This window comes from Episyrphus balteatus, chromosome 1, assembly GCF_945859705.1.
Source record: "Episyrphus balteatus chromosome 1, idEpiBalt1.1, whole genome shotgun sequence".
NCBI lineage: Eukaryota > Metazoa > Arthropoda > Insecta > Diptera > Syrphidae > Episyrphus > Episyrphus balteatus.
In genome coordinates this window covers 116,825,713-116,886,660 of record NC_079134.1, presented here as the reverse complement: position 1 = coordinate 116,886,660, position 60,948 = coordinate 116,825,713, and the positions used below count along the sequence as shown (strand labels likewise).

Here is a 60,948-nt window from a genome sequence, read left to right as displayed (position 1 = left end):
CAAAAACAAAAATGTATAAATGTATCATAATGAATTATTAACCAAATTTAAGAAATTTTAATTTAATTTAATTTTTAATTTTAAGAAAACAAAATACTCAAATTGCCAATTTTGTAATTCTCTTTCCTTTTCCTAGTTATAGTTCATCTTAAAAATAAAATTAATAACAATAATCTTCCATATAAACCTAAAAATCAATCTATCTTTAAGTTTTGGTTCTCTTAAATTCTTTAAATTCTGTTTTGTACTAGTAATAATAAAAGAGTAAAACTCTTAGATTCATTAAACATGAATTTTGTATAATCCTTATATTAGCTATTAAGTCTTTTAATATACATTACTTTAATAATGTTAATACATTAAATTAGTCATACTTTGTAAAGTTAAATGAAAAAAAAAATTTTTTTGTTATCATTATCAAGTTAATAAAAATTAACTTTAAAACTGCCCAATTTGTTACCACTTTGGTATCACTGTTGAGCAGTTCTCTTCACTTTTGCCATTTTGTTCCCCTGTTAGTTTAGTTTTAAGTCACATATTAGCTGTCATGTTCATATTGAGCAAGCATGTAATACTAGAAGTGTCAAAAAAGTTTCACTATTTTCTGTTTTACTCTTAAGTAACTTAAATTCATATCGTTGTTGCCTGACCAATTCTAAGTCGGCTATAATTATCTTTATTTATGTAAAAAACAATATTAATGTAAATCTGAAGTCTCAATAAAAATACATACATACATACATACATGGTGCCAAATGTTTGCATGGATTTCAAAAATCCCGATGTCGTTTTTTTGCACAAAATCTATATAGATAAACAAAAAAACACACCTAATGTACACTATTTGTAATAACTAATAACATATAAAAAAGTGTATAAAAAAAAGCTCAATAAAGTTACTACAACTATACTACTAAAACTACTTAACCAACTATAAACTTCAACAAGCTCTGACAATGGCACTTGTAGACACCGGCCTAAGTGGCCGGCTTAATCCTGGCAACAAATTACCTTTTCCTAAAATAGAGAAACCCTACATTCTAGGTTGCTTCAGCGTCAACACGAACCGTGACTTTGTTAATTCAGCCGAAAACTTCCGTTACTTTCGAATGCCAAACAAAATGCCATTGGACCTAAATATTGGCTATGGACATGCAAAATCCAAACAAGAACAAATGCAAGATGAACGACTCGATCATCCGTTGCAATTTATTCAGTGCCATCAAGATGAGCTTTTATCAAAACCAGAAAATGCCAGCAATAAGGGTGTTGGTGAATTTGATTTTATATGTTTCCGTGGTCTGCTTCGTTTGCTAATGTGCACACCATACGAGTCAAGAGAAGACTGGTGTATTCATGCTACACGATATAAAGGCAATATCTACATGAGTCAAAAGGAAACGGATCAGAAACGACATCAGCGCTACAATGAAACTGAAAACCAAAAAAAATTCTGCTCCTACGGCTATAAATTCGAACAATACTGTATGACGCACGATCCATCTGAAGAACCAAACACAAATACTCCGGTTGATGAATGTGAGGAATTCTATTGCATGTACAAAACTAAAATACAAGGCATGGAAATACTGTTTGGAGCTGAAGTTGATGGCGCATTGAGCAGTGCTGTTGCACAAAATATCGAAAGCAGAGAAGAATTGAACTCACTGAAGCTGGTAGAACTTAAGTGTTCGCTTCGACCTGCCAACAAACGGCAGCAACAAAACTTTTACCGCTTTAAGTGCAGGAACTGGTGGTGCCAGAGCTTTCTTGTTGGAATTCAAGATCTCATGGTTGGATATAGGAACGATAAAGGACTTGTGGATGAGATCAAGCACATGGAAGTTCGATCTTTGCCGAAACTAGCTTCGGTAAACTAAATATAAGAATTTATTGTTATATTCATCATTTAACTTTTTTTTATATTTTAAGAATTATTGGGCTCCATCGCAATGTGCTGATTTCCTTGTGAAATTCCTTCAAATGTTAAAAAATACGATGAAGGATGTAAACTGTCCCCATACAGTTTACGAATTTTACTTCGATCCTCGGTCTAAAATGATTGGTTATAGGATCTACCGGAATGAGCCTTCACATACTCTCTTACCGGATTGGTATGTGACAATGTTACAACAACGTTCTAATGTTTAATATACTATTCTGTATCTAATGTTTAATATACTATTCTATAAACAAAAACAAGATTTTATTTATTTTTTTTTGAAGCCTGGAGACTGGTACGCAGCTCGCGCTAAATTTTAGCTTCCCTACAAATTATCGAAAAATTTGAACCGAGCTAAAATCTATCCCATACAAATTATCGATAACTTGTATGGGAATTTTATCTCGGCTAAAATTTAGCTCGATCTGCGCACTAGTCTTTAACATTAAATGACCTTTAGGTTTGAGTTTGTTATCAAGAATTCTGTTCTTTTCAGCTTCTTTGCTGCCTTTCATGTCGACAAAGCGTTTCTTTGCATAGTCTAGCTCTTTTATGGCAGTGACAAGCAGGTGACCATCTTTCTGGTGATTTCCTGTTGATGTTGTATGCGTTTTTTCTGATTTGTCTAAAAAAAAAAAGTAGAATGAATTAATATGAGAGACTTGAAGAACAGCTGCTTCGTGTTCACAAACGTATCGGATATCGGTACCTTGGATAGGCTATCCTATGCGTACATGAACGCACCCACTGAAACCACTTTTCATACAAATAGTGCAGGGTCCTTTCTGAGACAAAAAATGTATGCGTTCATTACTCAAGTAGGTAGATCGCGCTAAAATTTATTTTTCACACAAATTTTATCCCTTTGGAGGATAAAGCAAGCATTTTTGCCAGACAGTAAGCAGTTGAAGCGCTAAATTTTCAGTTCTCATGTACAAGTCACCACTCAAATTACAGCAAAGATGAGTGAATTGTGAGAATATGAGTTTTGGTGTATTAAACCATCGACAAATTTATATTTAAATTTTTTTGGTTTTGTAGGTATTTGAAGGAAATTTTTTTTTTTTTTTGAAAACTCATAATATTGACAATAACCCCGATTGCACTTTTTAACAACAAACATTTTCAAAGTTGCTCTCAAAAATTTTGATATAATCATTAGTGTAAGTACTAGTGATTAGTGATTAATCACTAGTCACTAGTACTAGTCATTAGAACTAGTGACTAGTTATTAGTTACTAGTGACAATCACTAGTCACTAGTACTAATCACTAGTGACTTATGATTAGCCACTAGTAACTAATCACTAGGACTAATCACTAGACTAGTGATTAGTACTAGTGACTAGTGATTAGTACTAGTGACTAGTGATTAGTACTAGTGACTAGTGATTAGTACTAGTGACTAGTGATTAGTACTAGTGACTAGTGATTAGTACTAGTGACTAGTGATTAGTACTAGTGACTAGTGATTAGTACTAGTGACTAGTGATCAGTGACAATCGACTTGAATTATTTAACTACATTTGTATCATATTCAAAGGATATCGTTTTCATGATGACAATCGAGTTACGGAAAGCAAAAAAAAAACGACTATAGTGATTATAAGGAAATCAAATTATTGTCAAAACGAAAAAGATATAGTTTTTCTATAATTGGGCTAAGGAATGATCCTCTGGAAACCTTATTTGCTGACAAATTAATTAAAAGAATAAGTCCTGATCCTTTGTTCATTGTTCTATAAAAAATGTACATTTAATTACTTAGATACATTGAAATAATTTTTATATCGTCATAAGGTTTATCTGTTTTGGGATTTGTTTTTGAATTGCATATGTTTTGAACAACTTCCATCCCTCGAAAGACACGGCCGAACACTGTATGCTTATTATCCAACCAGGGCTGAAAATTATAAAGATTAATATTGGAAAAAACAACAACACTGGTATTCTTGCTCACTGTTGGCAGAACTGTTATAAAGAATTGACTGCCATTTGAATTTGGTCCAGCGTTTGCCATGCTCACGGTATACGGCCGATCATGTTTAAGACTTGAAACAAATTCATCTTTGAAATCATGGCCCCATATCGACTGGCCCCCAGTTCCTGTTCCCGTTGGATCTCCAGTCTGAATCATGAAACCTTTTATTACTCGGTGGAAAATATGTCCGTTGTAATATCTTAAAAAAAAAACTTAATAATCTCTAAAAAAAATAGAAAGTTAATGTAACATACCCGTTTTTACTATGAACACAGAAATTTTCAACTGATTTCGGACATTCCTTGTGGAAAAGTTTTATATGAATATCACCCATAGTTGTATGAAGAATGGCATTATCATATACCCTTTGGCTACCTAAAACAAAATCAGAAAATTAAAACGGTAATGCAATTAATTTAACAAAAATAGAACAACAGTTCAAATCGTATGACCTTCTTCTGATGCATGAAAGTAAAGAGAATTTCGTAAAATATATTTTGGAATTAATTGAAATTTAAGATAAGATACCTTGACCCTCAGGAACTGCAATAATGTCTTCTTTGGATGGTTTTTCGTTGAAAATATCACGATCAACGTCTTGAAGATCAGATGGAAGGCGTCTACTATAGAGGTAGAATCTTGGTTTTCTGAAATTAAAGAAACATGCATTTACTGACATGACCTGTTAAATATGTTTACGGACTGACTTGTAAGCTGTACAAAATAAAGTCGGATCATTTGCTAATGACTGAAGCGTTGGATTATCACTGGCTTCTTGCTCTATAGTTATGGCTGCTTTTGCTTTTCTAGCTTTCCCCTAAAAAATTGAAAATTAATTTAACGTACATAATCATTTATCATATTTTCAAATAGAACAAACAGAATTAAAACTATATTTGATTTTCATAAAAAAACACATTCGAGTGGAAAAGACCAGTGTTTATTCCGTAGCGTGGCTTTTTTTTCAAATATTTAATGCATTTAAAGTTCCGTAACAATATTTAGATGGTATAAGTTTGCAGATAAATTGCGTAAGTAATTCTGGTTGGAATACAAAATTTACGCATAATTTGCTTGTAGCGTTCGCCATTCACGGTAATGTTAATACCAGTTTCGGACTTAAACGCAAATAACCCGATGATGCCTTGCGCTTATAAACCGCACCGCAGTGTTATTTTTGGGATGTAATCGTGTCTCAAGAGTCACATGAGGATTGTGCTCGCTCTTGATACAACAATTCAATACAATACAACTTGACGAGGTGTTCTTTGAGTTTGGCGAGAGCGCTAATTCCGAATATAAATTTCCACTATTTGTAATAGTTGTTTTGATATACCTAAGTCTTTGTATGTTTATTTACAAACTTCATTAGTGTGACACCTAGTTTCGGAGTTATCCCTCTAAAAAAAATACTTATGTACTTAAGCGATGATTTAGGGCGCAGTATTCACCACAAATCAATATTTTAAAATATAATCACTAATTACATACCTGAAACAATGCAATATTAAGAGGCCTTATGTTATCTGTTTTCCCCATAATTGTTACACATCGATTAGTTTCAATATTAACCAATTTTATTCCAAGCATTGTTGGGTACATAATAAAATTTCCACTGTAATCAAAGATAATGTTACTATTTGTAAAGTGATCGGACTTTTCTAAATCACGTTCTGTAGCCATTCTGAAATAATCATATATTAAAATGTGATGTTAAGTGTTCCATTTCGTTAGCTTACCTTCGGCCGAATTCCATATTTGGAAGAGCATTTGATGTTTTTTGAATTTCTTGGAAACGAGCAAGAGCTTCATCGAAAACTCTGATGAGTTTTCCCGAAATGAATTTAAACACTCGTACCTAAAGATAGGAAACAAATATATTAAATACTATGCACATACATACTAGCATGATCAGTTTTTTGTATACTTTTCTATCAGTGGAAATAGCAGCAAATCGTTTTCCATCTTTGGAAACGGCTAAGCCTGTAACACGCGTCTTGTTCTTTGAGAATTCATAGAGTCCTAAAACAAAACAAAAACCTTTATTATACATAAAATAGAGTTCACTTGAATAACTTAAAAAAAAAACGATTATCATCAGTGAAACCAGAAAAGTGTGTAACTCCAAATTTTCTGAAAATTATATTTGAATGCCATCAGTTAGACAAACCTGATATCTACCGTTCCTTAAACTGGGAATCCCCTTAAAGTTCATAGTTTTTATTTTATTAGCAAATTAGAAAATGAAAACTCATACATATAAATGCCTTCAAAACGATTTTGTTTTTTTGCTCTCCTAATTTTACTACTAATTTAGTTAGTAAGTTAGTTAGTTAATAAGTTAGTTAGTTAGTAAGTTAGTTAGTTAGTAAGTTAGTTTGAATGTTGATTACAAGTGAAAGTTATAAGAACGTATTAATAAAAAACAAATGTATTTTTCAGTATTCAAATACAAAATTATTCACTCTTAAATAAAACAAACCTATTATTAAATATCATGGATTATGCGTACGCTTGAAATCGCTCTATTCCGAAAACGGTTGATTTTACAGAAAAAGGCGTAAGGCAATATTTGTAGATAATTTTATGACGAACAATTTTTTTACAGATCTCTATTGACCTCCTATAACTTCTAACGCCGTTTTGAATTTCAAAGTTCAAAATTTTGTAAGAAAATTCAATTGTTGAGTATAATTAGATTTTCTTGTGGTTTTTTGTTGATAAACCAATGGATTGTTATTTGAAACCAAATTTTCTAGTATGTTTTTTTTTTTTTATTTAAGTTGAAAATTAAATTGTTTTATAGGTAAACGGAGGGTATTATCTCGAAGCGGAAAACATCGCCGCTAGTTCAAAACATACTAAGTTTTCTAAACTCAGGATTTCTACGTGAACTTTAAAAAGAGGATATCACAATAGGCCCATCAGAGGCCGCAGTGATAAGGCGTTTTATTCCCACCTCTCACCCTAATCTTAATCTTAGGTAAACGATCGTGTACATTGGGTTATTAGTCCCTGATTTATTTAATGTTCTAATAATGAAAATTAATCTTTTGTTATTTATACCCTTATAATTATAAAAAACCATTAAAAACCTTATTTTGCTTTTTGTCAAGAGGTTAATGCAGTTAATATAATTTGAAACTACGTTATCACAAACTTTTTTATAGAAAATAATAAAATCAAAATTTTACCTGTATCCAATTTGGATTCGAAAGACACTAATTTCGAAGGAAATTTGTAATCATATTTAGAATTCATCCAATATTCTAGGATTCCATTTTTATCTATAGAAATAACTGTTGAGTACACACAGTTATAACAAATAGAAACTACCGGAGCCAAATGTAACTTGTCTAATACATGCAAAGCTTCTCCGTTTCCATGTCCGTCATAAATGTAAATTTTGTTAGAGTCTTTATCAGATCTGCAAAAATATTTGTTAATTTATTTTTTTTTTTCTGACCACTCTCAATTAACCTACACAGCAAGACTGTTTATTGCATCTCCTGGAGAATGAATCCATTCTGTGCACAAAGGCGTGAATTCAAGCTTTATTATGCTAATCATGTCAAAGTTAACAACGTCGAAAACTTTAACACACTTGTCGGCTGATGCAGAGGACAATAGAGTTCCATTGCTGTTTGTGGCCAATGAAATAATGGGCACTAATGAAAAATGTTACATTTTTTAAACTATTTAAGCTAGATAACAGGCAAAATATTTACTGAGATGACTTCGAAAATGTTTAACAAACTCTATTCCTTCTTCGACTTTCTTCCAGAATTTAATATGTCCATCAACACTTCCAGTAATGATGAAATCGGTTTTTGTTGAAACAAGATGCGATATTACGTCTCGATGCATGTAACTCTTTTCATAGCTTTCAGCATTGGGAAGATTTTCTAAATAAATTTTTTCATAGGGAAGAACTAAGAGAAAACAAAATTATCAAATATTTTTTGAGGAAAATTTATAAAATTATAAGCAAGATAGATACTAACACTTTTTCTTTTTGGGCTTAGCAGATTCACATGGCATTGGTCCAATCCATTCTTCGTCGCTAGCATTTTCTTCAGGTCGACGTTTTAAACTAGGTACTTCGACAGGTGTATTGTTAATTTGGTTTTCATCAGACATTATACAAATTGTTGGACTAGAATATTAGATATAATTTTGTTTTATAATTTTTTGACTGGATAATGTTTTTCGATTCAGATCATCAAAGTACCTACCTACTTCTCAAAATCAGAATCTGTCAGATTTTCAAGATTATCGAAAACTTTGGGTAATCAAATGTTAACTTGTTAGATATTAGTAATTACGTATTTGACTATATTTTTAAATTATTTTTTAATAATTAAATTATTATTTTAACTTTAAAGCCTGGTACGCTGCTCGCGCTAAATTTTAGCTGAAGCCTGGTACGCTGCTCGCGCTAAATTTTAGCCGAGATAAAATTCCCATACAAGTTATCGATAACTTGTATGGGATCCATTTTATCTCGGCTAAAAATTTTCGATAATTTGTATGGGAGCTAAAATTTAGCGCGAGCAGCGTACCAGGCTTGAGATAAAATTCCCATACAAGTTATCGATAACTTGTATGGGATCCATTTTATCTCGGCTAAAAATTTTCGATAATTTGTATGGGAGCTAAAATTTAGCGCGAGCAGCGTACCAGGCTTAAAATAATAATGTAAACACGAAATATTTATGTTGTCATTTCATAGATAGATGATAGGCAGATTGGCGATTGGAGGATATACTACTAGCGCCGTAGTGGTCAAAAATTGCAACCAAATATACAGGACGGAAAGAACTAGCGCCACCTAGCCTTCACAAATTGGAAATAGTTTTGTTTACGTCAAGCTGTCAGGCCATCTTTTTTGTTTTGTAAACAAACACTCATCCTTCGCATTTCAAAAAAAATTTCTTTCGGGGTTTATTGTTTTGTTAAAATTCGTATGTAATACAATTAAATACATAAAAAGAAATATAAATATAAAATGCTTGAAAAAGTAGTTCATACAATTTAAACAAGTATGTAGTGTGGTGTTTAGATAAATGTAATTTTTATTAAGTTTATTCGTTCAGTCGGTCGTTGTCGTCCGCAGTCGTTTGTGTCGGTCGCGTCTCGATTAAAAACACCATTGCTGTTGGCATCGTTTTTTTTACAAATCAGAAATAATGGCTGATGTTGAAAGTGTTCAGTAGCAGAGCAGCCATATGGAATTAGAGTCACTTCCACTAACCTATCACAACCTCACAACTACAACCTATACTTCCAGATATCAAGCTGCTCGGAAGATGGAGTTGCACTGATGTAACCCCAAGCGTGAGATGTTGGTAAAGCATTTTGAGAGTCATCAAACTAAGACAACAGACTTAATAGCAACAAACAACGCAAGTTACCCAAATTATCACCTAACGACAGCAACATCAGCGGTAGCAACAAGAAATGCAACAAGCTCAGGCCCACGTCAACAATTGAAGAGGGTCTCAGTGAGTCATCTGAGGCTAAAACAATTCGAATCTTCACATACCATACATGTTCGCTGACCTTCACCCAAGAGAACTAATACAACTCACAACTCACTGTACACATGATCATAAATAATATTATTTTGTGTACCTTGATGTGAACCAAAACAAAACATTAGTCGCAAACACAAAAAAAAAAAAACCCTCTTCAGCGTCTCTAAATCAATTGTTTCAAGCGCGGGTGTAAGCACAACATCGCCCGTATCATCGACGAGTGCAACCCGGAACTTGATTCGTGGCGAAGTCAAGGATACAAGTGAATCCAGCGGCATGGTAATAAGCTGTAATTCAAACAACACAGCATCAATATTTGAAACAGACATTGAGAGCTGAGAGCTAAGAATGATACAGGAGGCAATGGACCAGCTTCTTGTGGAGGATGAGATGGAGCAGGAGGTGATAATCTGTTAATCACAAGTCAGGAGAACCAAACCAGATTCCACAACCAAATTCTGCTGAAGCAGGTATGAGGTGAGTTTCGCTTTTAACTTTAATCGTTAACATATTGCCTTTAAAATTATTTTTTTCTATCAAAATAGTGCCAAACAACATCAACAGCAACAAAAATTTCTTGTGCAAGACATCAAACAGATTCAACAGCTCTTGGAGAGTGTTGGAGTATTGCAGACCAGCAAAATGGCCTTAGATGGAGCGACACTTCAAATGATTGGAGACAACAATCAAATGGTGACTGTAAAACAAGGCGATAATCCAGCAGGGTCACGGAGATCATGTTCTTGGTGACCTCGGTGTTTGAATTACCATGTCCGTTTCATATACCTACTACTGATGAACAGCCTATTGATTAAATGGAATGGAAATTGAAGGTATCGTCTTTGCAACGACAGCTGTTGGTGAAACAGCGTTAGAAGTCATCTGATTTGACAAATTCATACTGTTTTGATATCTAAAATTTAAAAAGTAGCGATTTTTTTTCATTGGAATTCGTTGTAGATCGAACTTTTGGTTCTTTGCAATTATACATAGATATATTAGAGGAAAACTTTCAAATTGTATAGTTTAAGTTCTTTATTGTTACGGTGATTCAGTTTTTAATTATTTAAATATACATAAAATTCATTGTGAATACATTTAATTTGATTTTTATTTGAACAGATTTTCGAGTAAATTTATTGAATAATTCTGTGGCCACAACCAATAACCGCTTAAGTGAGTTAAGATAAAATTTTTTGAGAGGTTTTATGATGCTACCCAATGCTAAATCTACATCTTTTTAATTTTTTAACTATTAAAAACGATAGATTAAAACTATCTAGATCGAGTTAAGAAAAGATTGAGTTGTTTTTGAGGCAAATTAAAAAATGCGGAGCATTATTGTAAAACTAAATTTTGTTTTTTTTTTTTGACTTAAGCGGTTATTGATTGAGGCCACAGAATTATAAGAATTGAAATTGAGTCTAAAGCATTTTGGATAGCTTCTACTATTTTCCTCTCTTGATTGCCAATGTATCAGCTTTTTTGTTGTTTTCGCTAATAGTTGAATAGTGTCTGCGAAATACAATTTAGCCGTTTTATCCGACACTTGAAACGAAACAGCAAGTTCCGCAAAATAGCAATTAGTCTTCAATTTGTGCATTGTCAACAGAATCCTATCTTTCATTGACATAAGTATCTTGTCATCTGGTCGGATTTTCATACAAGCTGAAACAAGGGCATCCAAAGTAGTAAAATCAGGTAGTCCAGTCATGGTATTGAGTTTTTTATCAGTATCCCAAAGGGCTGTTGTGGTGACACTAGAAAACGAACTAGAACCGACTTGAACGCATTTGTCATTCAAAGTCAAATCATTGACACTTTCCGCCACGTTTTCATCTTCTAATAGATGATCTTCAACTTCGTTTTCTTCAGGAACTTGATTTTTATTTATTTGGCTTATGACAGAACATCTGAAGAATAAATTTTTATATGCAAGAGAATAAGATTGAAATTTAATTTTCTACCTTCTAACGTCATTTAAATAGCGTTTTATTATTCGCTTAACACGAAGTCCTTCTAGAGTATTAGAGAAATAAGGAAGAAATTTTGTTGGCATAGAATGTGGTGCCAATCTCCTCCTTTTCTCTACACCTGATACCCGTATATCTCTTTTCGAAAATGTCTATTGCAAATTACAAATCTCGTTGGGAACGGCTTGGTCATCCGCAGGGCAATAGATCATTTTTTCAACATTACCTTCGAGTTTTTAATATTCTTCGGGATTTGGAATAATGAAACCTCTTGAGTTTTTTTGGAGCTGCAGCTTTTAACTCCACAAATATTATTATTCCTTTTTTCATGCCTTTTGTTTCCATTTTGAACGGCGAGATTTAACTGAAAACGTTAAAAGCCTGTAATAAGTTATTTGCAATTAAATTCCAAGCATGTTTAAACTTTTCTTGGAGGATAAGTTACCTTAGGTGTAATACCTAGAAATAGTCCAGTAAATAAAGGAGTTTTACCCTACAAAAGGTCCGGTAGTTCTAAATTTTTGATATGTTGTTAGGTATGGTTAGTAGATAGAAAAACCAAATTTCCACAACCACGCCCCCTCCGCCCCCTTCAGCATCACCGAAAAACCATAGAAATCTAGCACTTTTTTCACTTTTATGCCCATAACTTTCTTCTGGTGCATTTTATTGAAAAAAAGTTGTTGGTAGACTTGTAGAAAACATAATTTCCTACGAAAATGACCTTGGTAGTATTTTTATACATCCAAAAACAACGAAGTTATGAAGCTTCCAAAAACATGTAAAATTTCGGATTTTGCAAAATTTTCAGTTTCTTGTCACTTAATAGTGCTATAACTCTTTAACAATTGACTTTTACGCAAAAGTCTTCATAATCAATCTTATAGACAATTTAATTACCTAAAATAAAATGTAACCCACTTTGATTTTGTGAATCAAATAACCGAGTTAGGGCTAAAATAGTAAAAAAGTATTTTTGATAGTTTTAAAAAATTTTTTAATTATCCATTAAATGAAGGATTTGTATCCCACAAAAAGTCGGGTGGTTCTTATTCTATATTTAATCAGGTTCTTATGGTAGATTGAAAAAAAAAATTCATAGCCACGCCCCCTCCGCCCCCTTAACCATACCCAAAAAACCAATTCTGCATTTTTTCAGTTTTATGCCCATAGCTTCCTTCTGGTCATTTAAATGTGAAAAATTAATGTGCAAAATTGTAGAACACAAAATTTTCTACAACTTGCACATCCAATATCCACCAAACTAAGAATTTTCAAAAAAAAGTTACAATTTCCGTTTTTCTTTATTTTCAGTTTCTTACCTGTTTACAGCGCTATAACTTCCTAATTTTTAATTTTTAGCCAAAAATCCTTTTGTAGGGAATTCATTTTCATAACTTTATTCTTTTGATAAGAACCAGGTAATAGTAAGTGTTTTTATTTAATAAAAGTCGTATTTCTTAATAACCTAGTTTAATATCTCATGCGCTTATAAAGTGGTGGGCTATGAGTGGACGAAGGTAAAAGAATTGGGTTATGAGGGGCAGGGGTAGCAGGTGGGGAAATATAGGAGTAATAGGTGGAGTTGAAGATGGTGAATTATGAGAAAAGTTGGCTTCGTTGAATTTTTCTTCAAATTGATCGATGATATCTGATCTTCTTCGTCGTCATCTTCATACAAAATTCATGTGGACGATTTTGACAGGATTGTCCACAGCAAAACTTACAGAATGTGGAACATTTAAGTCCCTCTTTCATACATCTGCCAGCTCCCATGCATCTAGACACATACATAGGTATTTGCATGACAAAGCTTTCATCAATTTTTGGGGAGCGAATCTTGCACAGTTTTAATGGGTTGCAATACGTGGCATCCTCTCGTCCAGCCCCATTCCGCGGTACGCGGTAGTTTGCACAAATTAAGTTAGTTGAACTGCTCATAAATTTGAAATATCGAAGAGAGCTTAGAGATTGACTACTGTCCTCTCCATATAAAGCCAACAAGATATGTTCTTCCGCCTCCGATACTTTCTGATCTCTGGCATTTGGGTCCTTAGCTTCTCTGCAGCTTCAAGAGCAGAGGGGTTTTTGAAACATTTTGCAAACTTTGTTTTTTTCCGAAAACAAAGATGTTTGAGGTGGTGTCACATTCACTTATGGCATGAATGAGACGTTCTCCATAGAATTGAATGTGAAAAATGGAGAATTCATCAGATAAATTGATCCTCCCAGGTTTTCGAAGGTACATACACGTTCTCTGCCCTAGGTATAGTAAGTCGATGTCTTCCTCAAAAATCTTTGAAGCTCTATGGTACCTGCTTTAGATACTAATTCTGGCGCAACTGGAAGAAAGCATCCTTACGTTCGAGTTGAATCAGGGGTGGTTGTGGTTGCATGATAGTAGAAACTTAAAGTAGCTGCGCCTCGTGGTGATTTGATGAAAAGCCAAGGGATGTAATCATATAAATGAGAAGCTCAGGACCTTCCTATACATATACACTTATTCTTGTTTGAAGGGGGAAAGGAAGGATCGGGGACGAGCAGCAGCTATAACAGCATGGGATAAGGCCAAACATTTCCTTTTCCATTTATCCAAAGGGCCACTCTTATTCTTCAGTATTACAGTTTCAAAAAATAGAGGATGGGTAAGGGTACTCATCTGTATTGTAAACTTTAGACCGAATGACTTCCAAAACTGTGCCTGCGGCTGCTTTGACTACTCTCAACCTTTTAACCTTCTCCATACTTCTTAGGCAAACAGGATTTGACTGTTTTATTATCCATTTTATAATCACCCGTATTGTGATTTACAACTGTCAATCGATTGTTGATAAATACTGAAATTTTGGATTTTTAAACCAAAATTATAGGAAAACTGGTCAACTGGAATTTTGTAATTAGATTTCTTTATAACGACTAGGACCATTCTCTGCTTTCAAAACTTTTTTTAATTAAGTAATAAGATATTAAAATTAAATTTGTATCAACTTCCGATTGATAGTTGTATATTAGGGTGGTCCTTATTTTACTCTTTTTCGAAAATTGAGTGCGACGCCCCCTAGATTGGTTCCAAATCAGGAAAAAAAATACCCTATTTTTTTCAAATTTTTATCTCTGACCCTTCCTGGCCCTATTTTGATAAGAAGTTACTATAGCAAGGGCGATATTCTGTGTCCAGTGTTGGGTAAATGGCGGATTTTTGATATAAACTTCTTAATTAAATATGGTCAGGAAGGGTTAGGAATACAAATTTGAAAAAAATTAGGGCTTTTTTTTCCTGATTTGGAATCACTCTAGGGGGCGTCCCCAATTTTTTGTTCCTAAGGACAACCCTGTTGTATATAGCAATAAAGCTGAACCTCCTTCAATCGTACTTGTCAACTCATCAACTCATATATGAAACTTCATAAAATGCAGAATTGGTTTTTGGAGTATGGTTAAGGGGGCGGAGGGGGCGTGGCTATGAATTTTTTTTCAATCTACCATTAAAACTTGATTAAATATAAAATAAGAACCACTCGACCTTTTGTGGGATACAAATTATACATTTAATGGATAATTCAAAAAGTGTCGAAAACTATCAAAAATACTTTTTTACTATTTTAGCCCTAACTCGGTTATTTGATTCACAAAATCGAAGTGGGTTACATTTTATTTTAGGTAATTAAATTGTCTATAAGATTGATTATGAGGACTTTTGCGTAAAAGTCAATTGTTAAAGAGTTATAGCACTGTTAAGTGACAAGAAACTGAAAATATTGCAAAATCCGAAATTTTACATGTTTTTGGAAGCTTCATAACTTCGTTGTTTTTCTATGTATAAAAATACTACCAAGGTCATTTTCGTAGGAAATTATGTTTTCTACAAGTCTACCAACAACTTTTTTTCAATAAAATGCACCAGAAGAAAGTTATGGGCATAAAAGTGAAAAAAGTGCCAGATTTCTATGGTTTTTCGGTGATGCTGAAGGGGGCGGAGGGGGCGTGGTTGTGGAAATTTGGTTTTTCTATCTACTAACCATACCTAACAACATATCAAAAATTTAGAACTACCGGACCTTTTGTAGGGTAACCCCCATTTTTTTAGCTTCATTTATTGGACTAAAACGAGTTGTTTAAAAAAAAATTGCCTTGAAATGTCATTTCATGATTAGGTACGCTAATTTATATAATTACATATAGTCGTATAGTCAAAGCGGCGACCGTCGAGCTTTTTAGCTCATAAGGTTAGAGGTTAAAATTGGTGTCAAATGTAAGGTAAGTTGACACTGAAAATAAAAAAATAGGGTTCCCACTTATATAATGGGAACTACCATGTGGCAACCCTATGCCCATGCCAAATGCTAAAAAACACTTAATTAACTTCACCTTATGAGCTAAGTAACTCGACGGTCGCCTCTCCGACTAGTAGGAAATGTATATACATATGTATGTACACCAAAACTAGTTATAACGAACTCGATGGGACTCGAGCATTTGTTCGTTATATCCGCTGTTTTGTTAAAGCCTATTGCTACCATTTGAATGAGCCTGTTTTTGGGTTTAAAGATTAGTTCAGAATAACTAGTACTTCATTTAACCGATGTCGTTATAATCGATTTGTATGTATTTGAAATTCATTAAATTTCAGACTAATGGGGTTTTCATTTGGTACAAAAATCAATTTATTCTTTGATTTAGATTTGTCAAAAAACTGATTTTTTTCAATTTTTGCCTTCGTTTGGCCAAAAAAATTGATTTATTTTTTGATCTTAGATCAATTTTCTAGATATGGATTTTTCGGCAGATTAACCCCTCTTTTACTAACACCACTATGCATGATTTTTGATATACATCAGATTTTTTTGATAATAATTTGTGTTGGTTTCAAGAAAGAATTAAAATAGTTTTTTGTTCAAATGGAAACAATTTTAAGTGAGTTAATTTATTCATTAAGGTCATATTCGAATAAAAAAATCAACTGTAGAATCAATATTTGATAACTGTGATCACTGCCTGGTTCACAGGTATAAATAATATATATCATATCATAACCAATCTGAAAGCGTATTCATTTCAACGAAAAAAATCAATTTATAGATCAAAACATAAATCTACCAAATGAAAACCTCTTAAATGAACAAACATTGTATATTTCTGCCAAAAACACAAAAATTTTCCAGACCGTTGTTTATCATTTCTTGATAAATGTAGGGTGATGATTCCAAGAACAACATTAGTTTTTTTTCTAGGAGCTTTAGTTTTTAAATTATTCATACATTAAAAAGCATACAAATTCATAAAATTTCTTGTTATTTGTTTTTGTATTTTTATTTTACTTACTTTACATTCGAATTAAATTTTTCCCGCAAAACTTTAAAAATGCTTGCGATAAGTAAACTACAAAAATACTTTGAAATTACCCCTTAAACGTGTAAATGAAAATATCTAGAAAATAAGACCTCCTAGGTACGAAATTACTCCCAAAATGTGTAAAACTAAAATATTTAAAAAAAAGAGCTCCTATTTTGAAGTTGAAAATAGTTGGCCAGTGTTATCTGTTACCAAATGCATTGGTTCTTGCTTAAACCACTTATAAACAATTTCAGCGTTTTTCCTCACTGTATATTAAATGCTTTGAACTTGTTAAAAAAGCTACACAAATCATCCTGTGAAACAAGTTATTCCAAAAAATAGGTACTCAGTGGCGTTGCTAGGATAGGGGCACCCGAGGAGGTGCATAAGATATCTAGTTGGTTTCTATAAAAGTAGCTGCGTTCCTTTGGGAATATTTATGTACTGCTAAGTACTTAAAACTACTTTGAACTACTTTTGCTGTAATGAAAACGGAGTTCAAAATGGCTTTAGATTAAGATTAATATTCTCAAAAGAACGCAGCTAATATCAAATGATTGGATGAAATATAAATATGAAGTTCGATCCGAAAATAGCATAATAAAGACATTGGATTTTTAGTCAATGGATTTTAATTTTATTTATTTATTTTTAGTTTTATATAAATTGTGTTAAAAAAAAAACATTTTACCTTCCAAGGATGCCAATGAGATGAGGATTTATGACTATATACTGTATTCAAAATTTCCTTCGGAGGCTCAGTCTTAGTTTGGGTATAAAGTTTAATGTTATTTTATATATTTGTGTAATCCTTCACAATAGTCCACCGCAGTAGCAGTTAGTTTATTTTTATTTTAAATAATCAATGCTTTTGATTGATATTGCTCATTGCTTAAAGGATTGCATCCACTGGACAATGCGACAGCGTCGGCATTCAAAAACCACACTCTGCAAATGAGAAATAGAGAAAATAGAACTTGAGAGAAAAGTAAATCAAAGTTTAAAGTATTAGTCTAAGAGCCGGGAGCAGATTTTTTGCGTGAGAGGTAACCGATTCATATTAATATTAGAATAAGTCCCAGTAATGGTGATAACGAAAACGAACGTCTGCCAGCATGTATCTGCGCCTTTGCTGAGAAAACGTCTGTCATGGGTGTTTTTGGAATCAGGAAGATGAGGGCGTCAGGATCCAATTATTTCTAGGTGGTTACCCTCACTAAATCAATTTTCAGAAAAAATTTAATTTTGATGCACTTTTTCTCAAGACGTTCGTTTTCGTTATCACCATGACTGGGACTTATTCTAATATTAATATGAATCGGTTACCTCTCACGCAAAAAATCTTCTCCCAGCTTTCGGTCTATATATAAAAATAAAAACTTCAAAGATATCTGTAGATTTTTCGAAAGAAAAGAAGAAAAATGCAAAAAATATTCATGTCACGATCAATCTTTTTTTTTCTTTTTAAATAATCAAATCACGTAAGGCGAGCGAACGAACTAATGAAAAATATGTTGGAAGTTAAGGACACGCAGAGTCAAGGGAAGCACTACTTGGCTATGTTTGGGAACACAATTAACCTAAAAGGTAAAATATGTATGAGCTCCTCTGAAGTGCAGGCAGGAGAAAAAATTAGAATACACATTTTGCAGCTTTTGCTTTCTTCTTTAAATTTTTTTTTGTCCTATACATTCTCCTTTATCTTTGTCTCTTTAACTCATCGGCCAAACATTTAGGAAACATTGCTTGTCTTCATAGACCAAAATAGAGACACGACCGACACAACGATTTGGAGGCTGCCAAACGAAACGGGGACGACGACGATGACCGACGACGACAGTAACAACGAAAACATTTTGAGTTCTGCATCAAAATCAACTCTAAAAATTGTACTTACTTGAATTGTATGACTTTTTTTTTTACTTTTTATGTACATATGTATATTATTAATTTTTTAAATATCTTTTTTTCTTTTTCACGCTTTTAATATTGTTTATTTTTTGCAAGTTTAATGTAAGTCCACAAAATTATCCTTTTATGAACGATGAGAACGATGAAATGAAATGAAATGCGAGGGAAAGTGCTTACCCAACAAAATCAAGATGTCGGATGTTTTGACGTTTTGACAGCTTGACGTGTGTGTTCTCACAACAAGGTGGCGCTGGTTCTTTCCGTCCTGTTTATTTAGTTGCAAATTTTGACCACCGGTAGCGCATATCAACTTTTCCAATCCCCAATAGGCAGCAACCTGTCTTTAGCTCTGTTCACTGACGCTGTGCTGGACTGTTCTAGGCAGAAAAGTACAGCTTTTTGCTGTTCATTGAGGTTTTTTCTGTGCTGCACTGTTCTAGTTTGCTGTTCATTGACAAATCTAGAACAGGATTTTCTGTTCTTGCTTTTGAGTCAGATCAGGTTAGAACAGATTCGTGAGAAGTGTCAAAATCAAAGCTGTCATTTGTTGTTTTTTTTTTTATTTAATTGTACGAATATTTCTCGGGTGCTCGTGGTTTTTATAACTAATAAATAATTTATAATTATATTTTTCACAATAAAATTACAAAAAAAATAGAAAAATAAACGAGAAACGATAAACAAAAAATTCATATAATTAACAATTTGTTTTTTTTTTTTTTATTTTGACAAGTGACGTTTAAATGACTGTTCTAACTTGTTCTGACGTTTCTCACGAAACTGTGCTGTCCTGTCCTGTTCTGATCTAGAAAAATCCTCGTTGAACATACTTTTTGTCTTTTTCCTTTAAGCCTGGTACGCTGCTCGCGCTAAATTTTAGCTCCCATACAAATTATCGAAAATTTTTAGCCGAGATAAAATGGATCCCATACAAGTTATCGATAACTTGTATGGGAATTTTAGCTCCCATACAAATTATCGAAAATTTTTAGCCGAGCTAAAATGAGTCCTATACAAATTATCGATAACTTGAATGAGAATTTTATCTCGGCTAAAATTTAGCGCGAGCAGCGTACCAGGCTTTAAGCCTGGTACGCTGCTCGCGCTAAATTTTAGCTGAGATAAAATTCCCATACAAGTTATCGATAACTTGTATGGGATCCATTTTATCTCTTGGTATAAGCCACGCTTTGATGCGTTAAGTTTAATGCTATGTTTCCACCTACGCTAAATATGAGATTTAGCTAAGTAGATTTAGAATAAATCTCGAGATTTATTTTAAATCTACTTCGCTAAATCTTAGATTTGGGTTCAGCTACCCTTAAGCCTGGTACGCTGCTCGCGCTAAATTTTAGCTGAGATAAAATTCCCATACAAGTTATCGATAACTTGTATGGGATCCATTTTATCTCGGCTAAAAATTTTCGATATTTTGTATGGGAGCTAAAATTTAGCGCGAGCAGCGTACCAGGCTTTAATCTAAAAGTTCCACATACTTTCAATTCGAGATTTAGAATAAAACTCGAGATTTATGCTAAATCTACTTCGCTAAATCTCGGATTTAGGGTAGGTGGAAACGTAGTATAAGCCACTTTTTAAGCGAAAATTGGTAAATTTTTTTCAAATTTGGAAAATGTCAAAAATTTGAATGAAAACAGTTAGCGACAAAATTGAAAATGGCACAACTAATTCGAGGGTCCCGAACGGCAAACTCAGGTATAAGCCACGCTTTGATGCGTTAAGTTTAAGCCACTTTTTGGAGGGTGCCTCGCTAAGTTGACACGTCAAGTTAGCGAAACAACACACTTTTCAATGAAAACAGTGAACGACAAAATTGAAATTGGTACAACTAAATCGAGGGTCCCGAACAACAAATTCAGGTGCAAGCCACGCTTTGATGCGTTAAGTTTAAGCCACTTTTTAAGCGAAACTTGGTAAATTCGTGTCAAGTTAGCGGAACAACACTCAATTTGAATGAAAACAGTGAGCAACAAAATTGAAATTGGCACAACTAATTTGAGGGTCTCAAACGGAAAATTTTGGTATAAGCCACGCTTTGGTGCGTCAAGTTTAAGTCACTTTTTGAAGTAAAAATTGGTAAATTCATGTCAAATTGGGAAAATGTCAAACATTTGAATGAAAACAGTGAACGACAAAATTGAAATTGGCACAACTAATTCGAGGGTCTCAAATGGCAAATTTTGGTATAAGCCACGCTTTGATGCGTCAAGTTTAAGTCACTTTTTGAAGCAAAAATTGGTAAATTCATGTCAAATTGGGAAAATGTCAAAAATTTGAAAGAAAACAGTGAACGACAAAATTGAAATTGGCACAACTAATTAACAACTAATTAACGGCAAATTCCCTCATACTTAGTTTTTCAAAAAAAAAATTGTTTAGAGATGGTGTTTCGCTAGGTTGATATCAAGTTAGCGAAACAACATATTTTCCTATGAAATCAATGAGCCACAAAATCGAAATTATCACAACTAATTAACGACTAATTAACGGCAAATTCCGGCATACTCAAGTTTTCAAAAAGACCTTTTTTAAGAGTTGTTGTTTCGCTAAGTTGATATCAAGTTAGCGAAACATCAAAAATATATATGAAAACAATGAACGACAAAATCAAAATTACCACAACTAATTAACGACTAAATAACGGCAAATTATGCACCTAGTCCCGTTTGGATCAGTGATGGGTGTTTCGCTAAGTTGACACTCATTTTTTTTTCCGTTTTTTTTTTTTTATTTTGACATTTCAATTCGGAGGAAAAGTGCCGTATATGCACAGTACACATAAAAAGGTAATATATTCCGAACTGACATTGGTCGCCAGATTGTCAAAACATGACACTTTGGCGACCAATGTCAGCTACCGAATTCTTAATTGTTTAAAATACCGACGAAAAACGCACAAAAACCGATAAACCACGCACACCACTAATTTTTAAACAATTATTTATCATTTTCCGCGATGAAACACGAAGAAAATTTGTTATTTTTCAATTTATAATATTTTTAAATGACATTTTATAAATTAAAACAAAAACAAATTTCCTGTTTACTGCGATTGAAATATAAAAATTAAAGGCCGACCTGACAGATTGGTGCCCATTTTTGACAAACAAATTTTGACAACGTTCGGAATATATTACCTTATTATGTGTACTGTGCCGTATATGTATATCATCCCTTCAAGCCTGGTACGCTGCTCGTAGCTCCCATACAAATTATCGAAAATTTTTAGCCGAGATAAAATGGATCCCATACAAGTTATCGATAACTTGTATGGGAATTTTATCTCAAGCCTGGTACGCTGCTCGCGCTAAATTTTAGCTCCCATACAAATTATCGAAAATTTTTAGCCGAGATAAAATGGATCCCATACAAGTTATCGATAACTTGTATGGGAATTTTATCTCAGCTAAAATTTAGCGCGAGCAGCGTACCAGGCTTCAGCTAAAATTTAGCGCGAGCAGCGTACCAGGCTTCAAGCAAGAAAACGGAGTTCAGAAAAGACACTCCGACCGAGAAAAACGGGGTTGCACTCACACACTTGCAACTTTTTGTGTATGAACACAGAGTCGAAGGAGAAATCGTGGTGAAAAAGAGTGAAAAGGAAAAAAGAACGTAGGAAAGACAAGGGCAAAAAAAAACAGCGTCATTTTGTTATTCCGTTTGTGAAGTGTCTCGTGTCGTGTCTTTTATAGTTAATTGTTTTTAAAATATATTAAATAATAATACAAAAATATGTTAAATTTACTATGAAAAATGAAATATGAAAAATGTTTAGTTTGCAAGTCGCGATTTTCAATGTGCAACCGGGAAGTGGAAGTTACAAAAATGAAAAAAATATATTTTGGCTTGAGACGACATCATTAGCGAAATGAAAGAATTCTGCACAACACCAACAACCAGCAGCAACAACAAATGAATTATAAGACTTATTGTATTTTAAGTTTGATATTGTATTTATTCTGATTAAAATAAAGTTTGTTTGTCAAAATAAAAAAAATTCAACGAAAAAAAAAATATATATTGTTCTTTTTTTGGTCGCAAATGCGTCATTTCTTTTTTTTGTTCCTTTTTCTGGTAGGTTTTCGCGGCTCCGATTCGGGTACGACTTCGGCTCCATTTTCTTGGAGTGGAGATTTTCACCACACCAATACATATGCAATCGGCTTCGCGGTGATTATAATTTCCATACTAATTTGAGCCGCCTTCGGACCCGTTTCTGAGCCGAATTCGGACTCAGCTCCACCTGAGGCGGAGTGAATTCGGACCGAGGTCGGATTTGTTTGCTTGAAGGGATGGTATAAAAACAGAAGAGGTCTGTTTGGGTACTGCCTAAAACAGAAATATTTCAACTTTTTTCAACATTTTCAGCCCAATTCCTGTTTGGGTACTCTGAAATTGTGCATTTTTTCACAAAAAAGATGGCCGCGAGAGAGAGAAAAATTTCCCCTTCTTGCGAATTTCTGCCCAGAAAATTTCATCGGACAAAAATCTGAAATCTGTCAAACGTAGTGCTTTCTCTGTTTTTCTTTATTTTTTCTTGTCGCACAACATAAACAAAACAAACTACAAACATGGCCGTGTGGCTTTTTTCTTGTTTTTCTTTTTATTTATCGCGTTTTAGTGGTGTAATATTCAAAATAAATTAATATTTTATGAACAAAAAATAAAAAAGTGTTTTAAAAACAATACAAAGTGGTGTACCTACCTAAGTATTTTTCATTTCTTTATTTTTTTTTTTCAATCGTGTTTATATTTTTTGAGGAACAAAGCAAAGTACAAGCATGGCTATGTTTTGTGCTTTTATATTTATTTATTGCGGTTTAGTGGTTAAGTGCTTCATTTTATAAATATTTTATGAAAAATTAAATAAAAAAAAGTGTTTGAAAAACAATACAAAAAGCTTTGATATTTTTCGTTTCTATATTTTTGTTTCAATTGGTGTTGTTGTTTACATTTTTGTTGTTGTGGAAAAAGTAGCAGAAAATTTTGTGCTAAAAGCGTTTGGGTACTTTTACACAATTTTTTTTTCTCTGAGAGAATTTCATCCCCACTCCTTAAAATTTGACAGGTTTCATATTTTTGTCCAAAAAGAACCCAAACAGACCTAAGGTATGATCATTAGAAAAAACTCCCCTTCAAGCCTGGTACGCTGCTCGCGCTAAATTTTAGCTCCCATACAAATTATCGAAAATTTTTAGCCGAGATAAAATGGATCCCATACAAGTTATCGATAACTTGTATGGGAATTTTATCTCAGCTAAAATTTAGCGCGAGCAGCGTACCAGGCTTCAAGCAAGAAAACGGAGTCCAGAAAAGACACTCCGATCTCCGACCGAGAAAAACGGGGTTGCACTCAAAAACTTGCAACTTTTTGTGTATGAACACAAAGTCGAAGGAGAAATCGTGGTGAAAAAACCAATACATATAAAATCGGCTCCGCGGTGATTATAATTTCCATACTAATTTGAGCCGCCTTCGGACCCGCTTCTGAGCCGAAGTCGGACCGAGGTCGGACTTGTTTGCTGGAAGGGGTAATAGAAAATCTTCCTTTTCATCTTTTTTAACTTTCCTTCTCTTTTGCCTCGCGCTTTGCGTTTAGGTGTAAAAGCAGACTGACAAGCGTTGGAATTTCTCAATTAATTCAACTTTTGTACATGAGCTTTTGATCTTTTTAATAAACAGTCTCCGGTCTATGGTGTTAAGTGTGTTTATGTGTAAAATCAAAAATAAAATCCAAAATATAAAAACATGACCGATAAAAACATTGAAGTTTTTGCCCCTGATGATTGTAAAATTAAAATTATTAAATGGAAAGTAAGAGAAGGTTTTCCAGTTAATAATTCACAAGTAATATTAGTTTATGAAGTCTGTGATAGCGTCAATAAGGAAGTAAAAAAACTCAAATCTACCAAAGTTGGTGTTGTGAAAAAGCGTTTGTATAAAGATGGCGCATTTGTCGAAAAAGGGTTCGTTCATAACAAATTGGTCAAAACAAAAAATACAAATTTTTACCAATTTCAAAAGTGTTGAAAATAATACAAAGTGTAATTAATTTTTTAGGTCAGCTCTACTATCTCTTTCATCATGTGTCCATACAACTGTTATCAAAGACATGTGTGCAGATTGCGGTGCAGATTTGCGCCAAAATGAAAATGTATGTACGAATCGATGTGCAATCAAACCTTATTAATAGATTTTTATTCATTCTAGGGTAATGCATCTGAGGCTTCTGTGCCAATGGTACATTCTGTGCCCGATTTGAAAGTGACACACAAACTCGCCCAAAAACTTGGTCAAGCTGATACGAAACGACTTCTGCAAGACCGTAAATTGGTATTGCTAGTAGATTTAGATCAGACTGTAATTCACACCACAAACGATAATGTTCCAAACAATGTTAAAGGAATTTATCATTTTCAATTGTATGGTCCTCATTCGCCGTGGTATCACACACGATTGCGACCCGGAACAGCAGAATTTTTGAAACGTATGTCTCAATCTTATGAATTGCATATTTGTACTTTTGGGGCAAGGAACTATGCTCATATGATTGCGCAACTTTTGGATCCAGATGGGAATTTATTTTCTCACAGAATTCTTTCCCGTGATGAGTGTTTTAATGCAACTAGCAAAACAGATAATTTAAAGTGAGTACATGGTTTTCACACAGGAACAATTTGAACTTAAACAAATATTTTGTATACGTTACTATTTTGTTTGTTTTTGATACGGTCGGAAGTTCATTTAATATTTACGTAAGATTATAGTAATATAACATAAATGAGGCGCGCCAAAGCGACCTAACCAACAAAAAAATTAAACTGGGTACACAGATAGAACCGCAATAATTATTAATTTATGAAATTAAAAAAAAAAGTTTTGAAAAAATTTTATTTTTAGTTTTAAAAACAAAACGGCAACACCGGCAATTTTTAACCCATAGAGGTTAAATTTTTTTTCATTACCGACGCACATAGGAGTATTTGCAGTAAAAACCTGGTCATAAGTCGATTTTCTGAAAATAAAAATTGACACAAAAAAGTTTGGCAAAGTGGGTGCAAAATAAACATGTGTCAATATGCGGCACTCGCACTCATTTTTTTGTTTTTCGATCGTGTCTTGTAAAAAAATGAGTTCAAAGTTAACTGTTACATCTACCTCATTTTTGTTTGAATGCAAAGTATTTTGGTAAGTGTTATTCTATATGCGATATCGAAGTGTTGTGATAGAAATCTAAAAAAAATTAAATGCTGAATTCTTCTTCAGTTATTTATTAACGATATTAATAAAGTTTTGGAGTTTTCTATTTTAATTCGGACTTAAGCCTTAACTACATTGGCTCAAAAAGTGAAAAAGTACAAAAGTGAAAATTTTCAAACTCATTTTTATATGTTTTTTCGGACTAGAAAATTAAAACAAATGATGCAGAAAGCTTATTTTTTCGTCTAAAAAACAATTTGTAAACTCTTTTTTTTACAAAAAAAATTGCGGTAGCGAGAAAAAAAATATTTTCACTTTTGTACTTTTTCAAAAAGTGGTGAATGTAGTTAAGCCTTTACAACTAGTATCTTAAAACTTGATGTTTTTGTTAAGTTATTATTTGAACTTTAATGATTTTGTTTTAGTATACCCCGTTATTCTGCGATGAATTGAAACTTATATATTCTTTAACACAATGCAACAAAAATTGGGTGCCCTTAGGTGCTCTTTAAAGAATTGAGGGTCAATTGACAATTAGTTTTTCACTTTCTGATAGAAAATACTCCTCACTTTATGCAACGTTTTTTATTTTTAAATTAAATTTACTGATGTCATTAGTGTATTTTATTTTGGGTGATCTTAATTAAGGTTAAGGAAGAGAGAAAAGAAACTGAGAATTGCGTAGGTATTAGGAAACAAATTTGAGAAAGGTCATTAATCAAATTTTTTAGTTTTTGATAAAAAAATAAAAATAACAAAAACTAGGTTTATATTGTATTTTCTTGTAGGAATACTGATTTTAAACAGAAATAATAACAAAAACCACGAAAAATAATAATGGCCAGGTTTTTGATGATACAATACTCCTATGTGCGACGTTTAAGAACAGAAATCATCAAAATTGGATCTGTAATTTGCTTTAGTTACTCCTCTAAAACATAATAAAACGATAACAATGCAAAAACATCCAAATTTCTTGATTAAAAAAAAAATCGATAAATTGTTAAATAAATTGCTCGACGTGTTTATGCTAGTAAATAGCGTATACATTTTTGTGCCCTTAATTTTGAAAGTGGACTAAGTCACTCCTAAAAATACGATCAAATCGAGCCTAAAAATAAATATTATTTAAGGGATAAAGACTAATTGAAAGCGAAATGGCAGTAAATAAATCGTTATAAAAAAATTGTTATGTAAGTTTTTCTTTAAACAATGCAAAAAGTGACTTAGTCCACTTTCATAATCATGGGCACATTTAAAAAATGTTGTTTTAAGTCGTACAGGTAGATCGAAAAACTAATGATACCAATCGATTTCTCAGGTCCGAAATAGGGGAAACAGTCAAAAGCGCACATGTCTTAAAATTAAAAAAAAAAAACTTGGACAGTGTAATTAATGAATATCTAAGATAATATTTAAAAACTAAGTTGTTCTAAATTTGCGCCATTAAAATTATGTAATTGGAATTCTTAAGAATATTGTTTTTTTTTTTAAGCTATTGCATAGATTTAAACGCAGGCCTGGCATGGGGAGCTAACCAAGAAATTTCGTAACGAAAAAATAGTACACCCCACACATAGATAACACTGGTTAACAAGGGTTCTGTTGCCGGAACAAAAATATACTTTTCTGAAGGTTTTTGGTGTGTTGAACTCGAATCCGAAGTCAAAAAAATTCTAGCAGCTCCCGTTTTTGAGATATTACCGTTAGAAAATGCAAAAAAACGTTTTTTTGAGTTTTTCGGACCTTATTCTATTGTATAAGGAAAATTGTTTGAGCATATTTAGTAACGGTTTCTATAAGAACTATTTCCCATCTTTCGATACCTGTTTAAATCTTTTCAATATCTTATGTATTGCCCGAGATATCTTAAACTGAAGTCAGTGGGTTTGGCTTCATATATCATAAAGAAGATAATGACATTATAAAATTTTTAAAAATATCAAACAACTGAGGATATCTCGGGAAGTAAAAAAGATATCGGAGAGATTTAAACAGATTTAAAAAGGTGGTAAATAGTTCTTATAAAAACCGTTACTAAATATGCTCAAACAATTTTCCTTATATAAAAGAATAAGGTCCGAAGTGCTGCACTTTCTAACGGTAATATCTCAAAAACGGGAGCTGCTAGAATTTTTTTGACTTCGGATTCAAGTTCAGCACACCGAAAACCTTCAGAAAAGTATATTTTTGTTCCGGCAACAAAAAAAAAAGTTTAATTTTGTAAACCAGTGTAATGTATGGTATGGTGTCTATGTATTTTATTATTTTCTTCTAAATTTTGTTCAACTTCCTTAAGTCAGACAGAGAGGGTTATAAAAATTGTGTTAGACAACAAAGAGAGGAGTAAGGAAGAAGACCATAAATGATGTGTCTGCAGAATAAATCAGAATCAAAAAAAATTATCTGTATTTTCTTTTCTTTTCTCTTCCCATTCTTCTGTTTCTTGTTCAACTTCTTGTGATTTGTGAACGAGTAAAGCGTTGCATTGCGCTTGCGATATTAAATCAGAAGAGTGTGTTTTCTTATTTTTTTTTTTGTCTGGAGAAGTTTATGACATGAGATTGGGTGTATGCATGTTTTCAAATGTGACCTTGTTGTTGTATATGAATTGATAGGTAGATAAAAAAAAAACATAATCATTGGTTTTGTGTAGTGTAGGTAAATAAATTATAATTGCATAAGTCGATAAAAAATGCAATGCAATAGCTTTACCGCGGCAGTCCTCGAGTGACACAAGTCTTTTTTTTTTGTAATGGGTTTTCATTCATTGGCCGGGTTGTCATTCCAAAATCGATTATCACCAAATAATATTTCGACGATGGGGCTAATTTCCGTGACTTATACAAATAATCACTCACTATCATCACAGAAGATTTGGTTTCCTATTTTTGTTTGCTTTCCGTAACTCGATTATCATCATAAAAACTATTGTGCTTTTAAAGCTAGAAAGGTATCGGCCTGGGTTAATTTGTAAACAAAATTAGAGCCATTTTCTTCACTACAAGTTGAACTCAACTTGAGGATTTTTATTCTCAACTTTTGATTTTGTTTTTCTTCACTAAGAGCCGTTTTCTTCACTAAAAGTTGAAGTCAACTTGAGGATTTTCATTCTCAACTTGTGATTTTGTTTTTCTTCACTCAAAGTTGACAGTTTCAACTTTTGATTCTCAACTCTCGAGTTGGTCAACTTCTGGTTTGCTCAACTTCCGAAAATAGTAGAAGTTAAGGGAGCAAACCTGAGAGTTTTCAGTGAAATGTCATATTTTTTTCTTCATTTTGATGGTGAATCGTGGCAAAAACTCTTTTATTTTTGTTTTCATGGACAAATAATTGAGAATACATATTTTCCAATTTATTCATTAAAAATTGTCATTCACATTTTCCAACCATTTTTTTTTTACATCCCGTCAACATCGCTTTTGCACACACACAATTTTGCACAAAAATTATTATTCCTTTTAAATTCATTTTTACAGAAAAAGAAACAAAGTAAAATGCATTTAAATTTATTACTAAAATGAATTTGACATTTTGACAAAAAAAAAAATTGCACCGGATTTATACAGAACTTCAATTTAAATGACTTGCTCGATTGCTTTTTTAAATTTGAAACTGACACTATTAGTATAAACTGTCACAAATATCCCAGGGATATTTTTCAAACTGGAAGTTGGCCAACTTCTGTTTTTTCAAAGTGAAGAAAACAAATGTTCAACTTTTGATTCAACCTTCGAGTTGAAGTCAACTCTCAAGTTCGCCAACTCTCGAGTTTGCTTCAAGTTGAGCAATAGTGAAGAAAATGGCTCTAAAAGTTGACAGTTCCAACTTTCGATTCTCAACTCTCGAGTTGATCAACTTCTGGTTTTCTCAACTTCCGAAAAATGCAGAAGTTGGGAAAGCAAACTTCAGATTTTCTATCAAATGTCATGCTTCTTCTTTTAATTTTTGTTTCAAACATTTTTTTATGCTGATACGAAACATTATTTATGGAAAATTGGGAATTAAACTGAAAAATAGCGAATGAAATGGCTTCTAGGAAATTTGATTTATCACCGATTTTTTTTTTACATCACTTCAAAATTATTGCACTAACAGAAGAAAAAAAAATTGCTTAATATTAACTTATAGCAAAAAAAAAAAAAAACAAAGAAAAATGCATTCTAAAAACACTGATTTTATATACATATATTTTGTTTAATTTAAAAATAAGTTTGACTTTTTGAACTAAAAAATTGCGCAACTTCATTTTAAATGACATACACGTAGATTTTCAAATTTGACTGACAGTCTTGTTGGCCAACCTTTGTTTTTAAAACTCGAGAGTTGAGAAAAAAATAGTGAAGAAAACAAAATGTTCAACTTGGGTCTCCTTTTAACAGATTAACTTGTTAATAAAACATTTCGTTTTGTTATTGGGTCTCAACTTCCGAGTTGAAGTCAACTCTCAAGTTCGCCAACTCTCAAGTTCGCCAACTCTCAATTTTTAAGTTGTGCAATAGTGAAGAAGTGAAGAAAATGGCTTTTACTCTATTTTCGTGAATTTTATCAATTTTATAGAAACTCTTTATATTAATAAGCACAAATATAAATTTCTACATGGCCGTGTTTTTTTTTTTTTTTGTAAATTAGAACTTAGCTCAGTAAAATTTTGTACCATAAAGAAAATGATTACTATGGATAAACTAAAGTATTCGTTTGTTGTGGGTATAGAAATTTAGATAAAGCTAAAGTTAATAAAGAAGTTCCAAGGGTTAGTCTCTAGAACTCAGGTGAGTCCGATTGTAACATTCCAAAAAAAAAGGTCGTTTCATTTATACGTCGAAAAATACATAGCACAATTTTGCGCAAACAACATACCGTCAAATAATGTCTTCAAATATTGTTTTTTTAGAGTCGGAAATGAATTCATGGTAATCATTTTTACATTTATTATATCATAATAATTTTTTTTTTTTTTTTGTATGTGTTAAAATAAAAATTGACTGCTAAATAATTTAATATAAGTGAATATCATGATTTAAAAGTTAAACCTTTGTTAAAATAAAATTTAGCTTACCTCGTCTATTTAAAAATTCTTTTTAAACTATATTTTCCAATTGCAGAGCTTTGTTTCCATGTGGAGATTCAATGGTCTGTATCATTGATGACAGGGAAGATGTTTGGAATATGGCATCAAATCTAATCCAAGTAAAACCGTATCATTTTTTTCAACATACAGGTGATATAAATGCTCCACCAGGACTCTCAAAACATGAGTTGGACGGAAAAGGTGTTGATTTTAAAGGTAAGGTCATAAGTCCTAGCAATTTTTTTTATATAATCTTGTAAAATTATCTAGTATCTATAGTATCTCAAGAAAAAAGTAAAAAAAAATTAGTGTCCTTATGTACGGCCAAATTATGTGAAAAATATGTATACCCAATACCTACACCCATCGTTTGTTCTGTAGATCTGCCATACGTCCACTTCGAAATGCCGTTTAAATGGGTCTTCCAACAGGATAATAACCCAAAAAACTCCAAGAAAACAGTTGTAAAACATTTAGACTGAGGTCCATGGAGTGGCCTGCTCAGTCTCTCGATCTCAATCCTTTCTAGAATCTATCGGCGGATACAAAAAAAGAATTTTCTAAAGCCAAATCTAAAAAAACGGCAGGTCTGGTGATCTATAACACCTCAAAAATGCCAGGGATTTTCGACTCTTAAAGTTACTTAAAGGGGGTTAATAAGTAGAAGCCTACAAACTATTAATTATTTTGATCTATACAATAGTGTCCTAAAAGTTTGATGTTTCTACTAAATATAACTTTATTAACATCCAATTCTAAAATTTTGATGGTGTGCGTATGTGTTTATCGTGCCTGCCAGGATATTTGGCTGTTTGACTCTGTGTCACAGGAAAAAATCATTCAAATATGATAATCATATGTGACAATCACCTTGAGCCGACCAAATTTATTTTTAGGGATTTACCTTACTTCTCTTTAAGTTTATGAAACAAAAATCAAATCTCGTTTATGTGTATCAGATTTCATTATTATCACTATTTTTATTATTATTGACAGTAAAAATATAATTAAAGTTGTTACCTATCATTATTAGTTTTACTAAAAAGTACATATCGTCCCCCTCAGGCTAAAAGCATCAATGTAAAAAATGGAAAACTTGGAAAGGTCGGTTTTCAAAGCTGATATTTGTCGTAGTTTACGGTACAATTCAACATTTACCGATTGGAAAAACATTAATATACTAATAAACTTTTGGCAAATTTTTAGTTATACGGAAAGTGATAAGGAAGCAAAAGTAAAAAAAAAAATTATTTGCTCATTAATGGCTGTGGCTTAAGGGGGACGATATGTAGAGAAATATTTACATCACTCACTACCAAAATCTTTCGGTTTCATGTAATTTTTAGACTTGAAAAGTGCAACAACTGATGACGAGAACATTGATGACAACGTAGCAACGAAAGATGTTCCGAAAAGCGAAATGTCACAACCAGTAAATGAAGAAACGACGGAAACCAATCTTGAACCCAGTAATGTCGAAACTGTCCCGAAAGAAGAAGATGAAGTCAGCAATATCAATACTGTCCCGAAAATTGAGGATGACAAAGAAGTTGAAGTTAATAAAGTCCATACCGAAAACATAAGTGCGGAGAAAAATGAGTTTATTGACGTTACAAGCAATAGTCCCGAAGAGAACGTGAAACCTCTTGATGGATCTCAACAAATAAAAATAATCACAGATGTTACAGCTAAAGAAATCGAAATCGAAGATCCTGATGATTATTTACTCTATCTAGAGGTAATATTAAAGAATATTCACAGAAGGTTCTATGAAATCTACGACGAAACAAAAGAGATTCCCGATTTAAAAATTATTGTTCCGAAAATTCGTTCTGAAGTACTGCGCAACAAGAATTTAGTATTTTCTGGCTTAGTTCCGACAAACATGAAGTTAGAACAAAGTCGAGCTTATTTTATAGCAAAAAGTTTAGGAGCCAATGTGAGCCAGAACATAAGCGACGCAACTACTCATTTAGTTGCGGTCACTTCGGGTACCTTTAAAGTAAATGCAGCTAAAAAGAAAATAAATATTAAGGTTGTCAATGCTAATTGGCTTTGGTCTTGCGCCGAACGCTGGGAAATTGTAGACGAAAGACTATTCCCGCTGGATCGAAAAAATAAAAACAAAACTCGCCAACCACCAGCGCACTGTCACAGTCCGGAACATGTAGTCAATTATAGTGAAAAGTCTGAAATCTCGACATCGTCGAGTATGCAAGGAGATGAACCAGAAAAGTTTATTGACACCATAAATCCTTTGCTTAGCTTTTCAAATGCTGACCTAGCAGACATGAATAAAGAGTTTGATCAATTCTTCGAGTCAGACTCTTCCACCGAGGATGAACACGTTAATATTGGTAATTATCTATATATTGAATTTTCTGCAAAAAATGCCCTTTAAAAATTAGATTTATAAGTTGAAAAACTTTTCGAAATATTCAATACTTAAACTTTTTATATCAATCGTTCTTAATATTTATTCTTTAGAAAATCCTCCAGTTGATAAAACTCTAAGAAAACGAAAACGCCAAGAGAAAGAAGAAGAACGTCAGCGTGAATTTTTCTCACGAGAACAAAGGAGTCTTCTTGTCAAAGAAGAACATCCGGAAAATGATGAAAAAAGCTCAGCAGAAGATGAGGATGAAATGCCGAGTACAAAATTTCGGAGAGGTAAAATATATTATAGCTTTATAACCAGTGATGAATTTATAAGATTTGCGATATTTTAAGAGGGGATAAAAGCACTTAGTAATTTTTTCGTGAAACGAAAAACAAAAAAATAAATAATAGCTCAGGGGCTTTATATTGTAAAACACGATTACCGTTGAAACTACTTCGTTATCGTTCAAACGCGATTACGTATTACGATAATCGTTTTATTTCAACGATACTCCTTTATCTTTACGACTGCTATTTCCCTATCGTTCCTAAAAAAAAATAATATTTTTTTCGGTTTAGTCTGGAAAAATGACTTTCTCGTTTAGCATAATCGCTCTTTGTCGTGACTATCGTTTACTTGCCACTCGTTTCGTATTATGACCCCCTGCATCTTTATTAGTTCTCTTTAACGAGGAAATAGTTAAATCAGAATAGGACAGGACAGAAATGTCAGAACAGAAAACAACAGTTTTCAGAAATCTGTAACATGTTGTAACTATTTTTTTCTCCCCGTTGGAAAACAAAAACAGAGGTGTGCGATGAGAACAACCGGCAAAAGATACAAAATTCATCACTGACTATGATTATGTTATTCATTAAACTTAACAAGATAAATTTTATATAAATATAATATTTTTATAAGGGGAACATTTGCCATCTGACTTGGACATTGGCTCTGAATCAAATGACGGATCGGACCCACAAGACAATGAAGATGACGGCGATTGGAATATGATGGGAGCCGCATTAGAAAGGGAATTTCTTGGACTAGACGACTAAAATTGAAAATTGTTCAGTTGTTGTTTTTATATGTTAAAAGGAGTCGAAATCGTTGTAAAGAAGTATATTATTTTTTTTTAAACAATAAATAATCTTTTACTCCTATGGAGTAAATATTTTAGTTTTGGGTTTACTATCATTCAGTGTGTCTCTTTGAATGAGAACTACAGAATGTGTAATTATGTGCGGTTATTTAATAAAAAAAAACCTATCAAGCCTTAATTTAGTGACACGTCAAAGTTCATAGAAAAAATAAAAAAGTAATTAATACAATTTCTTTTTTTTCTATTAAAGGTATCTGCCATAAAATCGTTTTCTTGATTTCTGATTTTTTCGTAAACGACTGAACCGATTAATTACATAAAATTTTGAAAAAATTAATTCGACATTTTTTTTTTTCTTAAACCAAGTGAAAAAGTAAAAATTGCAGGCTATATGCGGGAGGTGACCGATGATTGATTACAGGTGACAGATGACAAAAATTTTGAATTAAACATGAAAAAAAAAATTCAAGTGACATAAAAAATATATTCAAACTGGTGGCCCTAACTCATAATTAACTAACTATAGGAATTTCCCTTTAACTCGAATTGCACCATGGAAACGTTTGAAAAAAAAAAAATATTATATTAATACCTCTAACTCGAACCAATTTTCGTGTTCCGTGAAAATTTGACTTTGAGGGAGTCGACTGTATACACAAAAAAATTAAAACGGTGTCATACGTTATTTTGAACGATTACTTTACTAAGCGAATTTATTTAATCGCTCCGTTGCATCGACCATTAATTAAAAGAATAACATCAATAAAATTAAAGAAAAATATTTATATTTTGTACGAAAAATGTTCCAAAAAATTAGAGTTGTAACCGTAAAACCCCGAACTATGATTAATCCTAAGACATACATACATACTTTTACATACCGTTGTTTAATTTTTTATTATAATCATTCTCTGTACCCGATCTTTGAAAGCAATTAAAGATGCTGGTGAAATTGTTTATTCAAAACTTTTGTTTGGAGATGTTATAAAAAAATGCAATAAATTTATAAAAACGTACCTCATCATTTGGTTTGTTTTAGCTAATGACGTATTCTCAGCGTTCCCTTGTTTCATATAAAGGTTTTTAATTTACATCTCACATAACTGTTAAAAAGATAAATGAAAACCACTTGGTGTAAGTTAAACTAGCAGGTACGTCTTAGGATCTACCGTAGTAAATATTTTTACAGAACATACTCTTTATATACATTATTTTACATCTTAGGATATATCTATAAATTATCAACAACTTGAATTAGTTTTTTTCATTACGCATTTGCTTGAATCTACTAATTCTTTTTTTAGGAGCATGCATGTCAACAAATTTAACTTCTGGTAAAGGATCTGGCTTAGTTGGGTTTTCAATAACATCTCCCACTGCCTGAAAATTGTCGAACTTGAATTAGCAACACATTACATAAAAAAATGTACATACTTTATTATAGGCACTAAGGTACTCTTCTTCCTGCTTGGGTTTTTTCGGCCTTTTCTTTTGAATGTTTTCTTTTTCCTCATTTTCTAAGACGTGGGTTTCGCGTTGAACAGCGCTTTTATTTTTAAGAATGGATTTTGATTGGATATCTTCCAACTGCTTGTTATTTGGTGCTAAAAACTAAAAAAAAATAATCGATAAATTAGTGTTCATATGTACATAATGCTTTTTCGAAACTAAATGAATAACAACCTCTGATCTAACATCAATATACGCTCTTTCACGATCACTTTCTTTTAAATAGAAATTATTATCTGCATTTTTATTGAGATCACTATCTACGATTTTGTCGAATAAACTGAAAAAGTCAGCAGGATTTGTTGGAATTTCCGTTTTTATAGTATCGGAACTGGTTCTAGTATTTGACGAGTGTTTGAAATGTATATGGAGAGTCTGGATATGATTTGCACTTGAACCAATTATTTTATTGACCAAGTCCGCATCTTCCAGGTTATTGGTTTTTAAATTTTCCTCTACCTTTTCAAGAATTGTTTTTCTTTTTTCTTCAAGTGCCTCTACTTTTTTTTCTTCAGTTTCTGTAGTCTGTTCTTCGCAAGGAATATGATCATCTAATCGAATTATATCTCTGTTCGGAATATTTTCTTTAGTTGTTGTATTTGGTAACATTTGAGCCACAGACTCATTTTTCCGAAATTCTAACATTTGGTTTTCCATTGCAAACGATATTCGTCTTTTGGGCACATTTTTGGAGTCATTATCTAAAATCTCTTCTGTTTCAATAATTGGTTCGGAATCAAGATCTATAGGTGATGCTTCTTCAAGAAGTTCCTCCAAATGATCTCTTACTTTAAACAAATGCAATTTTTCTTCTAATTCTTTGCTGTTGCTAAATGTGCGTTGGGATAATTTTTGATCAACAATCTGAAGCTGGTATTGATAGAATCCAAATCTATCTTCTTGAGGCAGAAAGGCAGCTTGCTCTTCAATCAAACGTATTTCTTCTGGAATATCAGAATTTGATGTATCAGATTCGTTTCCATCATCCAATGAATCAATTTTGTTTTTGCAAACTTCAGGTGAATTTGTCGTGAGCTCCGATTGGTAATCATTTTTCAAATTCAATTTATCAAATTTTATTGTGTCGTCTTGTTTAACCGCACTCCCATGAGCAATTCTTTTTTTAGGTGGTGGTAATGATATTTCACCAGCAATTAGTTTATTCAAAAGCTCTTTAGTTTCATTTGCGTATTCAGTTTCAAGTTCCATTAATTCTTCGTCCAACTCATCTATTGTTCTTTCATCTTCTTCTAACGATTTAAAAACATCTCGTTCATCAGGTTTACACATAATTTCTTCTCGTTCTTTTCTTTCTTTAAGTTTTGCTTCTTTAACACGTTGTCGATGTTGTTCTCTCCAAATTTTTTCATTCTCTTCATCGTATTCTTCTATAATCTCTTTTTCGTTCATGTTTGGCAGGACTCCATCCAGATATGGTTTTTCAAGTTTGTTTCTGAAATAAAATATGTTAGGAACAAGAACTAAAAACAAAAAGAACTTGTTAAAAGTAAAAAAAAAAATTGTTAAATTCCTTCCAAGTTCCAACTACATAGTATCCAAGAAAACAAAAAAAAATATGTATGGTTTAAATTAAGAAGAAGAAGAAATTTCAACATTTGGGTAAGACACTTAAAGAAAAGCTTCGTTCAACCTCCAGTTGGGTGGTAGTTCTATATGAAACTTCTGCTTTTCGTTATTGAATTGTAATCGTTTAATTTAATTAATTTTTGAAATCGTTCATTATACAGTCTAGGCCTAATTGCCTTCTTCCCAACCAAACAGTAAAAAAAGTCTAAAATTCGTTGCATATTTGACGACAATTTGCATTGGATGAAGGCGTTAAGTCCAGATTTTAGTTTGTTTTTTAATTCCGAGACAATATGGCAGAGTAGCAATATGATATAGCTTAAGTCGAAAAAAAAATTGAAAACAAATTAACTCTTATCTTTATTAACTCATTACGCATAAGTTTTAATATAAAAACAAAATTACAGAAATTAAGCTTTGATTCACGCATAAATGCAGACACAAAATTCAATTCAAATCAAAAACTTAAAAAAAAATAATATTGAAAATGAAATTTTTAAAAATTTCTTAACTGGTAGACCAGAATGATGTAGCTGTGGCTTGTGTCTTGTGTCGCTGTCAAAGTTAAAAAGTATGAAATTAGTATATTGGTGCCAGAATACGTAGCTGTGGCTGTGGCAAGGAAATTCGCTGTGGTACAAGTCGAGTCGACTTTTACTTCAAGCTACAAGCGCAATGACTTTTGACGTTTGTAATGTGGTTGCTCAGTTAATATTATTATTTTTTTAAGGCAATTGACATTTTAGTGCGCCACATAATTCTGTTCATCTTTTCTACATTTTGAGCGATTTTATTTGACATCTTGTACCACGGCGTTTTTCTTTGCCACAAGCGAATTTCCATTCTGTTCAGCCAGTAAGTCCACAAAAGCTATTCTGTCATATTGCCCCAGAATTATTTTTTTTTTCGTTAAAATATATAAGAAATCTTTGAAGAGAATTTTTACCTACTGTTTTTAAATCAGTGCAACAAGCTTTACAAAACATGATAGGTTTCCGCCCGCGTACATTACTTTACCCTTTTTGTCACAGTATTATTGGATCTGATACAAAAATCCCTGTTTCAAACGGAGCAGCATATGTGTGTGTCAAAAATCGTGTTTTTTACGATTTCTGTCAAAAGTAAATCTATCGAAAAATTTTAAACATAAAAATAATAAAAATATCTTCAATTTAAAACACCCACCCTTTTTCCCCCAATTTGTTTTTGGGTAATTTATTTTTCTCTTTTCATAAACCTTTTATCCTAAATTTTCTCACCATACATATTCTGCTAATATGTTTTTCAGTTTGCGTCACGTTATACTGCTGCAATCGCTTCGTGTATAATTCTCGTCGACTCAAATTTGAGAGCTACTGAAAAATATGAGTTTTTGGTCCATAATGGGCACGTTCAGGAAATATTGGGGACTAAATATTTAGGCAACGTCATTTTCTGAACGGAAATTTGAGTAAATTGACTAAATTAGTTTGGATACACCATTATTGTCAAATTTCGAAATTTATTTGAGAATTTTACAGATCGCGTGGGGCAAACACCACATTTCACTTAACTTTAATAAATAAATATTATTAATTATAACCGATAATGCGCTTTTTACTCGTTTTTCACACAAATTGATTTAATTCTGTAATAATTAAAAATAATTATCTGTCATGTTGACAAAAAAAACTTTCCTAAATATTTAGGGAGAATTTTCTTGTCTAACTTTCCAGTCAGCTTTCCAATAAAATTACCTAAATTGGAAGGATTTTTTTGACAGTTGACCAATCAGAGTCCGAGAAATTACCTAAATATTTAGTCCCTAACGTTTCTGAACCTGCCAAATGTAAAATCAAAATATTTGCAACGAAATTACTGTCGCATAAGTCTAAGTGACGGACGAGGTGATTGCCTCTCGCTCGTACTGGTCTGAATTCGTATCCCAAGGGTTTTTATTTTCTTTAATATGAATTAACATTTACCACAAAAAATCAATTATTTTTCAATTACTTCTGTCTATTTATCTATATTAATTAACCCAGCGATTACATCGAATTATGATGTTGTGAACGTAATTTAACGCATCTTCTAAAAAAAGAGAAACCTTCAACATACCCTAGCGGTTCGGAAACACTAGACCCAATAATGATGACAGTATTTACGAAATTCTCAAAAACATAAACATTCGAATTTTAGATACTATTAAAAAAAAAAACAATAACAGGTGTTTTGCATCCTGTGTTCTCTTAAATTAGTACTAGCTTAGCAAATTAAGATTGTAATGCTAGGCAGTATAAATAAATAAATAAAAATAATATGTGTTTATATGTTTTTAGTAAATGTTGAAATCTTGGATTTCAACGTTTAACGATTTTAAAGATTTAACCGTTTTTTTATAGGGGTATTCACGACCCGGTGCAACAAAAAGATGTAAAATTGTAAGAAAATGTTAGTTTTTTCCACTTTTGCAACGCTACAAGACCAGTTGTATCAAATGGTGAATACCCCTACAGTATAAAATGTTTTTTTTTTGAATGAATCTTTTTGCAGAAATATTTTCTGAAATTCAGTCTGTTTCTCTTCACAGTTTTGATGTCCAACATTGAAGAAAATATGACTTCACATAGATATGAAGTGACTTTACATAGGTATGAATTGACTAAATACATCAAAGCTCCGTTTTCCGTCTCAGAATACTCTCCTCTTAATCTTAATCTTAATCTCTCTTAATCCAGAAATTGTCAATTGATTTTTTAATTAAATCCATTTTTTACATGCAGATGCAGCTAAATTTGTAAGGTTTTCTTCCAGTTTTACATGCAAAAAAGGATTTGAAATCATTTTTTGGAAAGTAATGGAAAATTGTTTCATCTTCAAATTTAATAAACTTTGTGCCGACCATGAGAGGAACATGGGACACAACAAATATTGATTTTCAAGATAAATTCTCTTCAAGAATCTTTTGAACTCAGAGAAAAAAATCAAATTTGTTTGCTTGTAGATACACTGACCATTAGAGAAGTTTACCGAGAAATCATCTGATTTTCTCTTTTACAGCTACAATGTTTTCCTCTCTTTGGGCGCTCCTATTCAAGTGGCCACGGAGGGTCAAAAAATGGTTCGAATTTTCAGATTTTGAATCAATATTAAGCTCTTAATTCCAAAACTGGTGTCAATACTTTTCCCTTTAACAGCCATCTAACCTCTGTGAGGTAAAGAATGTTATTGTGGAGTTAACCCATTTCATCGCATACAATCCTAAACAGTCGACTTTGCAGGGTCTTGTCTTTTATAAAGTTCACTACTCTGATCAAATACTTAAGCAAATAATTTAATGTTTGAGGCAGTACCTTCAAAGCAAGAACTCGTCGATGAAGAAAGCAGTGTGTCCATGAAACGTTTGGCGTTATGAGTTTCAATTTTGCAATTTGCAATGTCCACTTTTGTTGCCAGTCGAAGCTTGGGCACCATCATCGCTATTTTAGTAGCAAACAAATTTTTCAATCCACAGTCACAACAGCTTCCTAAAAACATTTCGCAAAAAAAATGGCGAGTACTGTAAGCAGGTAGAGCTTTTAAAAACAAAACGTCTTCATTATTTTCATCTGCTTCAAAACATACAAATATTACAAAATGGGCAGTCTAAAACATCTCATCTTGTTGCAATTTTGGACTTTACTTTCATTGTTAAACTAATTGCTTACGAATAGCAACATGAGCGTTGGCTTATTCTTTTCTCGATTGTGTGGTCAGAAATTGGAATACTTCTTACCTAATCTGCCTCCTGTTTTCCGAGACTGGTTTCAACCATATCCATGGCCGCAGGCAAAGTGAAATCTCAGCAATTGAATGAGGTTTTCTCTCCAAGCATTTTTTTCTTTTGTTTTGAAAAAAAAAACTTGATCTTAAATTTTTTTTAAATAAAAACTATTATTTTTTTTAGTATTAGCCTTCTTCCATTGGAGGTGGTAGTTTACTGGTGAGTAGAAAACTAGTACAAAAACTACACATTCACATCTCCTCGAGTAGAATATCATGTGTTAATTCTAGTACTAGATCTACTCATGGGTAAACTACCACCTCCAATGGAACGGGGCTATTTATATTTCACCGAAGTTTTAGCCTTCTCATGGCAAAAATGTAGATACCAATATCTCATTTTTGTAATTTTGGCATTTGCTGAGTTTTTAAAAGACGCTCCTCAATTGTGATTTGTATTTATACCTAGTGTGAGGGGTCGCTAAAGGTCGTCTGAAGGAGATCGCGAACTCAAATATGTATATTGAAAAACACTGGAATAGACGATAGACGTTTTTGTATTCTTACGTGAACCATCGAGATAGTTTTCCGTGATGAGAGCCCAGAGGAGCGACACTTGAGCGACATAAAAAAGTAATTGAAAAAGTGCATACTTATTGGGACACCTTAATTAATGAAAAGCTAAACAGTATTGCTGCGTGCATATTTTATATAAGAATTGGGATAATGGAAATGCGCTAACCACTAGCTCTTGCATTTTCAAAATAGGCCTAGCTTCGATCTGCAGTGATGGTCGATTTCACACTAAGCCGGAAACTGGGTAATCGGTTCGTTGGTAGCTATAGATTCTTATGGGTTTCACACGAACAAATTGAAAACGAAAAAACGACTCAACAGCCCGTTAAACCGGTCGCCGGCTTTGAGTGAAATAGCCCTAACTGAGCAGATATAATTGATTTGAATTTTTAAGCACTCAAATAAGAGTCTTTTGTTATTGTGAAATGAGTTTAAAGTTATACTTTTAAATAATGCATACTTACTGAAATAAATCTTTTTCGCCTTCGAGTTCTTCTAAACGTTTCTTTCCATTTTCCATCCGCTGCTTACAAATTTCTGTTGCAACATACGTTGAGCATTCGGAAAAGTAACCCTGATAGTGAGCAACTAGAACTTCATTAGTATGAACAATTTTGCCAGGAAAAAATGCTTTTTTTCCAAATGGAACCATAACATCGACAGTTAACATTTTACTGAACATTTCCATATTTTTAATTGCAGTTTCATTTTCTTCAACAAATGATTTCCATTGCTCAACTTCTTTTTCATTTTGTTCAAGAGCCTGCAAAAAACTTTAAATAATACGAGGTATTGCAAAAGTTGAAAAGAGAAACCCATTACCTCACGAAGTACATTTTCTCTCTTTTCTATTGATTGCAGCATATTTAAACTACTTAATAGTATACTATTTTAAATATTAAAATAAAATCAAAAATTCTTAAAATATTACAAAAATATGAAACCAAACTCTACTTTTTGACATAAGATAAAAATAAACCATCTCAGCCAAAGATGAACAATTACAAAGGCAGAATAAAGATATCCCTTCAAGTCTGCTTCTACATGAAGACGCAAGGCGCAGAAATTATCTTCGAATTTCCTTTTGATTTTCAATTCGGTGCGTCGCGCGCTTCTACACGTAGTATTTTTTATAAGACGCAAATTTGACAGCTATTTTTTTATTTTATCTTGTTCTCGTTTTCGTATATATTTTTATTTGAAAAAAAAACACACCATATACAAAAAACAACATCAGGGGACTCTATGTGCAACGAAAACATTTAAATAAATTTATAAAAGTTACTATACACCCAAATAGTATACATCCGACGCACAGAGGAGTATTCGACCCCAAAATCCGGTCATACGTGAAAAAAATAAAAGTCGCATTCGACCCGTTATTTTTTGCTTTTCGCATTCCTCAATACCCATGCTAACTAAAACCGGTTTCAAATAATAACTGTTGACCCCCTAATTCCTAAGATCTTAGTCTAAATCTAGTCGATTTTATAAGCTCACGTCACAAAAGCTTATTTTATTTTCTAATCATTAACACTTCAGTCTGATTTTTTTATTGTGATTTGTGATAATTGTGAAAATTTTTATATGTATGTCCAAGGTCAAGGTATATACTTTATGTTAATACAGAAATTTCCATATATTTCATTGAAAATATATTAAAAATCGAGATGACAAGAGTGCATAGAAAAACGTGAAAATTAATGAAATTTTCGGTAGACAAAAAAGTGTTTTTGTTGTAGTCTCGGGTACGATCGAGCAAAAATTTGTCTTATACTACGTTTCCACCTACCCTAAATCCGAGATTTAGCTAAGTAGATTTAGAATAAATCTCGAGATTTATTTTAAATCTACTTCGCTAAATCTCAGATTTGAGTTCAGCTAGCCTAAATCTAAGATTTTCACCTACTTTCAATCCGAGATTTAGAATAAAACTCGAGATTTGTGCTAAATCTACTTAGCTAAATCTCGGATTTAGGATAGGTGGAAACGTAGTATTATATAATTGTCTGTACATCTTTGTCATCTCATGCACATAAAAAAAATTTCCACATATTTCCACCTTTTTTTTTAATGGCGTTTTTTAGTCTCGAGGTATTTTTAGTAAAATTGGCTTTTGTTGCTTAAAAAACTACTTATTTTCAAATTTTTGTTTTCTTTAACCTTAAATATTAACAATATTTAAAAATTTCATGTAAAAATTAATAATATGAATTAAATAAAATTGAAAAAAAAAAATTACTTAATTAAATTTTTTTTTTTAACTAACCCGAAAATTTTTTTCAGTGTGACTTTTTAATACATTATAAGATATAAAACAATACTTTAGGCCAATTCTAATAAGAAAAACATTATAAATATTTTTGACCGGATTTTGAGGTCGAATACTCCTCTGTGCGACGAAGCGAACTCTGCCACCGACGAAATCAATTAAAGCAAAACAGCAAAAAAAAAAGAACAAGATCAAAGAGAAACGTCAAAGTGAGTCTCAAAATTTTCGGCCGGAGACTCACAGGGTAAAAAATCTTCCATCCCTCTTTTTCGAACTTTCTTTCTCCCTTACTCTTCATTGAATCTTGACTTTTACGTCTTCGTGTAGAAGCAGATCAAGCAAACGAGTCCGAATCGGTTCCGAATTCAGTCCAATCTTCGTCAAACAAAATGGCAACATAATCGAAGAAATAATTTTGTATGTTTATGCATTTACACGAGTTCAATTTATGGCAGATTTTAATGTTGGCATTATATTGCCAACATTAAATTTTTTAAGTATTTGTTTCGTTTAGGGCCAGTTGTACAAATATTTGATCCGTGGATACATTTTAGGTCGGCTAAAATTTTTCGATAATTTTTATGAAAGCTGAAATTTATCTCGAGCTGCGTACCATCGACAAACTACCGTTCAAGCAAGAAAACGGAGCTCATTTTTGACACTTCGATCTCAAAACGCGAAATACGAGGTTGCACTTGTCATGTCATGTCATATGTCATGTCGTGTATAAACATAATGTAAACTTACAATAGAACAGAAACAAAAGATCTCATGTAAAACCTCAAACAAGAACTGACAATTCATTCTGACTACACGTGTTAAACTAACAAGAACAAAAGAACTAAAACTTTCAATGTTATAATATTCGTATTATTTTTATATTTCAATAAATGTTAACTTAAATAAGTATTTAAGAGTTTTTAATTTATGTACTCAAGTACATAACATGGTGACAGAATCGGGATCTTATTAAGAAAAGATAAAATAAAATAATTGTCGAATCACGCAACCTCAAAATGGCGGCATTAAAAATGGAACCTTTTTCGATGAATGGAAATGTTGCAGAAAATTGGCGACGGTGGAAGTCAGATTTTTCCAACTATCTAATTGCAAATGAATTAGATGAAAAATCTGATAAACGAAAAATTGCAGTTTTCCTCATGACTTGCGGTGAAGATCTAAAGTGCAAATTTGCACAACTCGAAGTTGAACCTGTTCTTCCCGCCACTGAAGTTAAGTTTGAACAAGTCCTGGCTAAATTTGATGACTTCTTTAAATCATTTTCTAATGAAATCTTTTCTAGTTATTTATTTTGGAACTCAAATTTTAGACAACTTCCAGAAGAAAAATTTGATGTGTTCTATAACAAAGTCAAACAACATGCTATCGACTGCAATTTTGGCAATTCGCTATCAAGAAACATTCGGGATAAATTGCTTATTGGTATCTCAAATTCTGCCTTACGCGAGCGCCTTATGCGTGAAAAAACTCCATCCGAAAAAATTGTTGTAGAGCAGTGCCGAATAAGTGAGTTATCTCATAGCCAGTCAAATTGCATGTCCTCTGCCAGTGTAGAAAATCAAGAAGTTTCTATAGATTTCATAAAAAAAAGAAAATTTCAAATAAAGAATACAAACCAAAATCAGACATGCAACAAGTGTGGACGGCTGCACGATCCCCGGCGTTGTCCAGCCTATGGTGATGAGTGTAATAATTGCGGCAAATTGAATCACTGGGCAAAGAAATGCAGAAGCTCGCCGAAATATAAAAAAAACCTTCTACAAAATAAAAATAACTACAACCACGTCCATCAGATTCAGACTGGCAATGACAACCATGATGAGGGTGAAGTTTTTACAATCTCCACATTAGCTAAATCCGAATGTTCTTCGAAAGACTGGTTGGTGAATGCATTTATAGATGGAAATCTTATTAATTGTAAACTTGACACAGGAGCTCAGTCAAATGTTATTTCTGTTAATTGTTTGCAGCAATTTAAAAATAAACCGAATGTGCTTACAACCAAGGATATTTTGAAAGCATTTGGAGGTTCAGTAATTAAATTGGTTGGCCAATGTTATTTGCAAGTTGAACTCAATGGAATTAAATGTAAGCAGCGATTTTTAGTCACTTATCTGGATGTAAAAACAATTCTTGGACTTGAGGCATGCAGATATTTTAAGCTCATTAATAAAAAAAATATATGTGAGCTTGTGTTCAACAACAATCAAATAAAAGAAAATCCAGAATCCATTATCGCTGAGTTTGCAGACGTGATTGAAGGCCGTGGTTCATTAAAACCAGTTAAAAAACACCTAAAGGAGAATGCGGTTCCACATATTGCTGCAGTAAGACGAATTCCAATTTCATTGCATGAACCAGTTAAAAAAAAATTAGACTATCGAACCACCGCAACTAATGGTCTTAAATCTCAAGCCGCGAACCTCAAAACAAAACCTTATAAAGAATATTGTGTGAAGGACACAGTATGGTTTCGCAAAAATAATAAAACTCCTTGGACAACAGGAAAAATTGTTAAAAAAAAATCGAGTCGCCGTTATGTTATTAAAACAATTGATGACAAATTTTTCACAAGAAATAGTGTGTACATTCGTCCTAACAAATTTCCAGAAAAAAGCGTTGATAAAGATTACAGCAAAAGTTTTGCATCTCCTGAAGACTATTACACCACCGCTTCGCCTGGAGCTCAATTTTTAGAAGAAGAACCGACTTGTTCTTCAGCGAAACAGTTTTCTTCTAACAAAAATTCATTAATTGATAGAAGCATTTATCAAGCGATTTCATCTAAAGCAATAACTGATAATTCAGATTCTATAATGAGTATTAAATTACTATTTCCAGATATAAAAACATCGAAAGCCGTACCTGATGATATGCTAGCAAATTCAAATTCTCAACCTATACCGGACATTCCTCAACAGCCAAGCGGTTCGAAGAGAGTAATAAAACCACCAATCAAATTTAAAGATTATGATTTAAGTATTGACTAAAAATGTATGTTTAATCAATTTATTATAAAAGGGGCGTGTCATGTCATGTCATATGTCATGTCGTGTATAAACATAATGTAAACTTACAATAGAACAGAAACAAAAGATCTCATGTAAAACCTCAAACAAGAACTGACAATTCATTCTGACTACACGTGTTAAACTAACAAGAACAAAAGAACTAAAACTTTCAATGTTATAATATTCGTATTATTTTTATATTTCAATAAATGTTAACTTAAATAAGTATTTAAGAGTTTTTAATTTATGTACTCAAGTACATAACAGCACTCACACACTTGCAACTTTTTGTGTATCAACAAAAAGTCGAAGGAGAAGCGTGGTGAAAAGTGCAAAATGGAGAATTGAAGAGAGAAAAACAAAGGCAAGAAAATGACAAAGCGCCATTTTGTTATTTATTGCAGATTGCAGTGTCTCACGTGTCATGGTCGTGGCTCGCCATTTTTATCAAAATTCTTTCAACAAATTGGAAAATTTTAACTACGATTTGACATTCGAAATGAGATAATTTGCAAAATCATCTCTTTTGGGGTCTAGTAAAAACAAAATTATTTTTTCGATTCTATTTGAATTCGTTTTCTCGATCTGGTATAATCAATACTCGATCGAAATTTCAGTTCGGATTGAATCCGATTTTTGAACCGGCCATATAAACATACCAACAGAAACGTCAAAATGAGTCGATGCAATAAATCCAATGTAAACACCCTTTTTTAAACCGCTGAATGAACACCGCCAATTATTTTCTAGTTTTCATTTCTAATCGAGGATGTTATTATAACAAATTAAAAGTCCATATTTAATTATCTGTTTCGTATTAAAATTCACACGCCTTCAATGTCTGGTCAGTATCCCGGAGGCTACAACAATCCAGTAGGTCCTCACCGAACTAACTTCGCCAACCAAATGGTCAACATGAACCAAATGGTTCCAAATCAAATGGCCATGATGGGTGGCTACAACCAAGCTACAATGATGCAGCAATCCCAGCAACAACCCAATTCAATGCAAAACCCCGGCATCGGTGGAATTATTCCACCAGTAATGAATCCACCAGGAATGCCAAGTCCTTCCCATGCCCAACAAGCTGGCAATTCACTTGTCCAACAGCAAATGCATCAACAGCAAATACAACAACAGCAAATGCAACAGCAACAATTGCCCCAAACCCAACAGCAATCACAGCCCCAACCACAAAATCCACAACAAGCTCCACAGCTAACTCTACAGACACCATCCACACCCACATCTGGGTCAGTAATGATGACACAGCCTTCTGCCCAAACACAACCGCAAGTCAGTAATATGCAGCCACCTAAAGAAATAAATATTGTTGGGCTTTCTCGTTTGGGACAAGAAACGGTTCAGGACATAACGTCGCGTTTTCAAGAAATATTCGCTGCTCTCAAAATCATTCAACCAACGTGTAACCGAGAAAACAACACAGAGAAGAAGGTTCAAGAATATTTTCGAACTATTCGATTGTTATTTAAACGAGTTCGAATTATTTATGAAAAGTGCAACGATGGATATCCGCAAGGTAAGTTTAAAGAGAAGTTAAAATTATTTTAAATGAGACTTGGAAAATATTTTGCAGGAATGGAGTATACTCACATTGAGAGTTTGATTCCATACAAAGACGAACCAGATCATCGGTCTGAACCTACTCATTGTGAAGAGTATCGGAAGGCAATGCAAGAAAATCGTGAACTAATAGAGACTGTTATGCTTAAAAATAAACAGCTGCGTGAAATTATTGATCGAACGCGAATTATAATATGGGAGATCAACACAATGCTTAGTATGAGGAGATCTTAGATTATTTTGTTTATTTTTTTTATACATATAAATAAAGTAGACAATTGCTCTGATTCCTCACATTCCATACACGTTCATTGTTTCAATTTTTTTTACTTAATATAAAGGTTCTATAGGGCAAGTTTAGGATTCGTAAAATCGAACTCGAAATAAAAATCAGACATGACACTACGATGATGGCGAATGCCAAAAAAGTGGCTCCGGCAATTCTGGCTGTATTTACCTCGAGCTACAGCTTAAATTGCTAGAGCTATTTTCTTCAAACTTGGTAGAGGAAAAATTGATTTTTTTTTCAATCATAGTACGCAGCGGAAGCGAAACGAAATTTTTCATACAAAAATAGAAAAATAGCAACAACAAAATCTTGAACGAAATTTATTTATTTTTTTTTTGTTTAAAAACTTATTTCCTGGGGGGTCATTCCGTAATTTTGACAATGATAATCGAATAGACGATAATCGTTTCACAGTTTGAGAATCTTTAAAGCTTTTTTAAATCATGCCTGATTCAATATTTCCAAAACAGTTTATATAAATAAAAGTTTTCATATCCTTAGAAGTCGTATTAGTCTATATATCGCACCCTCAGTGCAAAAGAGCGATAAGTCAAAAAATTACTTTTTTGAGATAATGATGAGGAAATGTTGCTTTTTAAATTATCTTTCTTTTGAAGGGCTTGTTGTTAACGTAAACGAAAAATTCGAAAGATTATGACTGTTTTTATCCAATTGCTACTATATTAAAAGTCAAACTCTTTCCTAATTTAAACAATTTTAAAAAATAATTTTATTAAAACTACAAAATTAACATAATGGTTCTTGTAATAGAGCTTTGACATTATGAAAATTGCTGTCCCATGGAAAGTTATAGGGGAAAGTTTAGAGTCAGTATGTATTTTGCAGAAGCGTTTTCTCGAAATGAACTTTTTTGAGTTCTCGCTCTTTTGCACTGAGCGTGCGATATATATATAATAAACTAGCTGACCCGGCGGACTTCGTTCCCCCTTTTCCAAGTTTTATTTCCAATTTTTGATTTTGTAATGTGTTAACCTTTTCCCATTACACATAGGTACATACATATGTAAAACTGTTTAAAATATTAAACAAAGCAAATCATTTGTTTGACAGCTATTACAAATTTTTATCGGAATTTATTCAACCAATAAAGGTTATATAATTCACAAATATACAAAAACTGGCTCTGGTTTCACTTCTTATTTTTTTTTGCAAAAAGTGCCTAAATCGATGAATCCCGCCTGCCATTATAGAAAAATATGACTCATTCTCCCTTTCTTTTGTGAAACTGTTAATGATTTGTGTTTTGCACCAGAGGCCTGGAATTCCAACACCAAGAACGATCTTTTTACTTTTTTTTTGTTTAAACAACCTGTTTTCTTATGACGTTATCACGTAAAATTATCGTCCGTAAACCGACTATACAAACAACCATATTGTTTTTGTTTTGTTGACTTTCGTTTTAACTTCCAAAATTTTTATTTGCGGAATGTAGCATCCACTTTCAACGCTCATTTTTAATCCACTTTAAAAATAGTATTCTCTCTCTTACATATTTTGGTTTCATTGAAGTTTGTATTTGTTCGTTTCTAAACCGTTACCGTGTGAGTAATGTTGGAGCCAGTAACCGAAACAATAGCAATAGGATAAAATCTTAAAAAAAAACGATTAAAAATGAAAAGATTTCGTCTTAATTCTATTCATACATAAGTCGAAATATTTCTTTAAAAAAAATAAATCATTTGATTTTTATGCGGAAATTGTATTAATGGTAGTTGAAACAACTTAAACAAATTTTAAGATGCAGTTATAAATTTAATTGAGATATACTGATGGTAAACAATTTTCTTTGCGGGACTAACATTTTAAAGAGTTAATTCATGTTTGTTTTTATTACCCTTGAATATGAGCGATTTTGAACCCCAAATATTGAATTTGCTTATAACTTGACAACATACCAGGTCCAACTATAAAACAAAACCTGTCTCGAACGAACCTTATCACACACACACACACACACAAAATTTCATAAAAATCTATATCTACTGTCATTCGGACTTCAAATATGGAATTTAACTATAACTTGACAACAGCGACACCTACTGGGTCCATACCACACACACAAAGTTTCACAAAAATCTCTCCAGTCTGGTCAAAATATGCAATTTTTCTAAAACTCGACAACAGCGCCACCTACCGGGTCCAATTATAAAAAAAACCTGTCTCGGGCGGACCTTATCACATAAACAAAATTTCACAAAAAATCTGTTCAGTCGTTCGTTCAAAATATGAAATTTTTCTATAACTCGACATCAGCGCCACCTACCGGGTCCAATTATGAAACAAAACCTGTCTCGGATGGACCTTATCACATCCACCAAATTTCAGAAAAATCTCTCCAGGGGGCCAATTCTGGTTCTGTGAATAAGTGAAACGAAAAGCTTTTCACTCGTTCACTCATTTTATTCTCGTTCTGTGAAAAAATGAAAACAAACATCAAAAATATTCATATAAATATATATTTTTTTCACTAAATTATTTGTGATATCATAGGATGAGAATCGTTTTTCGTTTCAAATGAATCGAAAAAGTGAAAAGAGTGTTTGAAAGCTAAAATGAAAAAGTTTTTTTTTTCGATTCACGTTTTCACAGAACCAAATTGGCCCCCAGTCTGGTCAAAATATGAAATTTTCCTAACTCGAAAACAGCGCCACCTACCGGGTCCAATTATAAAAAAATCTGTCTCGGACGGACCTTATCACATAAACAAAATTTCACAAAAATCTGTTCAGTCGTTCGTTCAAAATATGAAATTATCCTAAAACTCGACAACAGCGCCACCTACCGGGTCCAATTTTGAAACAAAACTCGTCTCGGATGGACCTTATCACATACACAATATTTCATAAATATCTGCCCAGTCTTTCGTTCAAAATATGCAATTTTCCTAAAACTCGACAACAGCGCCACCTACCGGGTCCAATTATAAAAAAAAACCTGTCTCGGACGGACCTTATCACATAAACAAAATTTCACAAAAAATCTGTTCAGTCGTTCGTTCAAAATATGAAATTTTTCTATAACTCGACATCAGCGCCACCTACCGGGTTCAATTATGAAACAAAACCTGTCTCGGATGGACCTTATCACATCCACCAAATTTCAGAAAAATCTCTCCAGGGGGCCAATTCTGGTTCTGTGAATAAGTGAAACGAAAAGCTTTTCACTCGTTCACTCATTTTATTCTCGTTCTGTGAAAAAATGAAAACAAACATCAAAAATATTCATATAAATATATATTTTTTTCACTAAATTATTTGTGATATCATAGGATGAGAATCGTTTTTCGTTTCAAATGAATCGAAAAAGTGAAAAGAGTGTTTGAAAGCTAAAATGAAAAAGTTTTTTTTTTCGATTCACGTTTTCACAGAACCAAATTGGCCCCCAGTCTGGTCAAAATATGAAATTTTCCTAACTCGAAAACAGCGCTACCTACCGGGTCCAATTATAAAAAAATCTGTCTCGGACGGACCTTATCACATAAACAAAATTTCACAAAAATCTGTTCAGTCGTTCGTTCAAAATATGAAATTATCCTAAAACTCGACAACAGCGCCACCTACCGGGTCCAATTTTGAAACAAAACTCGTCTCGGATGGACCTTATCACATACACAATATTTCATAAATATCTGCCCAGTCTTTCGTTCAAAATATGCAATTTTCCTAAAACTCGACAACAGCGCCACCTACCGGGTCCAATTATAAAAAAAACCTGTCTCGGACGGACCTTATCACATAAACAAAATTTCACAAAAATCTGTTCAGTCGTTCGTTCAAAATATGAAATTATCCTAAAACTCGACAACAGCGCCACCTACCGGGTCCAATTTTGAAACAAAACCCGTCTCGGATAGACTTTATCACATACACAACATTTCATAAAAATCTGCCCAGTCTTTCGTTCAAAATATGCAATTCTCCTAAAATTCGACAACAGCGCCACCTACCGGGTCCAATTATAAAAAAAAACTGTCTCGGACGGACCTTTATCACATAAACAAAATTTCACAAAAATCTGTTCAGTCGTTCGTTCAAAATATGAAATTATCCTAAAACTCGACAACAGCACCACCTACCGGGTCCAATTATAAAAAAAAACTTGTCTCGGACGTACCTTATCACATAAACAAAATTTCACAAAAATCTGTCCAGTCGTTCGTTCCAAATATACAATTTTCCTAAAACTCGACAACAGCGCCACCTACCGGGTCCAATTATAAAAAAATCCTGTCTCGGATGGACCTTATCACATAAACAAAATTTCACAAAAATCTGTTCAGTCGTTCGTTCAAAATATGAAATTATCCTAAAACTCGACAACAGCGCCACCTACCGGGTCCAATTTTGAAACAAAACTCGTCTCGGATGGACCTTATCACATACACAATATTTCATAAATATCTGCCCAGTCTTTCGTTCAAAATATGCAATTTTCCTAAAACTCGACAACAGCGCCACCTACCGGGTCCAATTATAAAAAAAACCTGTCTCGGACGGACCTTATCACATAAACAAAATTTCACAAAAATCTGTTCAGTCGTTCGTTCAAAATATGAAATTATCCTAAAACTCGACAACAGCGCCACCTACCGGGTCCAATTTTGAAACAAAACCCGTCTCGGATAGACTTTATCACATACACAACATTTCATAAAAATCTGCCCAGTCTTTCGTTCAAAATATGCAATTCTCCTAAAATTCGACAACAGCGCCACCTACCGGGTCCAATTATAAAAAAAAACTGTCTCGGACGGACCTTTATCACATAAACAAAATTTCACAAAAATCTGTTCAGTCGTTCGTTCAAAATATGAAATTATCCTAAAACTCGACAACAGCACCACCTACCGGGTCCAATTATAAAAAAAAACTTGTCTCGGACGTACCTTATCACATAAACAAAATTTCACAAAAATCTGTCCAGTCGTTCGTTCCAAATATACAATTTTCCTAAAACTCGACAACAGCGCCACCTACCGGGTCCAATTATAAAACAATCCTGTCTCGGATGGACTTTATCACATACACAAAATTTCACAAAAATCTGTCCAGTCGTTCGTTCAGAATATGCAATTTTCCTACAACTCGACAACAGCGCCACCTACCGGGTCCAATTATGAAACAAAACCTGTCTCTGATGGACCTTATCACACCCACCAAATTTCAGAAAAATCTGTCCAGTCGTTTAGAAGGAGTAGGCTCACAAACAAACGCACAGGAGAATTATATACAGCTGTGTTCAAAATAATAGTAGTGCCTGCAAAAAAATAACATTTGTTATATTTACGGTGCTTCTATGGTTAAAAATTTAATTTCTTTGATGTCAAAGTTTGTAACGGTCAATTACTAATAAATGTATCATAATTTTAAAATGAAAAAGAAGGTGCCAAATAATTTTTCATTGATTTTTGGTTGTTGTTTCGAATTTGACCTGTTCAGAATAATAGTAGTTAAAGTTATTTTTTAAGAATTTAAAAGCGGTTTATAACTTAGAATATTTATTTTTGGTTTAAAAGTAAGTACTCATATAATTTGAACAATTTTTCAACAAAAAACGGTTTGTTTCGGTTTTAATCTATTTAAAGTTCGAAGAGCAAAACACTGCAGTTCGGATAACGGAAACTTATACCAAAGCTGCTTGAAGAAGGGAAAACCTGCTTGGAAATTCATGTTTATATTAGGATGCTACCCTACAATGGTAGCCAATGCAATGAAGTCAACGAAAGACCCGAAACGCGCGGTAGAAAAAGAAAAAAGACCGCCGTAGATGACAGGCGTACTGTCCAGACGAGCAAAGTTGAGCCTTCTGCATCGTTGTTTCACATCCAGAAGGCTTTAAGTCTGGATTGCAGTGAAGTGAACATTCGGGGGCGAATGTTAGAGACTTATTTGTATGCTTGAAGTCCACGAAAAGTTCAGCGAAACATGTTAAAAAGCGTATCCAGTTTGTAAAAGACCACATAAACTGGCCAGCAAAGTAATGGCGTAACATATTGTTTACTGATGAGAGCAAATTTGTCCCCTTTGGTGGTACTGGATCTCCACAATACGTCCTACGTCCACCCAATACGGAATATGTTCCAAAGTATAAGATGGAAACAGTTAAACATGGAGGGTCGAAAATTTAAGTATTTTAACATATTTCTTTGTTAACAGCGGGATTTTTCCTGGACTTCAAGCATACAAATAAGTCTCTAACATTCGCCCCCGAATGTTCACTTCACTGCAATCCAGACTTAAAGCCTTCTGGATGTGAAACAACGATGCAGAAGGCTCAACTTTGCTCGTCTGGACAGTACGCCTGTCATCTACGGCGGTCTTTTTTCTTTTTCTACCGCGCGTTTCGGGTCTTTCGTTGACTTCATTGCATTGGCTACCATTGTAGGGTAGCATCCTAATATAAACATGAATTTCCAAGCAGGTTTTCCCTTCTTCAAGCAGCTTTGGTATAAGTTTCCGTTATCCGAACTGCAGTGTTTTGCTCTTCGAACTTTAAATAGATTAAAACCGAAACAAACCGTTTTTTGTTGAAAAATTGTTCAAATTATATGAGTACTTACTTTTAAACCAAAAATAAATATTCTAAGTTATAAACCGCTTTTAAATTCTTAAAAAAATAACTTTAACTACTATTATTTTGAACAGGTCAAATTCGAAAGAACAACCAAAAATCAATGAAAAATTATTTGGCACCTTCTTTTTCATTTTAAAATTATGATACATTTATTAGTAATTGACCGTTACAAACTTTGACATCAAAGAAATTAAATTTTTAACCATAGAAGCACCGTATATATAACAAATGTTATTTTTTTGCAGGCACTACTATTATTTTGAACACAACTGTATATAAGATAAACGAAAGCTAATAGGTCTCGTTTTCAGAGAATTTATTCGTTTTTGGGTGTAATATTTTATTTTATAAAAGTGTTAGGAATTTATTCCAATCACCGATCAAATTGCGAACTCCACAAGAAATAAAAAAATAAATGACTAATTTCTACAAATAACCATTTTAAATTATTTAAAAATGTTTAACTACCACTATACGCATTTTCCATGGTTGATTAGTTACTCAATTTTCCAAAATAGGACATTGACATTTTTGAAGTTATGGTTTTAGATGTTGATTAATAAATTACCACAAAATGGCATACTAGCTTCTTTTTTAGTTGTTTTCAAAAAATTATTAAAAAAAAATTAGTTTAAAAAAAACGCCTAACGATTTTTTTCTATTTTTTTTTTTTTTCTAAAAATATAATGAAAGAGATCAAATTTTTAATAGGCACCTATTGTTCAGCCTTTTTTACTTCGATTTCTATTATTTCGTTTTTGACACATTTATTTTTGATTATTTCGCCATCCTTTATTTGGGTTTTCGTTTACTTCGTATTTCGATCACTTCGCCCAATTATAACTTCGACTTGTGTCTTCTTGATTTTTATTTATTTCGCATTTTCATTACAAGTCCAATGAGTTGTTTCGTCAAGGTTCATTTCACTTTTTGTTTATTTTGGCATCTAGTTATTCCGTCTTCAGTTTTGTGGATTGTTTTGGGTTTTGAAGACTTTTGGATTAAGAATAAGCAAATCCTTATAATATAAGAGATCTGTTACCTTAAATTTTAACGAATTCGTTGTTTTATTTCTTTTTTGGGTATTTTTAAAATTAACAGGCACTCATTGTTTCGTTATTTTTTTGTGGATGTGAATAGCCTAAGGGCGTTAAAATTCGCGCGAATTTTAACGCCCTTAGGCTATTCACATCCACACAAAAATGGGCGAAACAAATGGTGGCGAAATAATTAAAGTCCAAGTGAACTAAAGGCGACTTAATTCCATAACGAAATAATGAAAAAACGAAGTAATCAGTAACAAAATAAACTAAAAACGAAGTCATAAGAAAACGGAGTATAAGTTTGTCGAAATAAAGAAAAACGAAATAAATAAAAAACTAAACAACAAAAATACGAAACAATAAAATAGCGAATCGACTCAGACGAAACAACCAAAAAACGAAATAAGAAAAGCGAAACAAACCATACCCGTTTTTTAATTTAATGGAGTGTGAATAAATAAAGTGTTAGGAAAGTAAGGTGTTCAGTTCAATTAATAACCTTTATGTCTATTAAAATTTGGCCAAAAGTAGAAATTGAAATATCCTTAGAACTCCTTAACTATGACACAACGGGCGGTTCTTTTTTTCTGGTGGACCTTTGCATGTCACTTGTTTTCTGTGACATTTCGTCAATTGTTTATTTTTTGTAACAAACCTATTTGCCGGCTCCTTCCGGAATCCAAAATGATCACATCTATTATTGTTTGCTGAAAATGTCTACAAATATTGAACAAAAACTCCTCTATTTTACTTGATAATACAATTTATTCTTTCATAACAATTGAACGCATTCAACATTTACAAAATAACTCTATTCACTTTCTTTTAGAAAAAAAAATATGGGATTTTTTTTATCAAATTTAAAAATTCATGATCAATATCTGCACGTTAAAAAATAGAAAACTTTGAGCTACATAGTCCTTTTTGATCTTTTTTAATAATAAGAGAAAAGGATCGAAATAAAAATAAGAAATGTTTTAGGTAAATAAAAGGTAAAATGTTGAAGTCAATTAAGCAATGTATTTTTCAAGCATACGGTGGATGGGTATACTCTGGTGGTCATATTTCTAAACCTGAGATACTCTGTTAAACATTTATTTAATGTTAAATTTTAATTTAATTACACAACTTGGAGTTTTTTTGTTTTCGGTTATTTTTATAATGAACAACAACTATTTTTACTTCATAATATTTATGTGCGTTATATACTGAATACTTTATTTTCTTTACAAATAATTATAATGTTTTTTTTTATTAATGTCTTCTATGACAGTTTTTTATATAATTTTGATGAGTGAGTGAGACTTTTGGGGTCTTACATAAAATACTTAGTAAAAAGAAAATAAATTATATTGGAGTCCACAGACTACATTAAACTACAGCAGCATCACTAGCTAGTTCTTCTTCAACTGTTATATACATACCCTCTTCTTCGTATGCAGAATCGTGTTTGGCAAGGATTCTCAAAAGTGGACGCAGTTTCAACCACCATTGTTTTTTAGGTATACGTTGCCTGAAAAACAACTTATGATATTAAGAAGGAATTAATTAAAAAGAAAAGTGTTCTTTACTCGAAATTAGTTTCAGTGATCAAATCGGCCAATGGTGTGAATTTGTATTGACGACGAACGATTCCTAACAGACATGCTGAGTCGTTGCCTTCACATTTGATAGTTCCATCTGGAAGTGTATTCTTTTTGAACTGATCTATAAACCAGTCAACACATTTAGCTGCCATTTTTGTGCCCATGTTTCGGTCAAATGGTGTTGGGGAGCCACCTTGTTGCATGTGACCTACAAGAGAAAGTATTTTTGAATATTTTGTATGTCGAATAAGATATAGAAGAAACTTACCTAAAATATTCATACGGCAAGAGAAAAGACCTTTGCCTTCCTCAGTATATAAACGGTGGATGAAGTCAGTATTATAGTTATCCGAAGCCTTTTCGTTTCTCAAAATAAGACCTCTTTGGACCCCTTCAGCCATTTTTGATGCCATGTGGTAAACATCTTGCTGCAAGTCTTTGATAGAAAACTTTTCTTCGAAAATGTAGGCAGCATCGGCACCACCAGCTAATCCAGCAACTGTAGCTAAGTAACCACAGTAGCCTCCCATTGTTTCAATGACAAACACACGGCGTTTTGTACCCTGAGCAGACTGACGTATCCGGTCACAAATTTCAGTGATCTCATTCAGACCAGTATCACAGCCCAATGAGAATTCTGTACCAGGTACATTATTCGAGATAGTGGAAGGAATCACAACCAAAGGGATACAGAATTCCGGGAAATTGGGACGTTGGTCAGAAATTTGACCACACGCATGATAGGCTTCAAATCCACCAATAATAAGAAGTGCTTGAATTTTAAATTCTTTGAGGCGTGCTGCGATCTCCTTAAACTTTCCCTCTGGTAGAGTACGCTTTGTACCTAAGAATGCACCACCCTGACCAACCCAACCAGTGACAGAGGACCTAATAAGCAGAAAGAAATGTTTAACTAATTATTTTAATTTTAAAAAAATTATCTAACCATCCCATTTCTTTGATATTTCCTGCAATTAGACCTTCAATTCCATCATGAATACCTAGAACAGTATCTCCACGGTAAATGCAATTGCGTACAAATGAGCGAACGGCAGCGTTCATTCCACAAGCAGGTGCACCAATATGCATCACCGCCAATGTGTACCCTTCCTGTAATAATTAAAAAAATAAAATTAAAGGAAAATTGAAATACTAAAATAATTTAAAACACACAATGCCTTTGCCGGATGCATCGAAAGATTCTTTTGGTGGCTTCAAACGGGTCAACATCTTGTAGGTTTCCAAGTTTCTTTCAAATGAACGTCCTCGTAGTTTAACAGCTAATTCCCAATTCTTGTCTTCCATAGCTTTTGCAACAGCTTTGGTGCGTTCAACACACTCCATTAATGGAACACGAACTGCCTGGTTGCCGTCCAAGGAAACAACACATGGTACACTATCTTCAGTTGCTTCCATTAGAGCCATTACAGCTTCAGCACCCATACGGCAACCCTATACGCAAAATTATTAGAAATCTTAGAAATCAATACAGAAATTCAGAATGCCTTGTTTCAAACTTACTAAAACACGATCGAAAGCACTTGGGTTTCCTCCACGTTGTACGTGTCCAAGAACAGTAATACGGGTGTCCTGTTGCAGTTTATCAACAACAACTTTCTTTACATCCTCAGCTGTAATGGGTTTGCCTTCACGATCAATTGCACCTTCGGCAACGATTATAATATTCAAGCGTTGCCCAGCATTTCTTTCCTGTGGTTCAAATTATTTCATAAATTAAAAGTCTAAAATATTTGAAAACAAATTTCTGGTAAAGAGTTCGATTGTTATTTAATATTTATTTTTAACAACTTCTTTAAAAGTCATAAGAGTTTGCTTAACCAATTTTTGAAAAGAAATAATTGATAAGAATTGTCGTTACTTGTTTCCTCTTCTATTTTTGTGTATTAAGTCTGATTCACAATATCGCATCACAGCGAGACGAGAGCATCAGGGGAGTAAAATTAATTTTCGCCGAAGATTTTTAAAATTTCCAAACAATAATTATTATTATAAATATGAATCAATACACAATATTGCGATTTTTTGAAATTTTTGAAAAAATGATAATTTTATTACTATACAGGGCGTCCCGTTATAAGACAATTAATATTTTAAGAATAGAATGGGTAAAATATACCCAAGAATCATACTTTAACCTTGAAATCACTTAGCAATGATTGAGGAAAGCGCTCACTTTGATATGCCTTGACCCATGTTAACGATATTTCTGTGTTGATACTAATGTTAGGAACTTTTTTAAGGTTTTTAATTTTAGGTAAAAATTTGTTGTAACTTCTTTTAAATAATGTTGATATATTCTGATTTGACCCCTAATCAGATACTAAATTTTTAAGTTTGTTCTAATTTGCTGCCCATGCAAGAAATCAATTTTTATTCAATTTTTCTTATCAAGAAATGTTCAGTCAACAAAAAAGTCATACACAAGTATTAATATGGTACCAAACTGGTATAAAACTGAGGCAACAAGGAAAAACGACATAAGTCAGTTTTCACAACTTTTCTGGAAAGCGTTTTGAATGTTTGGCTTCCCATTACAAATCAATGCTTATGTCATTTTTCTTTTGCCTGTAATTCATAAACCGCTTAAGATAAAAACGACATTACTTTTGTTACTATGTATATATATCCAAAATAAATTTGCGTACATGATTTGTTAGTAAAGT

The 60,948-nt window shown here is 32.8% G+C and overlaps 6 protein-coding genes and 2 long non-coding RNA genes across 12 annotated transcripts in view; 4 read left to right on the top strand and 4 right to left on the bottom strand.

Annotated features, from left to right (window-relative positions):
• Positions 1–534: 534 nt before the first annotated feature.
• On the top strand, positions 535–2,202 carry LOC129913562 (decapping nuclease DXO homolog). Its single transcript, XM_055992305.1, has 2 exons — positions 535–1,871; positions 1,933–2,202. Exons 1-2 carry the CDS (start codon positions 957–959, stop codon positions 2,149–2,151), a joined length of 1,134 nt encoding a protein of 377 aa, XP_055848280.1. The 5' UTR covers positions 535–956; the 3' UTR covers positions 2,152–2,202.
• Positions 2,203–3,667: 1,465 nt separating this feature from the next.
• On the bottom strand, positions 3,668–8,300 carry LOC129913538 (peptidylprolyl isomerase domain and WD repeat-containing protein 1). Of its 2 annotated transcripts, none has more exons than XM_055992273.1 (13): positions 8,158–8,300; positions 7,927–8,078; positions 7,651–7,854; positions 7,407–7,590; positions 7,117–7,349; positions 5,850–5,944; positions 5,662–5,780; positions 5,414–5,606; positions 4,630–4,739; positions 4,451–4,569; positions 4,177–4,297; positions 3,902–4,121; positions 3,668–3,844 (listed from the first exon to the last, which is right to left on the bottom strand). In XM_055992273.1, exons 2-13 carry the CDS (start codon positions 8,060–8,062, stop codon positions 3,698–3,700), a joined length of 1,881 nt encoding a protein of 626 aa, XP_055848248.1. In that variant the 5' UTR covers positions 8,063–8,078; positions 8,158–8,300; the 3' UTR covers positions 3,668–3,697. The 2 variants fall into 2 exon arrangements, with proteins under 2 accessions (XP_055848248.1, XP_055848256.1); XM_055992281.1 differs by having other exon boundaries at positions 8,162–8,290.
• Positions 8,301–9,070: 770 nt separating this feature from the next.
• Positions 9,071–10,561, top strand: LOC129913670 (uncharacterized). Its single transcript, XR_008772079.1, has 2 exons — positions 9,071–9,936; positions 10,005–10,561. It is a non-coding gene; the product is annotated as an uncharacterized LOC129913670 (long non-coding RNA).
• A 111-nt stretch (positions 10,562–10,672) lies between these two features.
• LOC129913677 (uncharacterized) lies at positions 10,673–18,848 on the bottom strand. 2 transcript variants are annotated; one of them, XR_008772083.1, is made up of 4 exons: positions 18,664–18,848; positions 17,458–17,714; positions 11,427–11,813; positions 10,673–11,372 (listed from the first exon to the last, which is right to left on the bottom strand). It is a non-coding gene; the product is annotated as an uncharacterized LOC129913677 (long non-coding RNA). The 2 variants fall into 2 exon arrangements; XR_008772081.1 differs by having other exon boundaries at positions 11,427–11,796.
• A 5,520-nt stretch (positions 18,849–24,368) lies between these two features.
• LOC129913520 (RNA polymerase II subunit A C-terminal domain phosphatase) lies at positions 24,369–34,528 on the top strand. The gene is made up of 7 exons (XM_055992257.1): positions 24,369–24,664; positions 24,759–24,852; positions 24,909–25,345; positions 31,004–31,185; positions 32,316–33,326; positions 33,457–33,639; positions 34,271–34,528. Exons 1-7 carry the CDS (start codon positions 24,447–24,449, stop codon positions 34,405–34,407), a joined length of 2,262 nt encoding a protein of 753 aa, XP_055848232.1. The 5' UTR covers positions 24,369–24,446; the 3' UTR covers positions 34,408–34,528.
• A 691-nt stretch (positions 34,529–35,219) lies between these two features.
• Positions 35,220–42,841, bottom strand: LOC129913529 (unconventional prefoldin RPB5 interactor-like protein). The gene is made up of 5 exons (XM_055992264.1): positions 42,687–42,841; positions 42,329–42,627; positions 36,135–37,413; positions 35,886–36,062; positions 35,220–35,831 (listed from the first exon to the last, which is right to left on the bottom strand). Exons 1-5 carry the CDS (start codon positions 42,726–42,728, stop codon positions 35,706–35,708), a joined length of 1,923 nt encoding a protein of 640 aa, XP_055848239.1. The 5' UTR covers positions 42,729–42,841; the 3' UTR covers positions 35,220–35,705.
• A 5,018-nt stretch (positions 42,842–47,859) lies between these two features.
• Positions 47,860–49,055, top strand: LOC129913585 (mediator of RNA polymerase II transcription subunit 30). Its single transcript, XM_055992343.1, has 2 exons — positions 47,860–48,708; positions 48,766–49,055. Exons 1-2 carry the CDS (start codon positions 48,006–48,008, stop codon positions 48,984–48,986), a joined length of 924 nt encoding a protein of 307 aa, XP_055848318.1. The 5' UTR covers positions 47,860–48,005; the 3' UTR covers positions 48,987–49,055.
• Positions 49,056–57,421: 8,366 nt separating this feature from the next.
• The window catches only part of LOC129913502 (ATP-dependent 6-phosphofructokinase), a 13,649-nt gene continuing 10,122 nt past the window's right edge, over positions 57,422–60,948 (bottom strand). For all 3 annotated transcript variants that reach the window (XM_055992244.1, XM_055992237.1, XM_055992230.1), the window contains exons 6-11: positions 59,786–59,974; positions 59,438–59,716; positions 59,211–59,374; positions 58,533–59,152; positions 58,250–58,472; positions 57,422–58,191 (exon numbers count right to left, since the gene is read on the bottom strand). In XM_055992244.1, the coding sequence (XP_055848219.1) occupies positions 58,050–58,191; positions 58,250–58,472; positions 58,533–59,152; positions 59,211–59,374; positions 59,438–59,716; positions 59,786–59,974 (1,617 nt within the window). In that variant the 3' untranslated portion in view covers positions 57,422–58,049. The remainder of the gene's footprint in view (positions 58,192–58,249; positions 58,473–58,532; positions 59,153–59,210; positions 59,375–59,437; positions 59,717–59,785; positions 59,975–60,948) is intronic.

Bases quoted from the DNA above. Each gene is read 5' to 3' on its own strand.
- LOC129913585 (XM_055992343.1), top strand. From the start codon at position 48,006: ATGTCTGGTCAGTATCCCGGAGGCTACAACAATCCAGTAGGTCCTCAC. The intron at 48,709-48,765 runs GTAAGTTTAAAG...AATATTTTGCAG, and splicing joins CAACGATGGATATCCGCAAG to GAATGGAGTATACTCACATT.
- LOC129913538 (XM_055992273.1), bottom strand. From the start codon at position 8,062: ATGTCTGATGAAAACCAAATTAACAATACACCTGTCGAAGTACCTAGT. The intron at 5,607-5,661 runs GTAAGCTAACGA...TGATTATTTCAG, and splicing joins AATATGGAATTCGGCCGAAG to AATGGCTACAGAACGTGATT. The intron at 4,740-5,413 runs GTATGTAATTAG...TCAATTTTTTAG, and splicing joins TTAATATTGCATTGTTTCAG to GGGAAAGCTAGAAAAGCAAA.
- LOC129913520 (XM_055992257.1), top strand. From the start codon at position 24,447: ATGACCGATAAAAACATTGAAGTTTTTGCCCCTGATGATTGTAAAATT. The intron at 24,665-24,758 runs GTTCGTTCATAA...TTAATTTTTTAG, and splicing joins GGCGCATTTGTCGAAAAAGG to GTCAGCTCTACTATCTCTTT. The intron at 33,327-33,456 runs GTAATTATCTAT...TTTATTCTTTAG, and splicing joins GGATGAACACGTTAATATTG to AAAATCCTCCAGTTGATAAA.
- LOC129913529 (XM_055992264.1), bottom strand. From the start codon at position 42,728: ATGCTGCAATCAATAGAAAAGAGAGAAAATGTACTTCGTGAG. The intron at 42,628-42,686 runs GTAATGGGTTTC...AGTTTTTTGCAG, and splicing joins GAGAAAATGTACTTCGTGAG to GCTCTTGAACAAAATGAAAA. The intron at 35,832-35,885 runs GTATGTACATTT...GACAATTTTCAG, and splicing joins ACCTTAGTGCCTATAATAAA to GCAGTGGGAGATGTTATTGA.
- LOC129913562 (XM_055992305.1), top strand. From the start codon at position 957: ATGGCACTTGTAGACACCGGCCTAAGTGGCCGGCTTAATCCTGGCAAC. The intron at 1,872-1,932 runs GTAAACTAAATA...TTATATTTTAAG, and splicing joins CTTTGCCGAAACTAGCTTCG to AATTATTGGGCTCCATCGCA.